This window comes from Vigna unguiculata, chromosome 1, assembly GCF_037176805.1.
Source record: "Vigna unguiculata cultivar grain cowpea cultivar isolate G323 ecotype 2 chromosome 1, ASM3717680v1, whole genome shotgun sequence".
NCBI classification, from domain to species: Eukaryota; Viridiplantae; Streptophyta; class Magnoliopsida; order Fabales; family Fabaceae; genus Vigna; species Vigna unguiculata.
This window is the reverse complement of record NC_140792.1, coordinates 30,763,344-30,834,906: the sequence shown is the minus strand read 5'-3', so window position 1 is coordinate 30,834,906 and position 71,563 is coordinate 30,763,344. Positions and strand designations below refer to the sequence as shown.

Here is a 71,563-nt window from a genome sequence, read left to right as displayed (position 1 = left end):
TAACATTTGATAGTAATACTAACACGTAACAGTACCTTGTCACGTGGCACTAGCAGTGCCACATGGCACACCAAGGACCTAACACATGACAACAAAACAAAAATTCAAAACAAATTAAAAATTTTAAAATAATTTAAAAAGCTAGAGACGGACATGTGACACATAGTTAACTGTGTTAACAATTTTTATGTGAAAAAGACTTAATTGAGACGTTTTTTTCAATAGTTGGGACGCAATTGATACTTTTTTAATAGTGGCTACCAAATTGATACATCTAAACAAAAATAGATATCAATTAACTAATTAAACCTTAAATATACATGGGCAAAATATAAATCATTATTTTTTTTTATGAAGCAATTCTCATTACTAATTTCAATTTTCTAATTATCACTTAAAATGAAGTTCTATTACAAAATAAACTAAAAACAAAAATTAGATAAAAAAAACATAGTTATACTTTTATTCATTCAAATTACATATACATTAGTTCAGATTTATTTTTCCAACTAAGCTTATACAAATTAATAAATTAGTTTAAATATTCATCCAATATAGCAAAGAAAATTATTTACTCTTAATTTTATTTATTTATATTATTCTATATTATATAAAGGAAATTATTCTTATTCTTATATATATATATATATATATATATATATATATATATATATATATATGAACGAAGAAAGAAAAATTATAGTATCTCAGCATATTGATGTTAAAGTTTTCTTGAGAAAGAATTAAAATACGTTATCACTTATTCAATATGAGCTATTAATTGATATGAACTATTAATGTAAAATGAAATAGAAAGTTAAAATGAAGTGTAAATGAATTAAATTGTTCTTGGAATAACTAATTTATAGGTTGTATTTTATAATACCAATGTTTCAAATTTTCTTTACCATCTATTTTCAATTTTAAACCTCTTTTACGAAATACTATAAATAAACCTCTTTTAATTCTACACTAATGTTTCTTATTTAAAAAAACGTATAAGTTTCTTAATTAAAAAAACTTATAAGTTTCTTAATTATGAAAATAAAATAAAATTTATATAGAATATGTGTGATTATTTTAGAACACCAACTAACGATTTGATTTTTTGGTATGAAAAATGTATTTAGGAAAAGGAAAGGAAAAATATAGTTACCTATCTTAAAAGTTAATATCGTAATTCATATTCCATTTTAGTTACAATAAAATATTATTTGAATTTATTAAAGAAAAAATATTTATTGAAAAAATGAATGTTTTTCAAAGAACTTTTAAACTTCATACCTAACACACAAAAACACACAAAAGTATATAAATAATTTTATACAAGAAGTAATTTTTTACAATCAACTTGACAAAAACATATAAATATTTATTTTAGGTTTATTTTTAAATCATAGATTTGAGATTTTTTTAAATATACTTTTTTATTCAAAAAAATAATAACTAAATATTATTTATTTCATATCCAAATTAGTATTAACTTGTAAAATAAATTATCTTACGATAAAATATTCATTTTATGTATATTTTATAAAATAAAATTAGTAAATTAAATATAAAAGTATTAATTAAAGTTACCAACACTTAATTGAAATATATATATATATATATATATATATATATATATATATATATATATATATATATATGTATGCTTGTTATGAAGTGAACCTTTAAATCTAACTTAACTTCATAAAACTAGCTTGTAAGGTGATGCTCGCACCCACCTATGTACTGTAAATTGGTTTTATCCCTAGTCGATATAAGACTTCCAACATATCTTCTCACGTCGATGCATATAGGTTCCGATAGCAGATAAAACAATAAACCCAAAAAATAACAAATTTTGTTAGGATAGACTCTATGATAGAGTGTTAAGAAGTAAACTTTAAGCCTAACTCGATCTCATAAAATTGACTTGTAAGGTAAGGTTTGCACTCACTGATATACTGGAAATCAACATTTTCTCTAGTCGATTTGGGACTTCCAACTGTTATATAATTCAAATGGTATTTTTCAACATTATAAGTTAATGGAGAATTCTATTTTAAATTTTTAAAATGTAAAGAAGGAGGTTTATAGACATCAACAAATGTAACACCCAGGATTAATAGAAATTCTAAACTAATTTAAAGCATCCATTAATTTGGTATTAAGCATAATATCACATCATAAGTAATGCTCCATGTATTATAACATTCCTTAAAATATACCTAACATAGTTCTTCAAAATATAAAAATTATCAAAAGAAAGATGAATGTTATACAACATGAAATAAGTTATACATAAGTAGTTGTCCATATATACACTACTCTAGGGCTAGATCACTACTAGGTTCCTCACTTGTATTATTATATACTCTTGTGTAACACATAATCATACTAGAAAGAAATATAATCATATACCAGGGTAAGGTAGTATATTTAAAAAGGAAAGACTTATAATTTAATCAAATGATTAAAAACAAACAGTCACATACAACAACTTCATTCAATCATATACCATTATCTAGACAAACTATAACAACTACTTTCGGAAGATTTCATGTATTGAATTAGACATTAGATATTTTGCACCTATCATAAGGATCCTAATAGATTTTGGTTTATAATACCATGATAATAAAATATGAATTGATATAGACAAGTTTATTCTACTATTATTAGTATAATTTTAAGATAATTATTATAATAATTGATCATGCATAATAACTTGCAATTAAAGGAAAAATAATTTTTGTATGCATAGTTTACTACTTGTAGTAAAAAATAAATTGTATATTTAATTTATAAAAATCAAATTTGATACTTTATTTAATAAATTTAGGTATAGTTTTATTTAAATTAATTTATATGTTATGCTTTCTCATTAATATTTTTCAAGATTAAATTGTTAATTTTGGATATGAGTAGCAAACCATCTCAATTTGGTTTGATCTCTTATCATAAATAAAGAATGATGCGCTGGGTTACTATGACAAAGTGGGTTGAAAATCTTAGTCTAACCTATTAAAAAGGATGGATTAATGGGTTAGTAGATTGACAGATTGGTGGATTTGTCCACTAGTATTTTGTATTTGTTTTTAAATTTTGTTATAATATATATATATATATATATATATATATATATATATATATCACATTTAATCAAATAAATATTTTTTAAGTGTTTAATTGATTAATGAATATCTCTATTATGATAAGTTAAAATAATTATTACCTTTAATGTTATATTACTTTGTTATGATTAATAATTTGAACTTAATTTGTAAGTATTAATGAGTTGTAGTTCTATTGATATTTGCATCTTTTCAATAATATAATATAAATAAGTTAATTACTTAAATTATTTGTTATTTTAATTTTTAATTGTAAAAGAAGGGTAGGTGGATCTGCCCATCCTATACTACCTTTGGCCCATCATTATGGTGAGCTAGACCGAAAAACATACTGTCAAATTGAAAATTATATATCCATACAACGAACATTGTGTTCCTCAAAACATTATAATATTTCATACATTCCATAACTAAAGGAAACAAAAATTACTCTAACTCTATCACATGCCACTTGCAATATCGTATGCTCTCATATCAAGTATGATCGTAAAGTTTATATCACACATAAAAGGGTGAGTTAATTATGTAAACAAATGTGTAACATGCTATATCATATGATATAAAATATACATTTATTAGTCACCCATCACATTCTCACTCTATACCCCAAAAAATTACACATAAATCATTTATATCCAAGAATACAGGAATATTGAATTGTTTCTTAATGATTCATAGTAATTTGTCACACTTAACACTTTCTAGAGCACTTGTATTAAGAATGTCTTTCTAAAAAAATAACATTACTTAAAAACATATTGGAAATCTCAAAAAAGAACATCTACTTTAAAAAGAAAGGGTTTAAATAGAACTTTAAAATTGCCTTGAAATTTGTTTCCAATATGACCTATTAGATGCTTATAAGGATTCCTCTAATTGTTTTATAAATGAGTGTAAAAACTTTCTAAAATGTTTAAAGACAACCAAGAGAATATAAGTATGTGTAACAGAAACCAATAATGAACAATTTGTTTTTATACTATTTGACCCCAACCTAGGCTATATGTAGTTCTCCGATACCAAATGCAAAGTTGATTTGTTCACCAAGTATAATTTTCTTCACATTGAGAAGCATTTGAAGTGCAAAAGATTGGTGTGAAGGAGAATCCAATTTATGTCACCAAGCCTATTATTATGAGAAAGTTCATGTAGTGTTTGGAGTTGTTCAATGTTGATATTGCTTATAGCAATTGTCTCATAATATTAATCTAGAAGAAGACTCAAAGTCAAGGAAGAGAATAGGTGACTTTTCCTTATCTTTCTTCATCTAGTTGGTTGTCTAATGAAGGTGTCTAGTTGATGGTCATACTATTTTATTTTATTAACATAATAGTTTAATCAATTAAAAGAATTTCACATTGTAGTGACTTTAATATAATAAAATAAATTTTACTAAACTAAAGTTGTTTTACAAGGTATCATATAAGAGTTATCTTAATATATCTTTGTATAATGAATTTTGAAGAAGACATTATCAACCATTTCAAAACTAAACATTTAGCATACACATCATATATAACAAAACAAACATAAACTACCTCTGAAGGATTTTTATGTATTAAGCGAAACGTTAGAATTGTTCCTTACCATAAGGATCCCAATAGATTTTGGCTCATCAAACCATGGATCTACCTAGCCTTCCTCTATGCAAGGTTAGTTAACCTATGAAAGCCAGAAAAGGTCCCTTCATAACCAATTCTTGTCGTAGGAATCTCCATCGACTTTCACTATAACTAGATATCTTACTTTATGTGAGTTGGGATACCTAACAGAGTTTGGATAATCTCCTTCCAAGCCCTTACTCAATACACCTAACACAAGAGTGGAATGTTTTCTCCCTTGAAATCCATTACACATTCATCACATTCCAATTTCATATCATCATCTCATTCAACATTTAAACATCACTAACATTCGCATATAATCTTAAATAATCACATCATGTCATACATAGGTATTTCACCTAAATCCAAACTCATCTTATAACATAATTCACCTATTCTTTATTTCAAATTACATGTTAATAATTCATCATTCATTTTCTATTACATTGGCATAACATTCAATTACAATATTTTTATCAAGTACAATATTTTTATCAAGTACATCAAAATGTGAAAATCATTTCTCTATCTATATACCTCTTATTGACAATCCCAACTGTAAAAATGAATAATCATAAGTCAAGAACCATCTATCAAAATTTCAATCTGATCGAGTGGTTAACAAAGCAGGAATCAAAATTTTACCGAGACATTCCAAGACCCAAAACAGGATGGCACCCAACGTCCTTAACCTAGTGCCCAACGCCATATCTCCTGGTGCTCCTGGATTTTAAAACGCGAGTTGCGCCTGGCGGTCCCTTGGTAGCGCCTAGCACCAACAAGTCAGTGAACTCACTAGTTTTGTTGCACCCAATGATATTAATTTTTTGCTCAATGCCAACAAAGTCAATGGCCACTGTCTGAGTGGCGCCCAGTGGGACTGCATGGACGTCGACGCTGCACCAGAAAGTTGTGATTTTCCTATGAGTTTTAATTGATAAATTTGACTCTTCTTGAGCTATTCTCCACTAAATACAACTTATAAGATTATAGTTTAAACTTTCTTTAGCTTAAGAAGCCCCAATTCCATATTCAATTTCACCAATTCACATAACAACAATTTCATTAATTCCCCAATTAAATTCACAATCTAAATTAAACAGTGCATACCACACATCAAAATTCCAATTCATAAGTAGCCAAAATTCCACATCAAATACAATCACTTTTAAATAGTTAACTTTTCTTACTTAGTTAAAGGCACAAAACAGTTCATCTGGCTCTAAGCATCCCTAACCACAAAGATAGACAATATCTACACAAAGAAGATCTAGATCAAAGGTCTGATCATACTCTTAGGATCCTACTTGAACAAAGATTAGTCAAGAGCTCCTAAACCATACATGCAACCCAAAACCAAACTACTCTAAAATGAGTAAAAGAAGAACTTAATTTGTTCAACAAAGCAATTGGATAGAAGTGTAGGTCTCTTTGCCAAGAGACTTAATACACTTCATTCTTCAAAAGGGCGAGTACAAAGTTAAAAATTGTATAGAAAAGAAAAGACAAAGAAAAGAATGTATTCTTCTTTTAAAGAGATGGTAACTCTTATAAAATGAACTCTATTTTTATTTATTTCTTTATATATATATTAAAACTTTTTAATAATAAAATAATCAAATATATTTTAATCTCAGTTAAAGAATTTCTAAAATTTTATATGTATTTTCACTCATTTTAAAAAGAAATCAAAACTGATTTCTTATTTTTAGAATTGTTAAAATAAGCTATGAAGAAAAAATATTTGACACCCAAATACTCAAAATCATTTTGAAAAGAAAAATCAATCTTCAATTCAATTCAATGCGTAATCTCGTCACTATTATATTTTTTTTTTGTCAAAATAATTTTTATGGACAATACTACTTTTATGAAATGTAATATCTATATTATCTTCGATTCATTTTTTTTATTCGAGTTCAATGTGAACAAACATGTAATAATTCTCTATCCTTTTTAATAGTAATAAATAAATAACTTAATTGAATACCTATGTGTATAACATATATTGAAATTAATAATCGATTAACAGAAAAAAAAAATATCATTAAAAGATTAAAACTAAAACTTTTTTTTGAAAAACTAAGAACTTAAGTGGGGGCCAAGAAGAGGCCATACACTTCCATGATCAAGAAGGTGAATAAAAACTTGATCTCTCTTAAAAATGATGGGAAGAAAAGAGCCATAGAATGGGTAGAGGTCCCCAAGAAGCCACGGTCTATGCAGCATCCCCAGCTACTACGCAGTAGTGTAAGGCTTGCATGTCCAATTACCTACTTCCAAGTCAAATAAGATGGTTGTTGGAATACATTAAAAAATATGGTGGGTGGGTAGGTAGCTACAATCTTTAGTCTTCATAAATTCCAGTTCCTACAAATAAGTCACTTTCTGTGAGGCACTGGGAAAACAAAGATGGAAAGAGAAAATGGAAACAAGCTCAAAATACTTTGTCTCCATGGATTCAGAACCAGTGGCAGTTTTCTTAAAAAGCAGATCAGCAAATGGGATCCTTCTCTATTCACTCAATTTCACATGGTAATGAATAGGTTTTACTTTTACTTTGCTAATGTTCAAGTGTATTCATCAAACACTTTTAACATTAAGCCCTTGTTGGATATTTCAAACTCTTCCTTTGTTGATGATGGTGGTGATCAGCTCTTATACCCAATAATTGCTAACTATAATGTGAATGCCACAGGAATTCCCAGATGGTAAATTCCCTGCTGGAGGGAAGTCTGACATAGAAGGAATATTTCCTCCACCTTACTATGAGTGGTTTCAATTTGAAAAGGTAGAAATACTTGATCTTTAAGATTTGGTGGATCATGTGGTGATGAATTTGTCAAACTTCACTTGCCTTGGTTTTACTGGAAATTACTGAACATATACATACACAAATCTTGCCCAGGACTTCACGGTGTACTTTAACTTGGACGAATGTATCTCCTACTTATGCGAATACATTACAGCCAATGGTCCCTTCCATGGCTTCCTTGGCTTCTCACAGGTAAACGTTCATGATTGCTCCAAGATTCAATCCCTTCTGGATTTTGCAGATGTATATTACTGTCAGAAAAATTCCTGATTTATGATACACACAATCTATCTCTATAATTCAGCATCAGCGATCCTATGCAAGAAATACAAAATGTTCAGCTAGCCTATTATCCTAATTATGGAATAAAATATGTACGAGAAATTATCACATCCCTGATAATTATGGAATGTTATGAATTCTCTGCTGGAGAATATTATCCTGAGCAAATTCATTCTTATATATTGACTCTGGCATTACTTGAGCATACTTTAGGAGATTCTGAGTTACTATCATGTATAAACTACTACTAAACTCAGCTTTCTCCCTTCTTTATGTAAATCAGGGCGCAACCCTTTGTGCACTTTTGCTTGGTTACCAGGCACAGGCAAGTAAAACACTACTACAATTTGATCTGTGATTTAATTTGAACCACAAAAATCTGACCAGTGAGCACGAAATTAACAGGGAAAAGTGTTAAAAGAGCATCCACCCATAAATTTTTTTATATCAATATCAGGAAGCAAATTCAGAGATCCCAGCATATGTGATGTTGCCTATAAAGATCCCATCAAAGCTAAATCTGTTCATTTCATTGGGGACAAAGATTGGCTAAAAGTGCCTGGTGAGGATCTCGCATCTGCATTTGACAAACCCCTAATACTGAGGCACCCCCAGGGTCACACTGTCCCACGATTGGGTAGGTCATCGATCTTCTCTCCGCGTTTATTGGTTATGCTTTTTACTCTAGAAACTGAACTTTCCATGTCTTATCGCAAACAGATGAAGTGACTACCAATCAATTAAGAAACTGGATTAACGAAGAAGTCCTATGCCAGCAAAAAGTTGGTGTCTCAGTTATTGATAATGGAAAAGATCATGAAAAAGAAGTCAGTAGTACCAATCCAAACAAAGGTGAAAATGGTGTATGAATAAACAAGGGTTCTGGAGATCAGGATTTCCAAGGGAAAGCACATGAATTTGTTATAAATAATGTATTATTAGGTGATTCATATGGACCTGTTTGCTGTTGTCTTGCATTTAATAATGTTATTATGTATGATTGGTGATTCGTATGTACCTGTTTTGTGTTCTTGATAATTAATATTGTACTATGTATGACAATTGATTCAGGTTGTCTTAATATTTAACATTTTACTACGTACGACTGGTTGATCTTTAATGACTAAAAAGAGGGGGAGACCTTAATGTACTGCTCAGATATATTCAGCAAAAAAATAAAATTAGACTAATTCCCCTTGAATCAATCATGAATGTTTCAAACAATTATATTTTATAAAATAGAACATGAATCACAAGTTGGGTCTCGATTTGATTCCACTATTGGTGCAATACATCCCTAACTCTCCACAATAGCTACATAAATTCACATGACAAAACTGCAAGCTGGGACAACAAAACAGAACTCTCCCGACATACACCACCGTTTAACCAACTCTGTTGCTGATAGTTTGATAAAGAGATTTAAGTTGTGTGTTCCATTTGTCTACGGCGGTATACTTCTTCATTCCTTTCGACCTGAACATTCATTTTTAATGTTAATAAAAATGTTTTATACTGACAAAATTAAGAATAAACTAAATACATTATTAGAAAGAAATCAAACATAAAAACTAACCTATCAGAGCGTTCTAAGAGCCGGTTGACTTGATCAATGTGTCCTTGAATTCTGTTATCCAAGATAAGCGATACCAGTAGCTGCTCGACATCATTCTCAGGCACATTAAGTTCCTGCAAATTAACAGGTTTTGTTGCATAAAATCTATTAGACTAACGGTAACTTAAGTCCCTCGTAAATCAACTCGACAAATAAGTGGAGAGAGATAGTAGAGGAAGAATCCACAGAATAATCAGAGACTGGATGGAATAGTTTGTCAGCATTTACTGACTACTTTTTATAGAAAAAGTGTATCTGACTCTTCAGTTTCCTGTGTAGTGTGAGTACATACCTTAGATATAAACGGGATCCTGATCCTCGTATATGGTTTGATGAGCTTCAGCAAGACTTGAGTTCTGATATTCTTTAGCAGATCCTCAATGTAATTTCTGATAAATGGGTCATCCATGATGGTTCGTCTGTTACTCTGGAAAGAAAATTAACCAATATCAAATTCCAACAAATTTTTCATAAATACTAAGTAACATTGAAGATCAAATTAGTGTAGCCAATTCTCATGCAAGACTCAATAAAAATACCTTTAAGATTTTCTCAAATTCCAATATTTCATTCCGCTGATAAGCTGCTATCAAATTTGTCATTGCCAAAATTTCAGGGTCATTCTTGTATCTGCAATATGAGAGTGAAAACAGAAAGAAAGCCGGGAATTGGATCAGAGAATGGGAAAAATGAGCAAGTACAGGGATAAAAAAAGAGAGTAAATTATACTCTTTTCCCAAGAGAGTTGCTTAAATTACACCCCTCCCCCCTCTTATTTTAAATTAGGCATACATACAGTCCCATCCCCTAGGAGAGGAATATAAGTTACACTTCAATTCTTTTCCATACAGACAAATCACTAACAGAGGTGAATAGTGATGAAAGTGTCGCCCAATGATATCATAGCTTTCTCTTCAACTTTCAGTGTCACAAAAACGAATTTTAAATACCTTTATGTGATCAGCTTCAAAATTTCATCCAAAAATATTTATATCATCTTCGAAGGTCACATAATTGAGAAAAGTTATTCAAAATCAGCTACTAATCAATGTTGAGTATCACCAGATAAGAAACAGAAATCGCGAAAATACTCATTTACACTAAAATGATTTAAATGTAACACATAGATAGACCTTTAATAGGAGGGATGTGTATGTTCTAAATATGAGAGAAGGAAATGTAATTTAAGCACCTCTCATGGAAAGACATAGCTACTCATATAAATAAACTGATTAATTAAAAACAAAGGACTTACGGTTTAGCCTCCTGCCCATCAAAAGGGTTTACTTCAGACTCCATCAACATGTTGGCAAGAACAAGGTATCTGCCATGTAATAGCAATTAGGACCAAGTTAAATACAAAAAGAAATGTTGTTTGAATGGCTTATTTTGAAGTAGTCAGCCATAAATGCTTCGGACAATGTCAGAAAAATTACTGCCAAAAGTGATGGTTCAGAGTTAAATGGATTTTTTTTTCTAATTGACATTTATACAGAAACATCTTTTTCAATTTGTTTAAAACTTAACTAAATTAAAAATTTAAATATGCTTACTTCAAGCATTGGATACGCCTCTGATTCCCAGCTTCATCATAATTCTTAAAAGCTTCAAAAAAATCCGTAGCTGCTTCAGCCCACTGTCGCTCTGCCATATGCATTTTCCCCCCACATTCATGGATTATTCCCATTATCCGCGGATGGGGAATTGCTGACTTAATAGTGAGTGCTTTCTGGTACAGTTGCTGCATTTAATACAAAGGAGAGTGGTAAATAGTGGTAAAGAACTTCCTTTAGCATAAGAATTGTTTAGAAGGATGCTCCAAATCACACCAACTAGTTTTAGAGTGCATGATTTTCTGGGTCTTTGAAAAAAAAAAAGAAAAGATAACTACTTTCTTATAATTTATTTTGCTTGATGAACTTCTATAATAGAAAGCTGATTCACTAAATGTTCCTCCATCAACCTTTGGTTCAACTATTTCTCCATAAAGACCACTTTCACTAACATAACATCAACTCCCAATAACAAATGTCTCGGTACAGCATAGCTTGTGCATGCTTGGTTTCAGTTGGAAAATCTCCCAACTATGCTTGGCCAAAAACTCCATCTCTTGTAACTATTTCCCCAAACCGAGATTAAATTGGAAAAAAAATTGATTCTTACAGAATAACAGAAACAAAAAGATGCTATTTGAGAAATTGAGCTCACCCCATAAGAAGCAAGAAAGGTCTTGTAATAATTAAATGTTAAATTGCAGGAAAGAGTGATAATAGATTGAAAAGGCACATTATTACTATTATGCATGTAACAGAATAATAACTTATTATCTACAACAAATGCTGACCTTGAGCTTTTTGTTGTTCTTGGTCTCTGTGTACATTTGAATTTCTATTGCATAAACCTCCAAAAGTTGGGTTCCTTTCTTATGGTCATCCGAGCCATCTTCCCTTTGACAAGATTTGTGAAGTTCTTTCAAGATCTGACAGTTTCAACAAAATCAATAAATTACTCAACTACTGGACACCAATACGTAAACAAACATTAGAATTGAGTTGGACAAAGGCTACATCATTGTACAAAATAATAATACATTACCTTACTCATCCGTCCATATTCCCCAATATCAAAGAAGATCTTACAAAGCTTAAGATTTGTTTTAAACCATAATCTCTGCGAATAACATAAAAATAAAATAAAATAAAAAAACATAAGGCTGCATTAATGAAAAATACCACTGGCCAAAGATAAAGTCTAAATGTATTGACCTCATTCTTTGCTTCTTCAAGGGCTTTCAAAGTTGTCTGGTAGAACTCCTGCAGAAGGCCAAAGTTCTGGCTAGCTGAACCTGAGACATAGTCCATAATGCTGTTTATGCATTTTTCACTGTAGTTACGAGTCACTGCTGACTTAATGTAAGTCAACATCTCCCTGTAGGCTTCCATCATCTCTTTATACCTTCCAAGTCTATAATAGAGCTTCACAGTTTGCTTTAGAGCTTTAAATCCCCTGGTAAAGTGTAAGATAAAATATGAAACGTGATACATGATGGTTTATTATCATTGTGGAATAATTGTAATACATGATGTTAAAGAGCACTACATAAATGAGAACAGGAATCAAGAGAAGGAATTCGTGAAACAAACACAATACTTGTATTTATTAAAGATAATCTAGCTTGACCGAATGAAAAGGAAAGAGAATCGTTACTTATTCAAATAAAAAGAACAGTCACAGATCGTGGAATTAATAATGATACAAGAAAGGATGCAGCACACACAATCGTATGACCATTTAAGCTCTTCAACTCCAAAACATATATCGTTTTTATTATATACCTTCTTTTATTATACAGCACAGGGAATAAAATTCTTACCATTCTGCCTTTTCTTGTTCCATGCGCACAACCTCTGCAAAACCAGCAAGTGCACCTTCTGGATCAGTTTCAACCAAACCTGCATACAAACCAAATAGCATCCTCAGAAGTCAGTACAAAAATTGGATCAACCACCCCTGGGCCACAAATTATGAAAAAAAAAATTCTTTACAAATATAGGAGAGACATTTAAACAATAGAAAGTATTTGAATGACTCCTTTTGTTAATAATTTCAACAAGGAAGAATCGCAGCATGGTTAAATCAATACCAAAAACAAAAATGAACTAACTTTGACTTTTGGAAGAAATACCAAGCAACAGAACACTGATTTGAAGTGAACAAAGTAGTTTAAAAGTTACAGCACGATCTAATTTCTAGAAATTTATCTAGAATCCCAAAAAGAAACCAATATTCCCAAACCATAAATGCTAGGAATTATTTTTTGTTTCTTATAAACAAAGAGAAGCAAATATAGAAATAGTTGTTAGAAATACCTTTTGAATTGTAATACTGATTCTCAATATCTACATCTTGCTCCTCTTGCTCCTCATCTGAGTACTCAAAACCATAGTCCTCCATATCAGCATCTACAGAATATCAGAAGCAAAAATGAAACCAACAATCAGGATACGTCAAAGAAGCACGACTACAAAACCTTCTCCAGTAAATAACACCCATCTAGCAGGCCTCAGGGATTATCCTTCCTTTTATAATCGGCGAGTTTCAAATAATGAAATTTGCCGTATAAATGCTTACACATATCACTTCACAAAAGTTAGGGACGGAGGGGAGTGGGACTAAAGGCATGCATGGAGATTGAATCCAAATCATAAAGATTCCACGAGTTAAATCAGTTGGCAACTTTCCAACACCAGCCACTCTTCTATCCGAGCTTGGAAGAATCCGCACAGAGTTTAGCAACAGAGAGAAACATATGGGAAAAGTCAAACCAAGTTTGATAAGGCTTTTTAGTTGTTTCTTCGAGGAAGCATGTTGAGGAATTAACCAAAAGCCAATAGTCAATTGCATTATCTCCTAATAAAACCCTCAAGAACATTAAAACAATAAAATCATCAGAAAACCCTGTTTAACACAAATCTTCAGAGTCGTTCAGGGATTCTCATAGATTGCCCTCGACATTGATTCGTGTTGCCAGCCACGCCGAAATGGATGACACCAACAAAACGTTATCGATTGCGGGCTTCTCAAACTCAACCTAGGGTTACAGACTTTGTGCTCAATTGCACTACAACGAAGTAAAATCCTACGAAACCCCCGAAGTTGCGATCTAGATCTTTCCGTAGCATAAATGACGAATACAAACGAATCGCGATTCAAATTTCAAGGCTCTTCAAGTCAAAAATAAAAGCAACAAATAAACGAACCGATTTACCAAACGAAAAATAAACTATAAGAGAAAGATTAATGCGAGGGCGCGAAACGTTAAGTGTTGGGGAGAATGGATTAAAAGAAAACGCACCCGAAGCCATGGTGTATGAAATCGACTGAATTTGAGGATCCGAGTTAGGTTTTAAGGTCGGAAGCGGTGAGTCAGAGACTCCGAGTTGCAATATGAGCTGAGAGTGAGAATCCGGTGAGTGAAGCGAAGGAGAGTAACGGGTTTGAGTAGCGTTTCAGCCTCTTGCGCTATAAAAGGCTTAGTTACCATTCCTTTCAAAACCCACCATTTTACAATTTTAATAAATTCCTATATTCAGTAGTTTAAGATGGCAACGGGGCGGGTACGGGTATCATGATCTCATCCTCATCCCCATAATAAAAATTCATCTCCATCCCCAAACCCAACGGGTATACAACTTTTGACCCATCCCCATCCCCACCTGGTAACGGGTATTTTCTTATACTCATACCCATTTTTTTATTGTTTCATATATCAATTAAATATTTTTTATAAAAAAAATTTAAAAATCACACCAACGGAATCATGATACTATCAAAATATTCAATATTAAAATAACATACTCTTTTTGATTTTCATGATGTCAAATATTAAGAAAAATATTATAATAGTATAAATCTCAAATTAAAGTATCAAATAACAACTAAATGAAATTCAAATAATTATATAAAAGCTAAAAAATTACACATTACTAAAATTTTATAATAACCAAAATATTTATTAATTTTACAAATGATCAGTGGTTTCATTTGCATTCGATCCACCTACACATAGAAAAAAAATGAAAAATTAGATATGATATAATAATTGAAATTGAAAATTTTAATTACTAGAATATAATGTACCTTCTTCATCAGATTCATTTTCACTCATGAGAACATCTTTTCCTTTTAATTTTTTAACACCTACAAACACCAAATGTAGAATATTAGATGAGAATTCACAAAAAATACTAACAAAAAATATTAATAAATTTGAGTAACTTACCTAGATGGTTTGAGTTCCATATCCAACTTCTTGTACACATCAAAGCCTCTATAGTAATATGATGAAGTCGACTACGGTGAGAAGTTAATATCTGACCACCAGTACTAAAAGCAGATTCAGAAGCTACAGTTGTTATTGGAATAGCTAAAACATCTCTTGCAATTGCTTGAAGGGTTGAAAACTTTAACCCATTTGTTTTCCACCATGATAGGATATCAAATTCTTGTGTAACCGGCAAATTATCTTCTTCCAAGTAATAATCCAACTCTGTTTTCATAACTGTAGTTCTAGATTTTTTCTTTTTTGCCATAAACTCTAAAAATTCATTCGCATCATTATCAACATCCTTTCCCAACTCCAATGATGTAGCTCTATAAGAAGAAGTTTCATTCTTTTTTGATTGATATTCCAAAACCAAATCATAGCACATTTGACGAATCCTACTAAGTTTCAGATCAAAATCATTACCATACAATTTATAAAAATAATATTCTAACATATCCATCTTGTACCTTGGATCTAAAACTGAAGCAATTGCCAATATGTTATATAACAAAAAACAAAGAGAATGAGAAATATGTTATATATATATATATATATATATATATATATATTATATTATATTATATATTATATTACTATGTATATATATATTATATGTGTGGATATCTTATGTTTATATATATATATATAATTATTTATATATATTATATTATATTATATATTATATTATTATTACTATGTATATATATTATATGTGTGGATATCTTATGTTTATATATATATATATATATTTTTTATAGATATATATTTATTTTAAGTATATATTATATTATATTATATAATAATATAAATATAATAATATATATTATATTATTATGTATATATATTATATGTATATGCGTAGATATTTTATGCTTTTATATATATATATATATATATATATATATATATATATATATATATATTTCTTTTAAATTTTTATAAATTTGTAATGTTATAAATTTGTTTATAAAAGATCTCACTAGTTAAATGATTAATTTGTTTTATACGTATATATTATATATATTATATTATATTATTATGTATATATATTATATGTATATTATATTATATTATATTATATTATATTACATGTATATGTGTAAATATATATATATATATATATATATATATATATAAAAGTATATTTTATTTATATGTATATATACTATATTATATTATATTATATTATATTATATTATATTTTATGTGTAAATATATTATTTATTTATATATATTTTTTAGATTATTTAATAAATTATAAATAGTTTAGTAATTTAAGCGGGGACGGGTATTTGGGCGGGTATATATATATCCCCATCCCCATCCCCATCCCCATCCCCAGTTGAAAATTTCGGGTATTACCCATACCCATACCCATACCCAGTCAAAGCGGGGATTCCCCGTCAAAACGGGGACGGGTTCGGGTGATACCCACGGGCACGGGTTTATTTGCCATCTCTAAGTTTAACCCATTATATCAATTTATTAATTATTAACAAATGTAAATTGTATAATATTAATTCCTAGATCCCATAACACACTCTTCTCATCAATTACTAAGATCACCCACACAAGTATCATTTAGGATGACGCTTAGGAGAAATTTAGGAGAGTAATTTAATTATTTAGAAAATTTAAATCTGTTTTAAGTAAAAAGATAAATTTATTATAAAAAAATTGAAACAGAAAATTTTAAAAAGGTATTTTAAATAATTAAAATAATAGAATTTGAAATTAATTAAAAAAGAAAATTAAAATTCCACGAAGTTATGAAACTTTTTATTTATTGGAATAAAAAAAGTTCATAATCAAAAAGTCCACTCATATGGATTTTCAGTCCGATCCAAATTATTTTGACCTCTAATCCGAGCAAACATGGCTCGATTATGAGTTCAGGTTGATTTAACTTGACTTCGATCAAAGACTAAGATCGAGTCAACTAAGTTTAAGCTAATAGTCGAACTAAATGAGCTCGAGCCAAAATTTGACCCGAGTCACCCAGGTTGAAGGTTGAGTCATATCGATCTGTGTCAATTTAGCTTAAACTAAAGGTCAAATCAATTCGACATAAATCGAAGGTCAAGTCGATTTAGCATAAACTAAAGTTCGAGTCGAGTTAGTCTTAATCAAAGGTCGAGTCAAATAAGTCAGGATTCAAGGTCGAACCTAGTCAGACTAGGTCGAAGGTTGGGTCAAGACGACCCGGCTGAAGGTTGAGCCTACTTAGTCCTGATCGAATATCAAGTCAAGTCAGCCCGGACAGAAATCAAGATGAGTCGTCACAGATTGAAGGTCGAGTTAACTCAACTCGGAAAATGAAGTTGAATTTGACTTAAAATAGAAATTAAATTGCTTTATTCGAAAAATAAATTTGAAATCTAAAATAGTTTAATTATTTGTCTATTTAAGGAACGAAGATAATTTAATTATAAATAATTTAAATATCGTGTATTCAAATTTATTTGAATTGTTGCCATCCAATCCGTTTATTATGTTATTAAACTGTATTATTTGTTTATTTTATTGTATTTGACTTTAAGATTAATTAAATACATATTAAGTCTCCTAATTTTTAAGAGACGAAATAATGTAATATTTTTTTACTCAACTAGGAGTGAAAACATTAATAAACAAAAATATTAATAATTTTAATTTACAATTGATGCATAATAACAAAATTTAAAATAAAAAAATGTTAAATCCAGCGGAATATTTATACTTATATATAGAGGGGAATATGTCATTTGGTATCCACATTTTTATTTTCAAGTTTATCCTTTAATGAAACTTTTTTTTAATTAAAACAATAATTTTACTATTTTTATTTTTTAAATATAATAAATATTTGTTTAAGTCTATATTTTGATATTGAAAGTTTGATACAGACTTATAAAATTTTAATATTCATATTACAATATAAAATACTAGTGGTTATATAATTATAGAATATAATATTATGGGTGTTAAGAAATTATAAGGATCTTCAAAAAATATGAGAAATATGATAGATATAATAAATATATTTCAGGAAAAACTTGTTATTCTATTTTTACTCATATACTTTATTTATATATATATATATATATATATATATATATATATATATATATATATATATATAACAATATTTATATATATATATATATAAACAAGATGTAATAAAATATAAAATATAAATTATTTACAATATTTTAGTTTTGATTTTCTAATTTAAAATAATAACTAATTTTTAAAACTAAAAGATGTTTTTTAAAAACTGAAATATTTCTAAAAAACTAATTTAGATAAAAAAAATATAAAATCACAAAATTATTAATTCAAAATTTTTCCTTTTCCAAATGCGAATTTAGACCAGTTACACTCTTAAATAAGTGCGAACTTAGGCGAATGTTTACTGTAACTCTTTTGTTATATTTAAAAGTTTCATTCATTTAATTTTTATTTTAAATTAATCATTTTTAAACTGAAATAAATATCTTTAATGAAAAAATTTATCTACAAAATAAATAAATAAATATCTATAACAAAATTAAAAAATTATTTAATTTATTTTAAAAATTACAAAAAGTGAACACATATCCGCGTAGAATATGTATTTTCACTATAATAAACAAGAAACCTGAACTTTAGAAGAAGATAATAATTAAAGAATTTAATTGAAACTTTTATTAAAAATAACCAAATTGTTAATAAATAATAGACAACAAAATACTTAAACTCATTGTGAACCATTGTTATTTAAGAAATATAATTTAGAATGTACTTCATTAACTTTTAAAAGTTACAAATAACAGAGAAATAAATCTAAAATACTTTATGAGATGGGTTATTATAACTCAATTAGTAAAAGATAAAGAGATTTGAATTTAAGCTTTTTTTTTTAGTTTTAAGATCCATTAAATAATATTGTTGGAGTTATTTGATAGATTGTCTATTTTGGAATTCAATGATTTTATTATACTTTTTGTCTTAAACATGTGTTTATTATTCTATTAGAGATATTGTTTATTTTGAAGTGTGACTTTTTCATCATAATTTTTATATCTTAAAAGGTGTCTTTAGAAGGTTAAAGAAAGATGGTGTATATAAATTACCATTAATCTTGATTTTTAAGTAATGTGAAACTTTTACCACACCAAACAAGTGTGCAACATAAGTATTAAATGTTAAAGTAGACAAAACTTTAAATTCAGATATTGATTTTAAGATGTCATCTTAATACACTTAATGAAAAGGAGGGTTTAAGATCACTTCAACATTTTACACCTTAACTTGGAAGTTTGTTTTAGTATATCTCAAAATCTCACATCTATTAGAAGTTTAGACCAAGAATAATTTATTTACACACTCTTATATTTATCTAGCAAGACATCATTTAGGAACAAACTTATGAATGAATAATCTAATTTCAAAATAGACAAAGTTTTAGATGTGGTGATTAACCACAATGATATTATTGTAGGAGACTTAAGATCACAACATTGATGTCATATACAAAAAGGAGGGTTTCAACTAACTTTTACTCCTTAGTCCTCAACTAAGAAATGTGTCCCATATGTCCAAAAGTCTCATACAAATAAGAAATTGAGATCAATAATAGCTTATATTCACTCTTATCCCCTTCATCATGGATGTGCCTTTTAAGAAAAAAAAATGATGGAGTCACTACACTTTGAAATGAATAATATCTCAAATGTGATGATGACCCTAACGATATTCTCTTAACTAGGAATGACAATGTGGGCTTGAGCCAACAGGCCTGCAGGCATGTAAGTAAAACAAAGCAGGACGAGCCAAGGTATTGAGCCCGTTGGCTACAAAAGTCTAGCCTGCATAGTCCGTAGCTTGTGCGGGCCAAAGTCGGCGTGGGGCGAGCTGGCCTGCAAGCCCGCATAACCTAAGACTCTTAAACTTCAACTTGTGAATTCATGTGTGAACAAGATTTTGAACTCTTTTTGACCGTTTGTACTATTTTTTTATTGGATTGTTTTTATAGTGCTTTTTATTGGACTATTATATTGTTTTTTATCATTGAGACATGGTTGCTTTGTATCCTTAATGTTCATGTCCAGGACTTGTTTTGTTCTAGCATGTAACTTTCTTGAGTTTGTAGAGTATTACTTTCTTTGGATGGTCTTTATGAAATATTTTATCTTCAAATTAATTTGATCAATGCATGTGCAACTTTGCACCCTTAAAATTATTTAAATGCAACAAACTAATTTTTAAAATTATGATGCTTCAAAAATGCAGGCCACGTATTTCAACCCATGTTTTTTCTACAGGGCAGGCTAGCCCAGCCCGTAATGTGCAGAATCGGTCTAAACGGGTCGGGCAAGCCCGCATTGTCATCCATAATCTTAACAAACTTGAGATTTTTATTTTTTTAACAACAAATAGTAATAAACCAACAGTCTATGGTCGATGGATCAATAATTGAAAATGATTTTCACAATCAATTTGAAAATGATTTTCAAAGTTAGCACAAATGTAATAGATGAAGTAAAACAACATTTAATATTTATACTAATTCTACCTTTCATTGGACAACATTCAACTCTCCTTTACAAATTGTGAGGGGTTCCACTAATCAATTAACAATTACAATTATTTAGTTTAGGACAAGTACATAAAGTCAATTTTAATTACCCTTTTATCTCTTTTTAAGATAAAAAATATAAGTATTTTTTTCATTAAGTCACTTCCCAATATTCTTTAACTATTATGTTTTGCTACACCAAAATAGTTATTTTAAGACATAAGGATAACTCTTAAAAGAGGGTATACACGTGAAATTTATACTAAGAAAAAGCTTTGAAAAGTGAAGGTTTTCAAACAAAGAACATTCTTTTATATCATGTGTAAGACAATCTATGATTAGGCTGTTCGAACTTAAGACAAAAGTGCATGTAAAACATGTTGACATTTCATGTAAAATTGCTAATTGATTTTGCATGAGAAATTTTCTATTTATAGTTCCTTGAATAAGATCAATGTGACTAGTGTGTTGGTCTTTTATTTGTGTCAAAGTTGTAAAAAAAATTGATAGCCTTTTAGTTGACATGATATTTGTTTAGACTTAATGTTTATATTTCAAAGTAACACCAGTGCAACAAAGGCTATATACTACAATTATTTTAGAGCTTACTAATCAACGTGACTAGTGTGTTGATCTTTTATTTGTGTGTCAGAGTTGTAATAAAAGTTAATAGCCTTTTAGTTGACATGATATTTGTTAGACGTAGTGTTTATATTTCAAGGTAACACTAGTGCAATAGAGGCTATACTACGATTATTTCAGAGCTCACTAATCATTTATAAAATCGTAGTATGTCAGACCATAGTATAAAATAAGTCTTTTAAATTGTGGGTTGGAACTGTAGTCTATTATCACTTATAGACTTTGATTATCCCAATAGTCAATTATTACTTATAAACTATGATTCTCCCAATAATTGTGGTCTATTATCACTTGTAGACAACAATTCTTCCAATATCATATTCTATTATCACTTATAGACTATGGTTCTCCCAATAACTATATTCTATCATCACTTATAGACTATGGTTCTATTAATAAGAATAATCCTTTTGGTAGTTTTTTTAATATTGGCTTCATTTTAGTTTTTCTAGTCCTAATTAAGCAGCCTGAACAAAAACACAACTAGAATTAGAACCAAAATTAGTAGATCTTAGAATGAGTAGATCTTAGAACCAGTAGATCACAAAACTAGAAACAATTACATTAATCATTGACTATGTAGAAGGGTAATTAAATTTGTTAAGATTGTGTATATAAATAACAAAAATAAATTTACAAATTCATCTATCCTAATATGTTGTACAATCCTACAAAATAAGTTGCCCAGTATTCTTAATGTAGTTCATTGATTCAAAATCTAATGGTTTAGCATTTTAAGTGTTTTCAAACTTTCATAATTATAATTGGTTAGAATGTTTTATAATCAATTAATATTGTTTTACTACAATTAGTGAGGAGTGCATTCAATTGATTAACACCTACCATAATAGATTATAAAAGAGAGAAATTGCAAGCATTTTTTAAAATTTTGTTAGGGTAATCGATTACCAGTTTGATTTAATCAATTAAATGCGTTGTTTTAAATCAGTATTTTCAAAGCTCTATAAATATATACTCATTGTAAATGTTTGAGATAACTTTGACAATCAAAGAGAGCAAATTACACTGAGTTTTTCTGAGATATTAATGCAATCTTTTGAAGTGCTTTCACAACTTGGAAAATAAAAGACTTTGACTAATTTCTAAGTCCCTATGTGATTATGGTGTGATTAGCAAACCCTTTTACACTTTGTTATTGGTGATTTTTATTAGTATTGTTTTATTGTGTGTTTGCAATAAGAGTGATAAAACACATAGCCTCTTGGGTGTTCAAGAGTGGACAAAGGTTTGAGATCCTCTAGTGATCCTCTTGAGTGGATCAAAAGTTTATTTGTGTGTGGTGTTTGTAATTGTTGTCTTGTTTTGTGCAAACATTTTTTATTGATAGCGTGAAACCAGATTTTCTAGGAAGAAAAACTGAGAACTAGATATTCAATTGACTGAATTTGAATTAGTATAAACTCCTATGTATTCTTTATCTTTCCTTTTACATTACTTTTCAATTATTGTATATAAATCCTAAACTTGAAATTCTAAATCATAAGGTTCTCAAGTAAATTGCATTCTAGTTTATAAAGTGAAGTAGTTCTAAAAGGATTTTTAAAGAAAGAAATTCTTTATATAATTTTTCTTAAACCAATTCAACCTCACTTCCTTTTTTTGGTTTAACAAAGTTATTCCATTATTTTCTAACACATACTAGAGTACTTGAAAACTAAAAGAGAACTTTTGAACAAAATTTACAAAGTGTATATAATGCTTTCCTCATTTTGATATAAGTTTACAAACTCAAAGCATAAATAACTTATGTTATAACTTGTATATATGTTTGTGAAATGAAGTAGTTAATGACTATTACTTTACTTTATTATTTGTGAAAATGTTTAGCATGAGAAAGTTGTGTTTGTATAGACTACTTAGTATAGTTACTTGAAGTAGTAAGTAAAAGAATCTTCAATAATTTTGCTTTTAGAGTACGACGAAAAGTAATACTAATAATAAATTGTCATTTTTATTAGACACACTAAAATTTTGGGTTGGAAAGGAGTTAAAATAAATTATCGTGCTTTGATTTTTCTTTCCTTTGTCATGTAATATATATATATATATATATATATATATATATATATATATATATATATATATATTATGTTTTAATACAATCTCTATTTTCTATCTACAGTCTTTTGAACACCCTTTAAAGGAGATAAGATATTTTTTTATAAAACCTTAATCCTATTGTATATTTGATAATATAAAGTGCAATTGATGATACAACTTTTTTAAAAAAATTTGACAAAAATCTCTTACAACATGACTTACCTCCTTCGTGCGTGTTTCCTATGTTATGCATAATAAGTTTCTATGTAAATTAACCAAGGTTAATGAAACTCAAAAAGGGTCAATGCTTAGAATTTCAACTTGTGGTCAAGAATTAAAATCAAATAAGTAATATAAAATTTCTCTTGCACATTTTTATATTCATCTATTAAATGTATTCAACCTAGTTGTGATTATTGGACTCATTTTAGAGATGTTTAGAGGACAATGCCGAGAGAAGATAAATCACATTATTTATTTATAACAATATATATAAAGAAGATTATATGTTTTGTATCCACATTTCATAATATCAGTTTTATCCTTAATTATTTTAAAAATTAATTATTTTATAAATAATTTACTTTTAACAGTTATTCTAAAAATATCTTTTGTCTTATATCACTATTTTAAAATCTTTTTTATACATATATTATTTTTTTAATTTTACATTTAATAACTATTTAAAAAAATAATTATATATTTATTATTAATCTTAACTTAAATTTTTTGAAAATTAAAAAATGTAAACACAGACACTGTTCGCTAGTTTCCATATAAAGAAAGATAAGAACTCAATTGAAACAAAACAAAAATATAAAAATCAAATTACTAATTAAGCAAGTAAGACATTGTAAGACCCAATATTTTTTTCTGCCCTAAATTAAAAGGGCTGCCCCATGTGAGTTGGGCCTAAGGGTTGGCCCAAAGGGAAACAAACCCTAAGTCTGCCCTAAACCTCATTCCTCTCACTTTGTTGAAACATATTTTCTAACCCCCTTGAGTAGTTGTCACCCTCTCTGATAGGGTTCAGCCTTGGAGCTCCGTCGCACTTGTTCGAGCCAGTTTTGTTCCACGTAAGTTGCATCCCATCCCATACATCTCTTGTTTAGCACAGTTGCTTCGAGTTCCAACTAAGGTCGTACTAAGTGGCTTCATGTCCTTCTGTTCTTTTGTTTCCAACTCGCTAAACCGCTCTAGGAGCTGCTGCCTTTCCCTGTTTACACCCAAGAACCCAGCTGTTGGCCCTTTTCCAGGTAAGGGAAGCTAGAACCCTCTGGTTGTGTGATGCGTTTTCTGTGGTTGTGTGTTTGTATCGTGATTGGTTGATATTGCATGTTATTGTGAACGTATAAGATGGCTGGAAATATTATTGGATGCGAATGTATAACTGATGCGGGTTGAACATTGGCATAGTCTGTTGATCTCGCCTAAGCGACTTGGTCTCGCCTAGGCGAGACTTGTAGAGAATCAACCTCAGCTCGCACTCGAGCTCTCGCTCAGGCGAGAGACGCTCGCCTAAGCGAGCTTGCGTGGGAGTTCGAGGATGGGTTGTTGCAGTTGCAACCCAGGCGAGGGGCCTCACTTTTGGGCGAGGAGCGGGCTCGCTCAGGCGAGGGAGGACTCGCCTAAGCGAGTACGCGAGAAACACCCGTTCGCCTCTGTCGCGATCTCACCTAAGCGAGGGCCTGTCGCTTAAGCGAGAGGACCCCTCTCACCTGAGCGAGGGCCTTTGGCCTAAGCGAGGGTTGGGCGAGAGAATGTGTGGGTACTGTTTGGAATCCTTATTTAAGGTATTAAATACATGCTTGGTTGTATTGCTATGTTAAAATATGAAATGAATGAGTATACATGAAATGGGAGGGCGTATGAGTTGTGATTTATGAGCTCTAACTTGATGTGAGTATGATATATGTATGAGATGATTCATGGAATTGAAATGATGAGTTTGGTATGAGTTCGACATGAGACATGAAAGGGTTGGTATCAATGTGGCATGATAATGATATGAGACGGAGTTCTATATTCATGGTTCGAGAATAATGAGTTGGTATGGTTTGGCTGGGAATACGAAAGAGGTGAATTATGAGAAACTATATGTGATGTATATGTATATATGTGTGTATGTATGCTGAATCCGTTTGATTGATTAAGAATGTTGGTCTGTGTCAGTGCGTAATTCTTTGGGATCTCTAGGTGAGATTTTTAGGGTCGCGCTTCAATGATCGGGACGTAATCCCATGGCCCCTGTTAGTGGGTGCCCATGGTGGTGCCCCATCTGTATAACTAGGTAAGGATTCAAGGTAAGGTTGCATCCTGACACTTTAAGGAGTCAATTAGTCTTACCTAGAGCGGACTGACTCCTATAGTGAGAGTAGCAGGAGGCCTGAAATTCATTAAGGACTAACCTTGTGGTGAGGGAAAATTGATTCATTGTAACACTTGTAACACATAGCTCGGGGGTGAGCAGAGGTATCCACCACAAGTGCAAGCATCCGCTGAATCCGACCATGTTATATGTATTCGGATGAGTCGAGTCTTAATGTATTGTTTTGGAAGGTCGTAACATGCTTGAGTGATGTATGTATAATTGACTGTGAAAGCATATCTGATTGCATGATAAAACCACTTTTGGCTCTAGCTTACCCTTCTGTTTTTGTTGTGTGTCCTGCTGTGTGGTACTCTCTTTTGCGATGATCATCAACTTGTTGATTTGAGCAGCTGCGAGGAACAATCGTGATCAACATGGAGGTGATGGTTCCACTGCTTAGTCTTTGGGTCGACTTTTGCCTTTGGGCTCTTCATTTAGGGCTAAGGCCCATGTATTATTTTCTCCGGAAATTTGTTTAAGTCATTTTCATTCTCTTACTTTACTTTGTACCCGACATCGTGGTGTATCTCTTTTATTCGTCCTCTAAGTAATTGAGATATCTGTAGGAGTGACATTATACTCTTTTACCCTCGCTTCTTGTATTATATTGTGTGACATATCCTTTATTTAGCTTTATTAAATAAATGAGGTGTTACATACATGATCACCTCCCAAACAACATTTTCGCTATCTTAACAAAAATAACTACATTAACTTTATTTAATAAATAATGAAACTCTAAATAAACAATAAATACAAAAACTAAAACAAATAAAATGTTTAAATATAAAATCTAAATTACTAAGTAAAAAACTACCGTCACCAAGTAATTAAGAATCAACCAATATAAAATTATTTTATTATTCTCAATTCCTAATGATTTCTATATTAAAGCATATTTGTATCAACTTATTGGTTCAATTTATATCAAACTTATATACAAAGCTTATACAAGATAAAATGTTACCAAATCAGTGATATGAATCTTTACTGACACATCATACCAAAATTAAATTATAAAAATACAACTATACAAAAAAAAAAATCATATATACCAAACCAAATAAAGCCATGCACATATTTATATCAAATATAGAATAAATAAATAAATAAATAAAAGAAAAGAAGAAAAAGAATGATAAATATGAAATTTTTATGTAAACAAAAGTGACCTACATAGTATATACCAAAACAAATCAGAATTGAGAGCTATCTCTTTTCTTCCCAATGGCCGGCCACTCCTTTTTTTTAACTTAGGGGTCCAATTCTTTCACCAGAAAGCAACCCTTCTCATTCACCCTTTCCAACCCTAAACATAAAATTAACTCCCAAAAAATTCACAACAAAGAACAAAACGTCTCTTTCATCATTCCCTTCACCAAACAAACTAATTCCCATTTTATTAAACGTAACGTCCCAGAAAAAGAAAAGAAAAACACGAGTCATTCAGCGACCCTAACACCTACGTCCTCAATTCAAAAAGAGAGAGAGAAGGGAATAGTTTATCAACAAAGGGAATGATAATTAATAATCATGATTTATCAATTACACGCATTTATTTGTACTTTAATAAATTACTATTGTTATTATTATTATTTTTATTATGGTGATGATGATGAAATGAGAAGCACCCACCAATGGGTGATGCCCGTGTTGTGTGTATATTGTACAGTTCACACAGCACAAAAGTAACACACGCATGAACGAACTGAAAAAGTGAAAAGCTCAAATAATAAAATGACAAAAACAAAAGCAAAGCATTAACATAGTTTGTGTTTTGGCCATGGTTCCCCAAATTGAAGTGAAAAGCAGAAGGATCAGCAATTCAACGACCTGGTGGATCAGCCACCAACACGGTTCGATCTGCATCTTCCTCTGCTAAGCCACGCACCTCATCGTAACCCAAAGAGAAAATTAAAAAAAGTTATATTTATAGTTAGAGAAAAAAAAAAGGAGAGAGAGGGGAAGATCTGAAAGCTTTGTTCTACACACTTATAACACTGAAAAATGCAAGGTATCGTTCAACACCGTTCCTTCTTCTTCTTCTTCTTTACTTCCTTTTTGGTTTTCTGAACCCTAATTTCTCTCTCATCTGACTCTACTTTGACTCCAATTCCTTTGTTCTTTGCTGAGACTGACTCTGCTCACCCCACATTATTTTCTGTTCGTTTTTGTTTTATTATGGTTTTTTGGGGTTTGTGTGGGTGTGGGTGGGTGGGGGGTGTTTGAATTGTGTCTGTGGTTGCATTGTATGAGTGAATTATTCGAATAGAAACTTCTGTGGGCGTGTGGAGGTTCTCAAATTTGAGAAAGTGATGATGCAATTCAACTCAGCGAAGGGGAAGTTTAGGAATTTGGGGTTGGGGGTTTGCGATTGTGCTTCTATCTATATGAATTTTGGATAACCTTTGTGAATTTATACCTATTTAAGCTTTTTATTTCTTCTTAACTTCAAATTGTGGTTCTGTGGTCTTTTTGATGTAGCTCCGTGCAGTTTTTTAGTTTCAATGAACTTTTGCTTTCGGTGATTCTGTTTGTTTGCTGCAGTTGTAGCAATGGTGACGTTGGGTTGGTCTTCTCAAAGGCTTAAACTTTGTGAATATGGCCCATTTCTTCTTCAGTAACTCGATATGAATGGTCGCATCTAAAAAGGCCTTGTAGACTTTGAGCTTATGTTGATGCATTAGGCTTTTGGGGAAGTCCAAGTTGTGGTCATTGATGGTCTAACTTAAAACAACAATTTTACTTCTTATATGTATAGTAGGGTTTTAGTTGTCCAATGATTTAATAGAGCAAGACATTTGTTTTTTTTTTTTCCTTTTTTGCTTCTAAGACATTTGGGTGATATATGGCTTGAATTTGCTAATGAATGGCTTTTTATCCTTGACAAGGGTGTAATAGTTACAGATTGTGAGATGTGTGCAAGCATGTTCCTGCCTTGATCTGCTTGTTTGAGATAGAAGCGGCAGTGAAATGGATAAATGGAGTACTTTGTTTTTCTTGACACTGAAGAATTAGGTAAACAGGGTGCAAAACTGGTTAATGCAGTGAATTTTGCTGTATTAAGCATGTGAATCAATTTTGTGTCCCAGTTGAGCTAGATAGAGCGATGTGAAAACTTTTTAATGGTGAGGAGGACCATGTATGTAGTGAGGATTTCTGTTTATTGTGGGAAATGAGGGCTATAAATTTAGACCAAACACTGCTGATGGTCTTGATTAAAAGATAGTTTCCGGTCACATGATCACTTAAAAAAGTCAATGTACATTTTTTTAATCTTGACCATTTATGTGTGGTTGTATCGTATAGATTTACAGGCAACAACTTCATTCATGCTTATCCTTTATTATAAGCGGTAGTTGGGATGGTCATTTTTTATTCTTAATTAATAATGGGGTGATAGAATGAAATTTTTACTTTTTGAAAGAATTTTTCTAGAAAAGGAGATCTTCAACAATTACCCCATTTCTCCTTATCTTTATCTTTACGGAAATGGCTTAAGCATTAGCAAAGATCTGCCTACACCAAATGTCAGAACACCATCTGTACCTATGATTTCTAACTTTTGAACTGTAAGCAAGGTTGAAGGAGAATTTTTAAGATCACCCTTTTGACATTAATGTGAAAGAAGGCATCTACTTTGGGACTAACAAATTGCAGCCTTGTATCTTGGATCCACTAGTTAACAGGACAACTTAAAATATGTTTATACTGCTGATAGGTGCTTGAGTGTCTATCTGTAATGAAATGTGATTTTCTTAAGCTAGAAAAAAAAAATGATTGTTTCTGCAACTGATTTTATTATGTTCTTTTACTTGTGCTTGTAGATCATTTGAAGCAGTGAGACTCTTGAAAATATAGAAAGCAAAAATATGGTCCTCTAATGTGTACCCTATGCAACATATGATGGATCAACTTTAGGTGGGGTAGAAACTGGGATAACTGCTAGTAAAGCTAGGACCATGATTTTGGATGCATTAATTCGACTGAAAATAAAGGCTATAAAACTTCCTTATTATGTTGGGGTTTAGGTAATTGTATTTCGGCTGGAGTGGAACAAAATCATGGTTTAACCTCTTAGAGGAAATTCACATTAGATAAACTGATATGTTAAAACTAGTAAAAGGGGTATTATTTGTCAACTGACCTGTCAAAAAGTAAGTAGTATTGTTTTAAACTACACCCCTACCGGAGAAAAAACTCTCAAACTTTTTTCTTCGAGAGTAATTCTGAGCTATTAAAATGAAATCCTCCTGAAGGAATCTCTCGAGGAAGGATGGGTCATGCTTGATCACTTAGATCTCACCTCAGTAAATGATACGGTGGTTGTGGGCTTCCACGTCTAGTCATAAGTGAATATGCCATATTTTTCATTTTTATATGTTGAATTTCTACTGTCAATCTGTCAGTTTGTGCATTACCTTTTAGCTCTGAATTTTTAAATCATGTGAGAATTATTTCCGACTTTTGAACTTAAACTAATGAATGCATATTTTTCCATCCTTATATAGAAGATAACAATAGTTATTGTAATATTAATGAACTTGGATATTTGTTACAGGTAGATCCCCAGACCAGGAATCAGTAGGGTCTGGGACAAAGAGGTCCAGTGTATCATCTGGGGGTAGGCCTCGGAATCAGCAGTTCTTCTATAAGTTTGTTGACAGTGGCAGCTTGACTGCAAAACTTGTAGATTGGTTTGGATCTGTAACAGAAGACTCTGCATTGAAACAGCAGGCATTTGATGTTCCATTTGAGTTGATTGAACTTCAAAAATTTGATTATGCATTGGAAGGGATTTCATTTCAGCAGCTGACACGCATGCCCAATGCTGTTCATGCTTCTACATCTGATGCTTTAGAAGCAACCGCTTATCTCGCGATTGAAGATTTTTTACATGCAAGTATAAAAGGCTTGTGGGAGGCATTTTGGAGTCAAGATGAGCCCATGCCTTTTTCTGTGGCTTGTCTGTATAATTCCAACATGAAGTTTTATCAGGCTGAACAGGCTATTGCAAATGGAAGGCTTGGAGGTCTTTGTGGTACTGGTATATTGCTTAATAATTCTCGACATCCTCACGGAAAATGGGATCATGTCCTTGAATTGGCACTTCTAAGGCCTGATATTGGAGGCCATGCTGTTGGCAGTGATCGTCAGCCTTCTCCATCAGTTCTTGGAGAAGCTCTATTTTATGCTCTTCGAATGCTGTTGGCAAGAAGTTTAAGTAGACTGAGCTTCTTTCCAGATCCATGCACAGTGTTTGTTCTTCTAGTTGATTCTCAATATGGGGGAGTTGTAAAGGTTGAAGGAGATGTAAATAAGCTCAATTTTGACCTGAATAATGTTTATGAATGTGCTGCTGAATGGGTAAAAAATCATTCTAGAATTTCTGTTTCCCCAATTGATAGGATCTGGAACAAACTTGGAAATGCAAATTGGGGAGATATTGGCGCTCTACAGGTACTATTTGCAACCTTCCACTGTATAATGCAATTTGCCGGAATGCCCAAGCACTCTGTTGAGGATTTAGCTGCTGATCATAGTTCACGTCTCCAAACAAGAAGAGTTGAGAGGCAGTTCGGAGATACCAGCGTAAATGGAAATGGTGTATTTCGATACCAACAACGTAGTGTTTCCCCTGAAATTGTTGAAGTTGAGGATGATTCAGTTAAAGTTGATTCCAAGGAGTCTATGATATCAGAAGGAACCATATTATGGGTGGAGGATTCAGATTGGCAAAAGGGTTTTCAGATAAAAGAGGTAATCAACACTGGTGAATTGACATACTTCATTGCATCCCATGTTGAAGAATCAGGAAAAAATCTGTTCCTATATGTGGGCTCTCATCCGTCCCAGCTGGAACCAGCATGGGAAGATATGAATCTATGGTATCAAGTTCAGAGGCAGACCAAAGTATTGACAATAATGAAGCAGAAAGGTCTTTCAAGCAAATATCTGCCTCAATTGAGTGCCTCTGGTAGGATCATACACCCAGGTCATTGTCGCCGACCCAGTTCTGGTGGAAATTGTGACCACCCGTGGTGTGGGACCCCTATTCTCGTAACCAGTCCAGTTGGTGAAACAGTAGCTGAAATGGTACGCAGTGGCCAATTTGGTTCAGAGGAAGCTATCAGATGTTGCCACGATTGCTTATCAGCGCTTTCAGCTGTTGCTTCTGCTGGAATTCGGCATGGAGATATCAGGCCGGAGAATGTGATATGTGTAAAGTCTGGCGTGAGGCACCCTTATTTTGTTCTGATTGGATGGGGTCATGCCATTCTTGAAGATAGAGATCGTCCTGCTATGAATCTTCATTTCTCATCTACTTATGCACTTCAAGAAGGAAAGCTATGCTCTGCTTCAGATGCTGAAAGCCTAGTTTATATGCTTTATTATTCATGTGGTGGAGTTTTCCCAGATCTAGATTCCGTAGAGGGAGCTCTACTGTGGAGAGAGACATCTTGGTCAAGGAGATTAATTCAACAGAAGCTAGGTGATATTTCCACAGTGCTGAAAGCTTTTGCTGATTATGTTGATAGTCTATGTGGGACACCTTATCCCATCGATTATGAAATATGGCTGAGAAGGTTGAGGCGAAATATTCATGAAGATGATCATGGAAAGGAAATTGATGCTACAGGCTAGGCTTTCAAACTGGGTCCAATGTCCGAAATGGAAAGTCTTCGTCTTAACGTGTTTCTCATTGCAATGCTTGGACTTTTGGGTGGTAAATAAAACATGGAAGTCATTGGTTTGATCTCTGGTGCTCATGCATTTATATACCAAGAACGATTGATTTGGAGAATGGTTAGTGCATTCCATGAAATGAGCATGTCATGATTGCTCATGTTGGTCTGCTGTATCTTCTATAAATATTGAGACTTGATTGGTGGCATCTTTGGGTATATGAAGAATAATCATTCCTTCATTTTGAGGTGCCAAAACATGACTTTAACTGCTTTCTTTCCATTTCATTTTTCTGGTAATGAGTTTCTAATCGAAGTAATCAATCTGTATTGATAATATCATTCGTTTGTAAAGATAAAAAGGTCTTTTTAGAATGCTTGATGTTTGTGCTGTTACTCGGCTCCTCTGGCCATTCTGAACGGTACAAACTGCACATGACATGTAAACCTATTCTGTAAATGTGTTGTTTTTCTTGTGTTCATTGGTTTTCTTTTTCACTTTTGAATTTCTGTCTCTAATTTGTTTCCATTTCCATATATGTGCTTTAAGCCTTCAACTTGATGAGGAAAAAGGATATTGTAGTTGTTTTTATCACCATCTAAATTGTCCATTTATTGTGGGATAGGCTGAGAACATCATTGTAGAACCTTGTTGAAAGAAACAACTATTTATATATCAGATGCGCTACCTTACTTACATCCATACCTTACTTACATCCATCTTCATTCAGTATTCGTATGAAATTCCTTTATGGCTGCTGAAGTTTCATGCCTCAGGTCTGGTAGGTGAAATTCAGTGTTGTTTACATTATGAGAAGTTAACTTACGAAATTTAAAAGGGAATCACTTATTAATAACATACAAACTAACACCTTTGTTTCTATTTTTCTTCGTGCATGTAAATGCATAGGAATTTGACTTTGAGTAAAAATCACTAGCGTTGTTTGTTGAAAATTCTACGTTGACTAGAGATAAAACAATTTTATAATATATAAATGATGGTTTTACCTTACAAGTTGAATTTATAGAATTAAGTTAAGTCTGGAATTCATTTCTTAACCTTATTTAAAATCACAACAACTTTTTAACTTTTTGTGTGGTGATCGTGTGTTCCATAATTTCCATTAGTTGCTTGAGCCTCCGCCATCGCCATCGGTATTTAACTTGGTGGTTATATATTTTAGAAACTAAATGAAAAGGGATACTTCATTAAGGAGCAGAGTGAAGAGTGAGTTACAATTAGACTTGGAAATCTGTTAGTGAGATATTTACATTCTAAGATGAGGAGTCATCTACGTACATTTCGCTCTACCTACTGTTTTAATGCTTTTGAAGAATGAACACTAAGTTTATTTGGGGAGAAGACTGCTTTCGAAGAGTGAAATAAGAGAAAATTATAATACCACGAAGTTTGAAAACAAGACTTCGTTTCAAATGGCTTGCTTTCTCAGTACTCCACTGTTCCCTTCTAATTGATAATTTCTTTTGACTGAGCATAAAAAAAAAAAAAAGAAAAAGACCGAGACAATGTCATAATCTCTTAATTACCCTTTGAGAAATTGTTTTTCATGGCTTAAATAGACAAATACAAGATATAAGTGCGACACATTTGACGGATGAGTTTTACATTAATAATGTACCTCAGATGCTTTTAAGTCTTTTTCAAAGTTACTATTGAGTTAAAAACAGGAAAGAAAATAAAATGTGTAAGGTTTGACAAAGGTGGAGTGTATTATGGCAGATATGATGAGACTCAAAGAAATCCTGGACCTTTCGCTAGATATCTTGATGAATGTGGTATTGAAGCTTAATATACTATGTCTGGTACTCCTAAGCAAAATGGAGTTGCAGAAAGGAGGAATCACACTCTTTTAGAGATGGTGAGATGTATGTTGAGTCATTCCTCTTTACCAGATTTCCTTTGGGGAGATGCTTTAAGGAATGTTGTGTATATTCTTAATTAAGTACCTAGCAAGTTTGTTTCAAAGACTCCTTATGAATTCATGTATGGGAAGAAGCCAAGTTTGAGACATTTCCATGTATGGGGCTGTAAGGCGGAGGTGAAGCCTTATAATCCTCAGTTAAAAAAGCTTGATTTCAAGACTATCATTGGGTTCTTCATTGGTTATTGTGTGGGTTCTCGTGGTAGTAGGTTTTATTGTCCTTCTCACTCTATGTGGGTTATTGAGTCTGACCGTGTGGTATTCTTTGAGGATGATTTGGATAGTGGGAGCAATGCACCACGACCAGTCACTCTTAGAGAAGACCGTGTTGTTATTCCCGTGCCATCCATTTATCTTCCTGCAGATAATGTGATTCCAGTTGTCCGTGATCAAAATGAATTTGTTCCAGATCTTGTGGATGCCACATCACCTGTAGTAGATGAACAAGTTCATGATGATGTTGTTGAAGAAATTTCTTTGAGAAGATCTCAAAAAGTATGCAGGTCTTCTATACTTGATGATTATCTTGTGTATTTTCAAGTGCATGAATATGATCTAAATAATGTTGATGATCCTACTACTTTTGAAGAGGCTATCTCTAGTTCTCATGGTGATGATTGGTTAAATGTTATGCATGATGGGTTAGCTTCTATGGCCCATAATGATGTTTGGGATCTTGTGGATTTGCCACTAGGTTGTAAACCAGTTGGGTGTAAATGGGTCTTCAAGACTAAGTGTAGTCCAAATGGAAAAGTTGAGAGATATAAAGTCAGACTTGTAGCAAAAGGCTATAGTCAGAGGGATGACATTGATTATAAGGAGACTTTCTCACCAATCTCTACTAAGGATGCTTTTCGTGTTGTTATGGGTTTAGTAGCTCATTTTGATTTGGAGCTTCATCAAATGGATGTCAAAACAACTTTTCTAAATGGAGATTTATTTGAAGAAGTGTATATGGTTCAACATGATGGCTTTGCTAAAAAAGTTAAGGAGCATTTGGTTTGCAAGTTAAAGAAGTCTATTTATGGACTAAGACAAGCTTCTAGGCAATGGTATTTGAAATTTGATCAGGTGGTCACTTCTTTTGGCTTTAAGGAAAATGCCTCATATCAATGCATTTACTTGAAGAAAAATGGGAACAATTTCATCATTCTTGTCTTATATGTTGATGATATTCTTCTTGCTAGTAGTAGTGTTGAACTTTTGACCGAGACAAAATTTATGTTAAATAGCCACTTTGATATGAAGGACCTTGGTGATGCTTTTGTTGTTCTGGGCATTCAGATCTCCTGTGACAGGTCACGTAGCATTCTTGGATTGTCTCAAAGAGGATACATTGATAAAGTCCTCAAGCGGTTTAACATGCATTCTTGCTCCTCATGTGCAGCACCTGTTCAAAAAGGTGACAAACTCTCCAAATCTCAGTGTTCTCAAAATGATAATGACAAAGTTGAAATGAAAAAAGTCCATATGCTTCTGCTGTTGGTAGTTTAATGTATGCTCAAGTTTGTAATCATCCCGATATTGCTTTTGCTGTTAATGCTTTAGGAAGATACTTGAGTGATCCAGGTTTAGATCATTGGAAAGTTGTTAAAAAGGTCTCTAGATATTTGCAGGGAACTAAGAATCATATGTTGACCTTTAAGAAGTCTGATCAACTTCAGGTCATTGGGTATTCTGATTTTGATTTTGCCGGTTGCCTTGACGACCGAAAGTCTACTTCTGGCTCTATTTTTATGATGGCAGGAGGAGCCATTTCTTGGAAGAGTATTAAACAAACTCTTACAGCTACTTCCACTATGGAGGCATAGTATGTTGCTTGTTATGAAGCTACTTGTCAAGCTGTGTGGCTTAAAAATTTGATTTCTGGCTTTCAAATTGTTGAAAGTATTTCTAAGCCACTTGTGATATATTGTGACAACACTGCTGCCGTCCATTTATCTTAAAACAACAGAAGTTTTACTCGCTCAAAGTATTTTGATATAAAATTTCTGTTTGTTAGAGAGAAAGTTTTGGATTATCAAACTCGGATTGAGCATACTGTTACAGAAAATATGTTAGCAAACCCATTAACTAAAGGCTTGTTTGTTAGAGTTTTTCAAAATCATGTAACTCATATGGGTGTTGTTAAGTCTTTTGATGTATTGGGTTAGTGGGAGTCTGAGATTTACACTTTATATTATTACGGTTTTCATGAGATGTAAATTTGTCAATGACATCAGTTTCATTACATCTTTTTCTCTTTCTACATATAGAATTTATGAACCATTTTGGGATCACATATTTATTATGTTTGTTTTATTTTATATATTATCCATTATTTAAGAAATCTAAGCATATGGTAAGTATCCTTATCGGATATTATCTTTGTGATTCATGTTTATATTTCTTAATTGATATTTTGTACTTATGTTGCAATTGATATAATTAATTAATTTATTAGTGTTATCCAAGTGGGAGAATGTTATATTTTATATAATTTTATTATATAAAATTATTATTCTCTATGTTGTTATTATTATGGATTAGCATTAATCAATAAGTTAAGTTATTTGTTAATGTTAATTATATTGCATATAATTTATTATTGTATGGGTAATATATATAATTTTGGGTTTCTGATAAACGATACGTAATGGGTTTGATTGTTTAGTAAACATATGTGATGGGCTTGAATAATTAGATACTTATTTGAGAGGTCCCTGATCTCTGCTGAGAGGTTATAAAGCTGATACCCATTAGTCAATTTTCGGGTAACAACATAAAACACTCTTACATTAATACATATCAGAAAGAAAACAGGAGCATCTCATACTACGTGCTTCCATGGATCCTTCATAACACAATTTTTAACTCATACTTGAATATTTTGAAGCAGAAGAAAAATTTGTTATCAAAATTTGATACTAGTATTATGTCAATTACACCAACAAATCAAACAATCATCCTTATTCATAATTTCAATTTTGATGAAAAATCTAATTCAAGAAATTTAACGAAAATGACAAAATTGCATTATTTTTTCAAAAATCAAAACCATAAAAAAAACTAAAGAACCAATTTGATATTTTTGAATGAAAATAAGAATCAAAAAAGTAATTTCAAAATTTTTATATAAACTAGTAAAAACATTGTATTTACTTTTTTCATGATAATAAAATATAATAAAATTATAATGATTGTTATTATTATAATTATAAAATTAAATATAAATAATTTTTATAATTTTACTATAATTAATTTTTATTTATCATAATTAAGTTTAAAAAAAATAATCAAATAAAAAAGTTAAATTATACAAATAATTATTTAAAAGATAATAGGTTAAAATACCCTTTTGGTCCCTCTATTTGTCATGAAATTTCATTTTGGTCCTCACGTTTTTCGTTGTCTCAATTTGGTCCTCATTTTCTTAAAAATGACTCAATTTGGTCCTCACCATTAACTTTGACCAGACGGTGTTAAAGTCAATGCCACGTGTCAATTTATGGTTTTTTTGAATTTTTTTAATATTTTTTTATTTTTTTTTATTTTTGACACGTGTCATTTCACCGTTATGCTACATGTCAAAGTGACTCAATTTTGTCCCTATATTTGTTTTTAGTTTCAATTTAGCACACATAAATTTAGGAACTAAATTTCAAGTTCAAAACAAAATCAAAGTCTAATGTTTTGTGTAGAATTTAAAGCTAATTTAAAATATTTATAGAAATATTTAATAAAAACGTTAATTTTAGTAAGAATATCACTATAAAATTTATAAAAAAGTAAATTTAGTGTCAATTTGAGGAAGGACAATATTGCTTCATTTTTACAAAAAATGGGACTAAATTGAAACTAAAAACAAATATAGGAACCAAATTGAGTCACTTTGACACGTGGCACAACTGTGAAGTGACACGTGTCGAAAAGAAAAAAAAAATTAAAAAAAATTAAAAAAATTAAAAAAATTTAAAAAAACCAGAAATTGACACGGGGTGTTGACTTTAACACCGTTTGGTCAAAGTTAACGGTGAGGACCAAATTAAGTCATTTTTAAGAAAATGATGACCAAATTGAGACAACAAAAAACGTGAGGACCAAAATGAAATTTTTCATGACAAATAAATGGACCAAAAGGGTAATTTAACCAAGATAATATTAATAAAATAATTATTTTTATTTCAAAAATATTTAAAATATAAAATTAAAAAATAAATATAAACAACTTAAAGGAAACAAATTTACTAAAATATTATATTATATATATATATATATATATATATAATATTATAAATATTATTTTTTTGAAAATAAATATTTAAAATTATATATTAAAATATATAAATATAAAAAAATTGGGGGCCTTAGCTCTCTTAGTCCCAACGAAAGTTAGCTAGTGTATGCATATAATAAAATATGTATAATAAATATATATTAATTATATGGATATTGATAATTATATTTTATTTTATAAATATATATATATATATATATATATATATATATATATAATTTTAATTATTATAATAATTAGTATTATATAATAATAATTAATATTATTGTTGAAATAAATATCTTTTATAAATGAATTAATTATATAAAATAAAATAAAATTAAATAAATGTGGAGATATAAATTAAATAGTGTATATTATAAATTATTTTAAGTTATCATTGAGAATAATAATAATTTATTTTAAGTTATTAATGTTAATATCAATAATTTATATCTTTTTAATTTTAAATAACATTTTTAATTTTATTTTAATATCATTTTTTTATTTACATTGAAGGGTAAAAATAGTAATCATACAATTTATTTTATTAAAAATTATAATTTATTAAATTTTATCAATCACATCATACACAAATTTTCATAAACTTTTCATTCATATCTACTCAAATTATATCATCTTTCTCTTAATTCAAACAACTTCATCTTTAACTACAAATCAACTCAAATTATCAACACAAATTCATTCTCTCAAATCCACGTCCTAATCCAAACACAACATTAACATATGATCTTAACAACACTTTGACTAAGACTTGAAGACGACAATTATTTTTTATTTAGACATTTTACTAAACATGTTACCTATACAAAGTACCATCACCACAACCATACACCCCTAATTAGAAAAATGAAGGAAAGTGAAAATAAATTAAATTAAAAATTTAGTTAATTAATTAAGTTTAAGTCTCTCATATTGATATATTCTCAATTTTTTTGGTGTACTAAAACAATATTATATTTTTTCACTTTAATATCTACAGTTCGCTTTTTCTGTTAAATAGATTACATGATTATTATTATCTTATCTTATCGTCTTGCTTAGTTATTTTCACATGTTATTTGTGTTAATATAAAATGACTTAGTTTTGTGGTTAACATAACATATGACTTATATGATTGGAATATGGTAAACTGAAACAACGAGACAAAGATCAAGTTTATCCGAAAATAAAAATGGTCTTTTGCATGACCTGATACGTGGCCATGGATAGAGATGCATAACTCTTCTTCATGATTATTACGTTTCGTTTTGGTCGGTTCCTTTTCATAATTTGTACCCTTAACAATAAAAATAATCTATTATGTTAACTACAAAAAAACTACCTATATAATATTTATTGAAAATAATATGTAGAGACAATTAAACAAAATAAAATGGCTATCAGTTCCAATTTTAAAAAATAAAATTCAATTAAAAAAAACCTCAAACAAACAAAAAAATGTATATAATAAAAACTCAATTACAAACACTCGAATCTTAATTAAACATATATTAAAAATAAATAAAACCAAATAAACACTTACCCCAGGATTAGAATAGAAATCATTGTTAATCACTGTTGCTCAATGATTTTTTGCCTTAAAATTGGTGAACCAACACACCACCACCATTCAAAAAGCCATGAAAGGAAATCTCAATCCTAAATCGTGAATGAAAAATGTTACTTTCGAGAAACCCATTAGCAAGAAGAAATACATCACATACCCAATCCCCCAAATGAACCCACAAAAACTTTACTATTTTTCTCTTCGAATTGGTGCAACAAATCTCCACTACCAATCTAAAATACCTATGCATTTGTTGAGGCAAAAACTATATTACCAGAAGCTCCTCCTATTTTTAGTACAATATAGATTAAAAGGTTATTTAAAAGTCACGTGCCATGCTTCAAAATTATTAGAGGAATACACTTTGTTAATTGGGTGTGGAGGATAGTGTAACTAAAGCAGAATTTCTAGGTAGTGTAATTTCTTTAAAGGGTTAAAATTTGGAATTAGTTACTTTTCAAAAATTTTGATCAATTTAGTTTTTTATATTTAAAAATATGTGAATTTAGTCTTTTTAACCAAATTTTGTTAAGTTTAATTTATATTTCAAATATATTTATTTCATGATAGTATTTGAATTGTTTACACAGTTTGACACATTTTAGTTTCAATGTTAACTCAAATATTATCATAAGATGTGTTTAAAATATCAAATAAACTTAACAAAATTTGGTAAGAAGGACTAAATTGGTATAAAATTTTGAAAAGCGACTAATTCCAAAATTCACTCAAACGGATCAAAAATACATTTAACCCTTTTTAAACTTCATAGGAGATTTGTATAAGCTATTTAATTTAAATAAACTTGACAATAATACCATATTTGAATAAATCCAATACCATTGCTTGGATTGAATTCGTTGTTTTAGTTTTTTTTTTTATTATTTTTTTCTAAATGACGCAACTCGATTTTTTTTATTAATAAAGCCTAATGAAATTTTATGTCAGATATCATCTGCACAAAATTTTATTTTAAAAAAAGTATCCTGGTGGATACCAATATCGTAAAAGGCTATTTTGATTTATTATTGGTTGAGATAATTAATTAATGCAACACATATATTTAAGTTAATTATTATAAAAGTCAACAAATTTATTATACTTAGTTTATTAAAGTCAATATCACCGGAAACAATTCTCTATACTAAATTCTTGATTTTTAGGATGATAACCTCAACAGTCATGAATGATATTACATGAAATGTATGTTGTGGTAAATTCAGTTTTAAACATAAAAAACTGAAGACAGAAAAAAGAAATGTTATTTTGAGCGATTCTGATAATATTTTGAGTTATTATATGTTATGTACATATGTAATATTTATCAATTTTATATACGACTAATTTATGAGAACCTAAGACTATCTATAATGAAAATTATTTTTTCAATCACCTTTTATCGACAAAAATTAAAAAGAAAATTTATGTAAAAGATATTTGTAAGATTTCTACTCGAATGTCGTAGATATAAATTATAATTATTTTAATTAAATAAAAAATTACTTTTTTTTCTAATTTTGATATTTTATTACAATTTATTGGAATTATATTTAATTTAGTTTGACGAGTTGAATGTTGGTTAGAATGTTCTATAAGATGGAGAGAAATTTAGTTATTTCTTGTCTTTTCCGCGTCTCAAGCGACTATTTTCCACTGTTTACGTTCTTACACTTCTCTGTGCTTGTCACGTGTCCTACCTCACCTCCTCTTCTTCTTAGTGATCCTCATTCTTCTCTTATATTCTCAAAACTTATTTTGTCTCTTCAAGTTTGTTCTCATTGCACACACTGTTCATTTCATGCAGCTTGTGAAGAGTGCATCATGATGCCATTGGTTTGATTTTTCTGTGTTGCTGTAGCATTTGTGTTTGATTTTGTGTTACGACAATTGGTTACATCCTTGTTTATTTAATGATCTTTGTGGATGCATGTGCAACTAGTTCAACTGAATCAATCTGTGTAACAATATCCAGCAACAAGAGTGCTGCTGAGGAATATTGCAGTGAAACTGAGAAGCAAGGTTTATTACGAAATGAGTTGAAGTGTTTTTATTTGATCCCTCTGTTGATTGTATTAGTTGGAGGAATTTATTGTGATGATGTTCACTCCTTTGTTTGTGTTTATTTGCTTGAATTTTTTAAGTAGTTTGCTTTATAGTGTTGCTTTGAGAAGGTTCTTCCGTGTGGTGCAACTTTTGGATAAGAAAAGGACTAATGGGTTGGCTGCATTCTGCAGACTGTGATGTTTTTTGTCTGTTTGATGAAAGTTCAGTACTTCTAGTTAGAAGGAGATTAAAAGTATGCTTTTATTCCTTAAAATTATTTTCAAATTTGAGTTTAGTTTCTATAAAATTTTAATACATTCGTATCAGAAGTGATGTAATTTTAGGTTTCTGTCTACTAAAAGAACACATTTTTGCAGTTAAAATGTAGAAACTAAATAAAGATGTGACAGATTAAAAATGTATTTTATCCTTAAATAAACTTGTTGGCTTTGGCTTGTGGGTAGATTAGCTTTGTTCTTTTGGCCAATGGTAGAACTCTCCAAGTTCATTGAGTATGAGATGGTTGTGAAAGGGAACTTGGTTGTAGTTTGGGGTTGGCAGGCTCTTGAGTTCATGTTTTCTGGATAGGGTGTGTGGTCATGCTAGTTATGTTCTTCATAGTGAATATGATTCAATGGAGTGTGCCGTGGCCTCCAAGTACTCCATCAGTTTGATGATGTATAGATATGGTGATATTTTGGGAAGTTTTAATGCAAAATTTAGCACCAATGGGCTTTTTAAGTTGAGGCAGTGCATTTAACAGCAATTTTTGTTGCAGAGCTTCAATTATGTACTCATGCCAATTATCTGGAAGTGATTTTTTTTTTCTGTTCTTGTATTATTATACTTTCAGGTTGTTTTAGCTTCATTGGGATTTGAAGGAAAAATGTCGTTTAAGAGATCAAAATCAGGAACTGAAAAAACTCTATCTACTGAAGAGGAGCAGATAAAGGTACTTGACATTCATCTGGCCTTATTTTATGAATGTGAAATGATAAATCTGATGCATTGTTATTGTACATTAGTGCAGACTCTGATATTTTATCTTCCATCCCAATGTTTGCATTAATTCTTCATTTTTTAGGCAATCAGTTAATTTATCTTAGACGAGAGTAAATTTTCGGAGGAATTCTGAAGTGAAAAATTATTTGATTTCCCTTTTTGTCTTAGGTTCTAGAAGTCAAAAAGCTGATTGGTCCAATTGCTGAGAAGTGCCCAGTTCTGTGTTCGGATGCATCAATTCTAAGATACCTTAGAGCGCGCAGTTATAATACTAAGAAGACTGCAAAGATGTTGAAAGGCACCATAAAATGGAGGCTGGAGTTCAAGCCTGAGAAGATTCAATGGGTGTGCAACAAATGTTATTTTTTTCTTATCTATCTTTTCCCATAGAATAAAATAGAATATATTAGAGTTCAAAGCACGAAAGTTGGTCAAATATGCTAGTTTTCTAAATGCTTACTAGTTCAGTTACTCTGTAAAAACATGTGAACATAGATAAATATATCTCAAACCCAACTAAAATTCACTGTCTAGTTTTATAGGTGGAATTACTGTAACTAGGATAGGTCTATCATTTTGTAATACTAATTGTCCATGTAATTGCAAACAAGTAATTTATATGGCTTCATCAGTATAATTCTCTCTATCTCAGATTCTATTTTGTTCAGTCAATTACATAGATGAGTTGCATGCTGTTAACTAGATAACTGCTATATATCTTGTTTTTTTTCTACTTTTTATGAAATTAGAGTGATGTTGCTCAAGAAGCTGAGAGAGGAAGGCTGTATAAAGCTGATTACTTGGACAAGCAAGGAAGGAATGTTTTTGTTATTAGACCTGGTGTTCAGGTAGTCTAAATTAATTGAAGAGATCAACATTCATTTTTATTTTGTGGTTGGATATCATTGTCAATATAATTTAAACTTGAATATATGGTTAATTTAATCTCTAAAGTTGTGCTTTATTATCACTTCAATCCCTATAGAATTAACAAAATTCAAGAAAATATATCTGTGATTCTAGTCCAAAGACTTATGTAAACCAAAATTACAGTTCGGGTTTTATTCTAAGTTTTGTCAATAATGGGAACCAGGGTAGTTTACAATTTCAAGGACTAATTGATGCTTTAGTCTTGAAGTTTGAGTGTTTTTGACTAAGACTTCTTCATCTATCCAATTTAGAGTACAAACACTCCAATGGCGCAAATCAAGTACCTGATTTACTGTTTGGAGAATGCCATATGGAATTCAGATTCCAATCAAGGACAGATGGTTTGGCTCATTGATTTTCAAGGGTGGAACACATCATGCTTGTCTATGAAGGTTGCACGAGACACTGCTCAAATCCTGCAGGCTCATTACCCTGAGAGGTTGGGCATTGCAATCTTTTACAATCCACCAAAGATGTTTGAGTCATTTTGGATGGTATGACACCATAACATCTCATGTCTTCATCACTGTCTACTTTTCATTGGGAAGGGAGGGGTGAGGATTTTGTGAGATGAGACTTGAATATGTAATGATATTCTCCTACTGGTGTTGTTTGTCATTAGGAGAGAAAATATTTTTCTCATTTGCTTGACTTTTTTATGATGTTTTCGTTATTTATGTTGTAAAAACTTAAAGATTCTACATGAAACTCGTTTCTTGAAAGAGAAGATAAACTTGTAAACAGTCCGTCTTTAGTCATATTATGCATTCTCAGTTGGAGTTACTTTTGTTGATTTCTGTTCCAACCAGAATAGATAAGATAAAGTGACTCCTTTGATTTATAAGTAGAAAGACAAACTGTAATTTTGTTTGTTGCTTTCCTTCTCTGTTAAAATTTGCTCAATAACATCTCTTACGTTCAATGTTGTTGTATTTGTTTAGTGTTTTTTTATGTTTTTTCATTGTGGCAGATGGTGAAACCATTTCTAGAAACCAAGACTCACAAAAAGGTGATATTTGTTTACCCTGCAAACGCAAGAAGCTGCGCGGTGATGGAAGAACACCTTGACATGGAGAAGGTGGAATCCTATTTTGGTGGGAAAAATACAGTTGGATTCAACTATGAAGCTTATGCTCGGAAAATGAAAGCAGATGAGAGTAACATATCTCGTATATTTGATTTATGTTATTCATCATCGCCTGGACTTTCAGTAACCAGTGCTTCTGTGAGTGAAGAAGCATCTAGTGAGATAGCAATTTGTTCAAACTTGGAAGATGCTGATGGCAGTAGTGCAAATGGAAAGCAAGATTGCTCCCGGTATGAATCCAATAAGGTTAATGAACCAAAAAAGACATAAAGGGCTGAATCAGAAGAAAACTAGGCATAGGCAAGGTGCAAGGTGGATTATATTACTCATTCAAACTACACTAGCACTACACTTCAATCAGTATGCATTATAGGTTTGAAAGTGTCATCTGAACCATTACTTGTGGTCCATGGTCCATAGCAGCATGGATCCATATCTCACTGAAAAAGATAGAAGTTTGAGTTGGCTCATATGGCATTAGAATGTCAGCAAAATCCAAAAAATAGAAATTTCAGATTTCTTTCATGTTACTTTTTCCCTCTCTCCCTCAGTTTTTCTATCTTTCTTTGTGTTGTGGTGGGGTTCTGATAGGGTGTGTTTCAGTGATTGTGATTGCTTTTTGTTCAATGTGAAGCTATGATGAGAAACACCTACCACCCTTTCATGTACTGAGGTCCAATCCAAGACCTAACATGAAAATTTTGTAGAGATGAGGCATTTTCCATATTAATATATTTGTTAGTTCATGATGAGGTGTGAAGGTGCTGGAGTTCCATCATCAAATCAGCATTTTAAACCAGGCTAGTGGTGGTTGTGACTTTACAGAAAGGAAAGCACATGACTCATTCAGGGGAAACATCTAACTTGAGAATTAATCATACTAATTAATTAGTACTATGAGATTCTATATTAATACAAATTACCATAAAGTTTTTTCTTAAGCAAAAATTAAAGATAGAGAAAAAAAAGGGAAAAAGGTTGCTTATCTTTTGATCCTTTCTCTAACTGGCTAAGCATAATTTACAGACAAAAAGTGAGTTATTTAGTTCTGTAAGGCCCTGTGTCATCAGAGCTTTTATAACATCTTGGTCTTATATTCTTTAGGGATAACAAAGGACATTCATGAGAAGTGAATAAATTGTAAATAAATAAATTCTAAAAATGAATTTTAATTTTATATTTGACTTGCAGTTTACTCTTAACACGTTTTATAAGGTAAACTTCAAAAGACATGCTCTGTCAAAAATTTAAAAAAAAAAAAAAAACATTAGAAAATCGAACAAACCCATTGGCTGAAAATTTTAAAAAGCACTAAAAATGTATGAAGACTATTTTTTTTTTTAAATTTTCTGGACAGATGAATGCCATTTTTTTTAAAAATTTCTCTATTAATTCAAACCGAAGAGGCATAATAAAAAGAGAAATATAAAATATATTAATTAGTAAATAGTATTTATTTATTTATTTATTTGTAATTTTTAATCAAGCATTTCTCAACTTCTTACAAAGAAACAGTAATTATTTTAATACAATATTGTTGTCATAATGGCCTGTCAATTCCTACTTATCTTTAATGTGAATTTAAAAATGAAGATTAAGAAGTGTACAACTTATTTTTGACAGAGAAGAAGGACATAACGTTAATGCTTAGTACATATACATCAAGACGTTTATCAAGAAATGAATGAAATTCCTAAGAAAATACTAAAATATAATAAGAATAGAAGAAAGGAGCTCCAAATACATTTTTCATGAAAAATAATATGTTTATGAAATAAAATGGATGTTTGGTACTTCAATTGAAATTTAGTCAATTTATTTTTAAAATAAACTGTTTTTATAAATATGAAAATTTATATCTCAGGCATGATTATTCTTTAACATTATTCTCCTTTCAATTTTTTGTCATGCAAATATTGATTTTTGTGTTATATAAAAAAACTTAATTGTTTAAAAACTAGCCTGGTTGTAATTATTTGAAGAAACAAGAATTATGATTATAATTAGTTGTTATAGTAATAATCAATTTTACATATAACTCTTTATTAATATAAATTAATTTTGTCCCAAACAGACCTGAATATCAATAATTTCATCAATATTTTCACTGTATATTAAAATAATTACTCTTAAATACTACTTAATTACTCCGTCATTCAATTATTTAATATATCCTAATATAGCATTACAACTTTAATATTTTCTCTGTTAAATATCACTCTCATTTTCCTTAATCATTTGTAAATATTAATTACTTTTTCTGCGAGTCTATGACTTCAATAAATTATCATAAAGACTTCACTTGCCGGCGAAAATCAGGAATCAAATTTTCCAAGATTTATTAAAAAAGTGCGTTTGGTGATCACCACTAATCTGGAAAAGCACGCAGACAAAAAAGCACGTTTTGTGGAATAAATATAATAATAAACTTATGTCATCGAGGATGCAATTATCATGACCAACATTCATTTTTGATTCTCTACATTTTTTAATTCGGTTTATAAATTATGTTATATCAAGAGACGTGATTATAGAATTTAAGCGCGTCAGTGAAAAATACTAGTACAACACGTTACTAGCATGAAATATTGGAATTTGAATTTTTGCTGGTTTCTTTCCGGTCTTATTTCTTTCTTTTACTTTTAAAATACATTTATGTATTCTGATTTTTAATATTTTAAAATTTAATGAAATAAAATTTTATATTTTAAAAATATGAGAGATAATAAAAAGTATAGTTTTAAACGTGATAGAAAAAACAACAAAAGTTATTTGAACATGAACAAAAACCTTCAACTTAAAAATATTGATAAAGAAAAACAAATAGTTTATTGAACTAAACCAATTATTCGAATAGAAGAAATTAACATGAGTTGTATTAAGCTTAACGAAAATAATTAATACCTTTTAATGTGATTAATTAAAATTAGAATTTGTATTAAAAGTATTCACATTTAATGTTGATAGTGTCTTGAGTAGAGTTATTTTAATAAATAAATACTTTCAGAAGAAAGAAATGAATGAAAGATTGAATCTTGCATGAATCCAAAGTCCTAGAATTTACTCTTTTTTTTTATACATTTCACAATAACAAGAAAGCATGACAGTGAAAAAGGTTCTTTGGAGAAAGCAACATAGGAAAAAAAAAATAAAAAAAAAAATTAGTTGTAATAATGTAATCATAGCTTTCTTTGTCCTTTTCTTTCTTCTTCTTCTTCTTCACCTTCAATCTTCCCCTTTCTCTTCTTTTGGTGCCGCTCCACACTCTCTTTGTCAAACCATCAAATACACGTAGCCAATACATAACACACACGTTCAGCTCCTCATAGTTCCTGTTGCCAATGGCTTGCCACATAGAGTAAACAAAAGAAAGGACATTGAAAAGCTCAGGATTCTCAATTACCCTCTGTTTTCTTTTGTTTCCACAATCATCTCAGGTGAGTCATTTATCTACAACATTAGGTTTTTTTCATACCCTTTTTCCCCTTTATTTGGTTAGGTTATAGTGTGATCACCCCATAATTTTTCCTGGATTTCTGGGGTTTTCAGGCTTGGATTGATCTGAGAGATTGTTTTGATTCATGCTGAGGTACGTTTAAGTTTGAGTGATGATAAATTTCTGTTTTTTGTTTCCTTTTTTTGAGGGAACTGGTGTTGGTGGGTCAATGGATCTTATTTGGGTACCTTTTTTGTTTGTTCATGTTTGATCAATCAAAACAGGTTTTAATTAGGGGAGTTGTCAAAGGAGAGAGACAGAGAGGGGAAGATGGGATCAGAAATTGGAATCAAAATAAGGAAAGTTGTTGTAACTTCCATCAGAGGTGGTTTCAGATCAGCTTGCAATCATCCATTCCTTTTGGGGTTTTTGTGTTTCTTGCTTTTGTTGTACAGATCTTTTCCTTTTCTGTTTTCTATTTTGGTCTCTGCATCTCCTGTTTTGGTCTGCACTGCTATTCTGCTTGGGACCCTTCTCAGTTTTGGGCAGCCAAATGTGCCTGAAGTTGAAAAGGAAGACAAAGTTACTCATAGCTTATCATCCTTTCAAGCTGGGTTTTCAGAGGGGGAGACTGTTTTCTCTGACAGAGATGAGAGCTACTTTGTGAAGGGGTATTCACAGAATATGAGTGATGTGGAAGAGAGGGGCATTGAGGAAGCAAGTTTGGTTGCTGAGAGGGATAATAGGACAGAAGAAGATCAAGACTTGCGTTCTGAATTACCCCCAGATGATGCAAACTTGCTGGATATTCAGCCTGAGAAGCAAAAAACAGGGGAAGTGGTAGGCGAAAGGGAACTCCACAGTTTTGAGTTGGGAAAGAATAAGGAAATTCATGAAGAGAACCTGACTTCTGCAGCTGTTTCAAGTGATGATGAAGCTATTGAGAAGCAATATGTCTTGGTTCAGAAAATGGATGATGATACTTTTGAATTTGAAAATGAGAAATCTCCAAGAGATCATGTGGACTTTTCTGCTAGCTCATCGTGGAAACAGGTGGAAAATGATGACGATGGTGATGATAATGTCTCGGTGGAGTCAGGTTCTGATGGGGCTGAGAGCTCTTCACCAGATGCTTCCATGGCTGACATAATTCCAATACTTGATGAACTCCACCCACTACTAGACCTAGATGCTCCACAACCAGCTCTTGTGTCCCGTGATGGTTCTGATGCTGCATCTGAGAAGTCTCAGAATAGTGACGATGACAGTGTCGAATCAGATGATGATACTGAAAACCCTGGTGATGTGGAAGATGATGGTATTGATGAACCCGATGATGAAGAGGAAGAGGAAGCTACAGGTGGCAAAGAAGATGAAAGTAAATCTGCCATTAAATGGACAGAGGATGACCAAAAGAACCTCATGGATCTGGGAAATTTAGAGCTGGAAAGGAATACGCGGTTGGAGAATCTTATTGCCAGGAGAAGACAAAGGAGATTGATGTCTGAGAAGAATCTAATAGACTTAGACTTTGCTGATATTCCCAGTAATGTTGGACCTATTGCTACAACCAGGCATAATCCATTTGATTTCCCTGATGACTCCTTTGCTGCCATGGGATTACCACCCATTCCTGGATCTGCTCCTTCTATTCTACAGCCTAGACGAAACCCTTTTGATATTCCTTACGACTCCAGTGAAGAAAAACCTGATCTTAAGGGGGACAGTTTTCAACAAGAGTTTACAGTGTTTCATCAAAAAGATGCCCTTTTTCGGCGGCATGAAAGTTTCAGCATGGGACCTTCAGTACTGGGGTTATCCAGGCAAGAGAGGTATGATTGGAAACCTGTCTTTGTATCTGAAAGGATGACTTCAGAGGGAACAAGTTATTCTTCATTTCACAGGCAATCAAGTGAAGTAAGTGATTCAAAGTTGAGCTCTGTTCCAGATACTGAATCTTTGAGTTCAATTGATCAAGATGACAGGAAATTCAGTGAGCAGGACTTGTCTCAAGAAAATGAATTGGTATCTAACATGGATAATGCTTCTGATGTTGTTGAACATGGAAGCCACACCTCTGAAGAAAATGATTCTGTGGAGATGATACAAGTTGAGGAGAGCAATGTTCTCCATGATGAAGTTGAGATAGTGCTGGGTGGGGTGGAAAATCCTTCTGTGGCATTTTATCCTGAAGCAGGAGAGGTTGAAATTCATGAACAATTTAATGCAGGGGAAACACATTTGAGAAGAGAACCAAGTGACGAGGAGAGCGACAGCCACAACAGCAGATCAAGCCATTCTTCACTATCAGAAGTAATTGACAGCACGCCAGATCACAAAATAGAGAGTTTGCAAGAAGGAGATGATCATGTCTCTAAATCTGGAATTTCAACACAAGTTTCAGTACAGGAATCTAACTTGCAGCATGTTAGTAGTAGTGAGGTGGAAGATAATCACCATGTAGAACCTGTTTATGATTCTAGTCCCCAGGCTTCTCATGATTCTGCTCTGGAGTTTTCCGAGAGGGCAATGCCTCCTGCTTCAGTAGAAACTGCTAATGTGGCAGATAAGGAGTTGGATGTGCATGATCACAGACAGGAAAGTAATACTTCTGATCATGATAAAACTCAAGCAGCCTCTTCCGAACATCACGTGGAAGCCCAAAATGAGTTGAGGTCTGAGAAATCTGAAGATGTGTATGTTGCAGTGAATGAGTTATCTTCAGCTAATACATCTACCGTGGCTGAGCCTCAGGTTATCCCTGTTTCTGTGGATTCAAATTTGTCTTCAGATTTGGGATCAATAACCAGTGTGATTAATTCAGACTTAGTATTAGCTGACCACATACGTGCTGATTCTGAAATTCTTCACCAAGACAATATAAATTCTGTAGATTCAGATTCTGAAAGGTCACATCTATCAGATAATGAATCTCTGGAGGAAAGTGCACTGCCCAACGAAATATCGAGATCTTTTAGTGCAAATGTGTCTGTGTTAGTCCAAGATGCAGATGAAATGTTGGATTCTGGGGCTTCTGATACCCACCATATATCTTCTGATGGTTCCTTTATGCCTGCCCAACAGGATTTGCATCTTGCACCAGCAGCAGGGCCAGCACCAGTGGATCATCCTAGTCCACCTGAAGAAAGCGGACATACAGAAAAAAATTCATCAAATAATGATGGCATATGTCAGATTCAGCAGGGTAATGCCTTGACAAGTTCTGTGGAGCAAGGTGATTTGGATAAGAATGTGGTTGTTTTCACTTCTGACAGTCAACATGAAAGTGATGAGAAGCCTTCTTCTAACATGGAGAATCGTAAATCAATCTCCGATAAATCAGTTGTTGCACAATCTTTTAGTGATCATGATGAAAGTCAGGTAAGTCACATGACAATGTATGCTTCCATAATCTAAGTAATTTATCTGCCAAACTTTTTTTTCTTTGAGGGTCCATTTAGTTATCAAGGATAATTACTTGATGATGTCATAAAAGGAAATAGTAGTGGTTTTTATTTTAATTTTGAGGACATGCTGTTGATAATATTCTCAATGCTTACGAAATCTGTATGGGATTTGGAATTCTACTTATCTGTACTAGCCATTAAATCATAGAATTGTTTCTGGGGCAATAACTGCTTACTCCCGATAACATCTGCATCCCAAAGAAATTTCTATACTACAAACTTTCCACTTTGGGGGAAGAAAAAGATCTTATCTTCTTTAACATATATTCAGAATCTACACATAGCATTGATGCCCTGTCACAACTTTTGTAGGATATAAACAAACTGTAATTTTGAACCCAAATGGTTAATATGTATAAAAAAGACTTGTTATATTTTTTACATTTCAATTAATTTGATGTCCATGTCCTCTGCAAAAAAAAAAAAAAGTTATAAAATATTGTTCATTCTAAAAAGTGCTAAGGAAAAAAAAATTTGTATTAATAGATGTTTTTACCCTTTTTTTACCACATTGAGATATTGAATATGGTAGAGTTAGCTCTATTTTTTCCATTCAAATTTAAAGAATGGACAATTGAATACCCTTCAATAAGTAAATAGATCCCAAACATATGCTGTTCTTTTTTTTTTCTGTGATTCCCAGAAGTCAGAATGAGAATGAGATGTCAAACACATAACGATGTTTAGTAAGAATATATATGTGAAGTTCAGTTTCATTGTACAAGTGATAGAATATTTTCTTTCCAAGTTGTAATTGTTTGAATTATGTATTCTATGACTATTTCTGCAAACATGATTGATGTACGTGAATAACTTGTTCCGTCCTTTTGACCTGTTTTTATCTGAAGCTCATACCAGCTCTGCTGGCATTGGGTTTGTTCCACAAAAAGTGTGATTATGGATTTAAGACTCTAAATTAGCTGAGTAAACTGATCATAATTTCCTTAACATTCTGCAGAGCTCTTATGCTATCCACGTTGAATCAGAGCAGAGTTTTGACAAATCCAATGATGAAACTGGAGAGTTGCATGATGCGACTGAAAAAGTTCAACCAAGCATTTCTTCGGTGACCTCAGAAAAATCTCAGAACCCTGAATTCGGGTCACCCTCTGGTGAAGTGGATTTGGAAGTTGATAGGCATGGGGCAGTTGAAAAGGAAGCCGAAGTGCTAGAAACTGCAGTTGCTTCAGAAGAGAGCATGTCTCAGGTTACGGAAGAAAATATCAATGAATTTGATGACATGAAGGAAATTGACGAAGGATTCTTGTCAGAATTGGACACTGTTGGAGACTTTCGTGTCAATGATGCTGGTGTATCACTTCATACTGACACTGAACATGAGAAAACTGGAGATTCTCAAGTTTTTTCACTCCCTAAGGATGTAAAGATAGAAGAGATTGAACAGGGCATCCCAGTTCTTGAAGCCAGATCACTTGAAGATGTTAACCTGGCTTTTAAGCAACTTCAAGAAGGAGTGGATGTTAAAGAAGTTATGCTTCCAAGTACTATTAAGGATCAGCATGCTAGCGAAGAATCTAAAGATCATCTGGAAGCTAATTCAGACCTTCAGGTTGTTGAAGCCAGATCTCTGGAAGATATTAACATTGCTTTAAAGCAAGCATCTGAAGGAAATAAAGGGGAGCTTCCAAATTCCTTGGATTTGAAAGCCACTTCAGTCAAAGTTGAAGAAACTGGAGTTGGCTCATCAAAGGTGAATGAATCCAGTTCTGAAGAAACTAGCAGAACTATGGCAGATAAATCAGAAAATGTACCCAACAGTGGCTCCAGTGACAAGGCAAAATCTCACAGTAAGAAATCTAGTTCCAGTTCCAGCTCAAGCTCAAGCTCAAGCTCGAGCGATTCTGATTGATATTGTGAGAGGCCACTTTGAGCACTGAAGAAAGAATCGTAAGTTTCTCATTTGTGTTGTTTTATTTATTTGTCCTTCAGTGATGGGAATTTAGCCAACCAAGTCTTGGCTAATGGTAGTGAGGTCAGGTTTCGTAAATTTTGTTGGATTGGTTTCTTCAAGAATGAGTTTTTGGTTTTATTTCTTGAAGCGTGCAGTTTTTTGTTCAATTTTATCCCGAGTGTGAGCAATTTGGCATATACAGGGTGAGTGTTTATTTCCCACAGGTGCACATTGTGTAGTCCAAAAAAGAAAAAAAGAGAGAAATTGGAGTATTGTACATTATACTTTGATTGTAGAAATGGTGACTGGACTTTGTTTATTGTATACATCCATCAGTGGTTCTGTTTTTCTTTTCCTTTTCTTATTTGCTACTTTTTTCGTCACCAATACATCAACAATACAATCTTTAGTTTTTGGTTCTAAGGAAAATATCGTTACATCTTAACATTTTACATAAATAATAACTTTAATCTGGTTTTGCCTCTACTGACCAATTCAAGAAACCAGCCTTGTTAATTTTTGGATACTCTTCAGAAAATGATGAGATTCTGCCTAATATTAACTGCATTTGTTCTATTAAGTCCCAAATTTTCTTACTCCTCATTGAATTAGTCTGCATCACGTTTGATTGATGCCTCTTTAAAGTGTACTTTTACTGGTTTTGGTTGTAATAATTTTTGGACCCCAATTATTATAACCTGTAAAAGGTACAGTTTTAAAATGTTTAGGTATTTATGGTTGTTTTCATTTGTCAGCTTCAGTTACCTCGTTCTTTTTGTGAAATTATAATAATTTTATGTACTTGAAAACACTATATCGTTTGTCCACATTTTTTATGATTATAAACAGTTAATACGGTTAGAAATAATTATCCTGACAGTTATTATAATTAAAAACAGTAATCGAAATATGAAAGGTAAAATAATAAGAACATATGTAAAAAAGGTGACAAACAAAATCCCCAGTATGAATCTTGTCTAGTCTCTGACATTTAGTAACAAACCAAAATTTATAAACAGAATATCCGAAAAAAAATTATTTAAAATTTTAATAATATTTGACACTCCGAAAGTTATAATTTACCCTTTCTCTTAAAATTCAATGTCAAAAAAGAAGAGGGATAATACTTGAAAAGATATTTTTATATTCATTGCGTTGCCACGATAAATAGAAAAGAGAAGGCGTTACAAGGACACCCTCACATGCAAATTTTTATGAAAGATTATGTTTATAGAATCAGAGTATCAAAAATCAGTTATGGAATCCAATATATTAAGGCAAACGACATTACAACATGTCTTGGTTAACATTTCTTTCACTGGCTCGCTATTTTTACGGTCGATGTTTTAAACAGATGAGATATTTCTCCTAATAATATAACCAAGTATTGTGACTAAGGAACTACGGCATTAATTTCTGGAAAGACCAGCTACAGCTTTTGTTTCTTGTTTGGTGGCCCGGAAGAAGTCTCAGCCTGCAAACACATTTCAAAATTGCACAATTAAATAGAATACCAGGGGCTTTTGCCTGGAAAGCTACTGCTTCATGAAATTTTCATAGGGCTTAATTTTTTTTCTCCACATTCATTCAAATATATAAATTTTATTTTTTATCATATAATATTTTTCTATGATCATCCCTTTAATGTCCAATTCTGTGTTTTTTGTCCACCTATCTTACTGAAATAGAAACACTTGTGTTGTGTGCATGTCAGGCGAAGCTATGTAAGCACTTTTGCGAAGAAAATTAACCAGAAGGATAAAAGAGGATTTAGACAATATAAGGATTGTGAACAAAAAATTAAAATGATACAACCGAAAGCAAAAATCATGGTATTTGTAAGGGTGAAAAAGATATTCCTGTTTCTTTCCTAAACTTCTCTCCAGGAATATAATGTTATAGTATACTGAAAAATAAACCATAAGAGACTATGAAAAGTTCAACGAGGACCTAAATTTCTGCCAACTTCAAAGTATAACATTCATCATAAATATAAGAAAAAATTCTTACAGTATTCAGTTGTTCCCTGATGTATGTCAAGGATCTCAGCATAGCTTCAAGTGTGTCCCTTGTGAGAAAAAACTTCACCTCTTTTTCACCTGATGGAGACTTGCTGTAATCATGCAGCTACAAACGAAAGCAGATATCACAAGGAAATCCTTCGTAGTATAGTATCACAAAGGTACATCACAACAACAGCCAAAAGAAGACATTGCAGATACATCTTAGCACTTCATAATATCTGATCGCGTTAACAAAATTTTAGTGAATCCTTCTAAAAGCAGATTTTGATTCATAATAACTACGCTTAATACATTACTCTCTTAGTTACCTTGAGGCTGATTATAGCCACTCTATCCGCAGGGGATGATGATCCACGGTTCTCCATGGTCCACGTCATCGATTTGAGGCAAGGAAGGCTTTCCTACAATGTTATTTTAAAATTTTTACAATAAAAAACAAAATTAAATTCAGTAAATAGCCAAAAGAAAAGAGGAAGCAAGGGTATTTATATTTTACAGTAAGAGACTCAATTTAGATAATAAAGAAAATGGGTCTAAAGTAAATAATCACTAATAACTAATGAGCACCAAGTACTGATATAGCTCAGTTCACCCTAGGTCATTTGTAACAAAAATCAGAGCACAACTTTTCCTCACATTCACACAGTAAGCGCATTAAGAATATCAAACCATTCATATTTCAAATGTGCAATGCAGTTCTAAGTTATCACGAGTCTAGGCAATCGAGCGTCAAATGCATACATCTATCATCAAAAATCTAAACCATCAAATGAAAATCGAACGTTCCACATTTTATTTCTACACGTCAGACATAAAACAGGCATTCAAATTCTGTATCATCAATTTTACATCAACGCAGTAGCTACATGAATTTCAAGACAACCGGCCGCACTGAGTCCAGTTCCTTACCAGGTCATCACAAGGAGCAACGGCATCACACTGGAAGCAGGACGACGCCGTTTCGGAATCAGCGCGATTGAGCGGGGCAACAGAGGCGGGGTCATGCCGCGGCCAGAGCAGAGAAGGAGCAACATTGGGCGTTCCGTTGAATTGCAGCGACGCGTCCTCCTTCCATCGATCACTGTTTCTCCTCAACGAGGAGAGGAGATTGGTTCGGAGTTGTTGCGGAAGGTCGGGGGGAAAGAGTTTCAAGACGTCGTGGTGGTGGTCGTGGCGAGCGAGGTTGTAGCGCGCGCATTTTCGGAGGAGGGAGCGGAGGCACGCCAAGACCTGCGAGATAAGTGAGGTGATGGTGGAAAAGAGGGAATTGGCGGTGAAAATGGTGAGGTGAGAGGGTTACTTACGGGGTCGAGTTGAGAGAGGGAAGAGAGGCGGAGGAGGGATTGGAAGCGAGTCTTGTCGGAGAGGGGAAGACCGGTGTTGCGCGTGGACCAGAGGGTGCAGAGGATGAGGTTCAGTGATTCTTCTGATTCTATGTGCGATAGGTTGTGAAGTTCCTGCAGCACTTCACTCTCCTCCATCTGCTTCTACCTGCTTCCTGTACACAGATCAACATAGGTTGCTTCCTTCCTCCTCCTTGGTTCGGTTCACTTCTAAACTCTGCCGTATTTTCCACAAATTATTGGGGTTAGTTAAATAAAAGAGAGAAGGGATGAAAAGAAAAAAAAAATAAGGGGAAAAGTACAGTTATTATTTGAGATTGGAATTTGATCATTTTGAAAATTTTATATAAAATTCATTCATAAATGTTTGGAATATATCTTTCTCATAGAAGGACTTTAAGTTTTTTATGAAGTGTTTAATGAAAATATTGAGTTCATTAAAAGATTTGCACAACTAACACATAGACTTACACGTATAATTAAAAAAAAAAAATAGGTTTTCTATTTTTCTTTCATTTTACACTTTTTTTTTTCTCTTTTTTCCTTCCTTCTTTCATCTTCTTTCCAACACTAACTTTGTATTTAAATGAAGAATTTCAATTATCCAAAGAAATTGAAATATATAGTATTTGAATTACTTGCAATTGAATTAGTTTCATTTCTTAAATAGTTTCTTTGGATTAAGTAATTGAAATATTTTGGATTTCAATTTTCTTGTTTAGATAAAGCAAGTTAATATCTATTTTAAGGCAAACTCAAATTTATTCTTAAGTATGAATTGAGTCACCTCAACCTCACTTGACATTCAACTAAGGCTAACTCGACTTGACCTTCAGCCTAAGTTGACTAGGCTCGACCATCAACCCAACCAGACTCTACCTTCGGTCCAAGCGAACCTAACTCAACCTTTGGTTCGGACTGACCTGGCTAAACCTTCGATCCAAACTGACTCAGACTATAAGACCCGAAAAAATTAAATAAATAAATATTTATTTAATATAAATACAATTAAAGGGATCTTTATGATAATTAATGCGGGGAATTATAACAAGGAGTAATAGTAGTTCAATTGGTTGTGCATGTGGAGTAACATTGAGGGAACTTGAATTTGAGTTTTGTATATGTCATTAATGGATTAATTTTATTATTTAATTGTTTTGCATGTGTTGTTGTGGGATACCAAATTATAAAGCATGGTCATGGACTTTTTTTGTTCTAACCAATTAGTAATTCCATAATTGGGGAATTTTAACTTTTTTGTCCTAACCAATTAGTAATTCCATAATTGGGGAATTTTAATTTCTTTTTTTAGTGAATTTCAAATTCTACTACTTTAGTTATTTGAAATAGCTTCTTAAAATTTTTCAATTTCAATCTCCTTTTAATTTCCTCATCCAAACATATCATTTTCTATGAAAGTATTTCAAATTCTCCAAATAAATGAATTTTAATTTCCTTTTCCAATTATGCACAAATGAAAGTAGTCTCAAAGCCTAATACCAATAACTATGACTTACCATGGTTAATAAAAGATAAATGATACCGTGGTTGTCTATAGAAAATGCCATCATCCCCTTTTTTTCCCTCTTAAAAGGAATTCATCAAACCACCTCATTTACTCACCCTTCTACCTTAAGAAAATAAAACAACAAAACTCTAAAATTAGGCAGAGAGCGAACAAAATAATCTTATCGGGAAATAATGTTCAATCCAAAAATATCTTTTGAAGAAAACTTCATCTTTTTCTTCTTCATCTTCACCAACCTTCAACTTCATAATTTTGTAACATCCTAGCCAGAAATTACTTATTTAAAATTTTAAATAGTACAAATAATAATAATCTGCATTTATTATTAAAAATACTTTTCTCCAAAATGCGGGAAAAATTAAAACTTTATTTCAAACGTGCCAAATAAACAAATCCATAAAGGGTTCACCTATTACAATTAGTAAAACTATTAATAGCACTGATTACAAAATAATCCATAAAACATTATAAAAAAAATCTTTATGTTTAACTCCCATGCTGGCCCCACTCCGACTCTAAGCATCCACGTGCTCACCTGAATCAACATCTGCTCCCATGTAATAAGTTACACGATCATCGCCAAACACACAAAGATAGGGTGAGCTCAAATAAAAGGAAATACAATATAAATTAAAAATACAATTTCAAACCCATGACCTTTGTTAGAACCCCAATCCTTAATCCTCGACTTCCAAATCTTATGTTGGACGCCTCTTGATTTTACACCCTTTGATGATTATATTGATCGACCTTTGCTATCAAGAGTGTCTACTCGCCCCTCCGACTATAGGCCACCACCTAATAGTCCACACGTGGGAATAAATTTGTAACAACTACAATTCGCGACACCAAGTGGAGTTCCCTAATACAAACCACAGTCCGTATTTATCTCAAGACTATCAAACTCGTCAGATAACACCGAGGAGGGCAATCTTCCGGAACCCATCCATACGAGCCACGATCTCACACACTCCACTGGACTTCCAAAACCACCAAACTTCTACCTCGAGTGGCCATGTGTTACCCCAATACAATTTCCACTCGTAACTGGGTACCCAACAAAACATCACATCAAGACCTCCATCCAAAACTGTGTAGAACACTCCATGAAGTCCAACTCTATACCTAGAACCGCCTAGCGCCACTCACTTCGTCGCTAGATGAACTTGCGCTCCAGGCCGCCTGGCGAGCACCTCATGCTGCAAGGTGCCACGCACTTCCAGGAACTCTACCATTTTGCTTCCGCCAGGCGCCACACTAATCCAGTGGCCACTGCTACTATTTTGGATCACTACCGCCTGGCGGCTCATCATGCGTCGCCAGGCGCCATACCAGTAATGCAATATTATTGGTTTTTGGCACTTTTGCTCAGGTTCTAATGAACCCCAAACACATAACACATAATCCATAACACACTTACAATTATTCAGTCATGACCCTATGACTGAATTACAATGCAACACATTCATATATTATTTGACCAAGTAAAGCATATCATGTGAGTTCCTACTCCATCACCACTTACGCATACATACATACAATACTCAAACAACCCATTTTACCACACTGATTTTCCATCAATCATCCAAATTTGCAATTCATAACAGTTCTCAAATCATACAGTACACCACCTCACAATCAAAGTAAACTTACCACTTTTACACTCCTGTAATTCCAATTATCACATAATTCTACTTAGTTCAATTTCATAAATGTGTGTCCTTTCAAACACCTTTGCCCAATCACCCAGTAATATACACAAAATTTCCTAAAGAATCCACCCCAACAGCCCAACTCGAAACGAAATCAGAGGGACTCTCAGCCCTGATATGTCGCTTGGCGGCAGTTCATGTGTCGTCAGGCGATGCATAGAAATTCTGGGTTCTGCTAAGATTTTTCCTACACCAGTACGAATTTCACAACTCGCAAATTATCAATTCGGCATACATTTTAACATGTCTTTAACGGTTCATCCAAATTATGATTTCCATGCTAGTTTAATTTAATATCGTTTTCATAAAACACAACAGCAATCAAGGAAAGAAAACATATTCTCTCATCTCCAATCCCGACATGACATTAATCCCCAATCATGACCATATTCATACATTATCATCAAATCATAGAGGCTCATACATGTAACCGCACAATTGATCATTCCATTTTATATGGAAATTCCTTCCAGGCCTCCCAACATCACAAAAACCCACGAAAAATAGAAAACTGGAAACCCAGCTCGCATCGCCTGGCGGGCAACACCTAGCCGCTAGGCAGTTCATAGAAGAAATGGCAGTTCATAAACGCAAAGAAACTTAGGTGAAAATGGCAAGAAAATACACCTCAATCATCAAGCTTAACACGCAATCATATAATTAAGATGTAAAGCACAAAGTGGAACTCCCCTAACTCAATTCTTTAGTGTTCTAAACTCCTTAGATGGTAGACACACGAAATTCTCCTATTCCCCCTCATTTTCCAGCCCACAACCTCCCAGTTACCAAGTACATGCACAACCATTAAGCCAATTCGTGTTACTTGACAATTCCTATACATCTAGGAATTTATAAACACTCATCATGATCAAGCATATCATAAAATTAATGAAATCAAAATAATCACACAATTGGCATATATATGACTCAAACTCAAGTCCTCTTAATAGGAATAAATACTCTCAACTATTTGAGTTAGTACTTTTCCACGTCATGAAAGTTAGTATTAAATGTCATAAAGGCTCTCACTACCCACATTTATTAAATAATTATTTATTTAATTATTTAAATTTCTCGGGTCTCACAATTTTCCCTAAATTGTTCTACCTCTTTCCCCTCATTAAATTTTGCATAAGTCACCGATACGAGAAAATGTATCTCTTGTATCTCCCTTCTTCATTCACATACACCGTCCTGGTAGTCGCAGCAAGGGTGGCTCAAGAATTTTAGAGATTTAAAGAAAAACTAAATTAAAATATGCTTTTTCGAACTCTTTTTTATGCAAAATTATCTATTAAATTTTTGTAATTAATTTCATTTGACTTTCTCACTGTTCTCGAATTACAATTCGTGTTCATCGCTTATTTTATTAGATATTTCATCTCTATTATTCACCAAAAGGCTAAAACCCTAACCTAGTTAATAATTATGCAATTCAATCCAAGCAAACTTTGTAGTTCCTTATCAAAATGTATGCAAAAAAACTCTCAAAACTCATAAGTTGAAAAGCACAAAAAAAAAATCAGGCAAAAAAACACATTTTTAATCCTAATACAAATCCAACAAATAGAATAAAAATAACGACAATAGAAATAGAAGGAAAACCATGCTAACCAAAATGGAATCTATCAAAATCTTTAAAAGAATAACTTTAGAATAGATGTAAACCTTGAAAAAAACTTTACAATAGAAGAAAGCAACGAGAGAAAAGTAGATGAAATAGATGAGGAGTAGAAATCATAATTGATTATAAGAGAATAGAGATAATTAATCATTCTCTTTATCCTAAACAAAATATAATTTATTAAAAAAATATTTTAACTCATTAAATACCATATTTAATATCAATAAAAATTAACAAACACTTATAATAATTTAATTATATTTTATTTTCAAATATAAAGTTGTAATTAATTTAATATAGGTATTTTATTTACTACTAAATATAAGGCTTAGTTGTACATTTGGTCATCTTATTTGGTTGTTGATTCAATTTCGCCCTCTTATCTTTTTTGTTCAACTTAATTCTCTTATTTTTTTAAAATGCTTCAATTTGGTCTTTTTCGTTAAGTTGACGTTAATGCAATATTGGTACATGTTAAGTGTCTATTCATGAAGTTTTCAATTTTTTTTAAACATAAACTGTCACATGTCAGGTCATGATCGTGTCACGTGTCAATGTTATTGCCATGAGCAGTGGTTGTTTTTAATTTAATCCCTATGTTTAAAATTTTAATTCAATTTAGTTTGATTTTTTTAAATAGAGCAATTTGGAGTCTCTCTAATTTGAGATCAAATCAGTAATTAAGCTTAATTACAATTTATATATAAACATGTTAAAATATTTTTTAGAATTTATACATCACTTCACCTAAATATTTAAATTATTTTATTTTTTAAAAGTGTAAAATTTGAGACCAAAGTAGTAATAATGTTAATTATAACTTATATATACATGTTAAAATAATTTTTTTAGAATTTATACATTAAATCACTTTACCTAAATACTCAAATTATTTTATTTTTTATATTTTTACATTTTTACATATGTAAAAAGAATTTTTTAAGGTGTTTTCTTTCTTAAACATAAGTTTATATTAATTTAATAAAAGAATATTAGTGCTAACAAAAATTAGGCCTTTATTCTTTGGAGGCTTAAAGGGAGTGTTTTACTTTATTCATCTTTGAGTCGTCGACAATGTCTCCGATGGTGACCGGTGTCATCGACAATGTCTTTGATGGTGACCGGTGTTGTCGATATGGTCTTTGATGGTGACCAATGTCGTTGACAATGTCTTTGATGATGACCGGTGTCGTTGACAATCTTTGATGGTGACCAATGTCGCCAATAGTGTCTATGGTCGGTCATGAGAGTCACGATAGTTGGAGGCCTTAGTGCAAAGGAGTGACTCTTAGAGATGGAAAGAAGATGAAAGAGAGAAAAAAAATAGAAATATCATAATTGTTTTAAAATTATATATGTCACTCTATGAGTTAGTCACGTGTTCAAATATTTTAACCCACTTAAAAGTCCTTCAATATAAAAATATAACAAAAATATAATAAAACCATTAGATAAAAATATAAAAGTATAACAAAAATATAATTAAACAAAAACCATAAGTTCAAAATATAATTAAACCAAAAATATAATTAAACAAAAATATAAATGACAAAAACATAAAAAAAATATATAAGAAAATTAAAAAAAATAAATATAAACTGGATGAACAAATCTGGAAATAACATAAAACAAATTTCAAAATCCATTGGGTTTCCAAATCGGATTTGAAAATTCAGTAATTTTCTAAATCAGATTTCGAAGTCCTATATGTTTTTTTTTTTTTGAAATAAATTTTGATATCTAATAAGTTTTCTAATTGAATTTCTAATTTCAGTGCATTCCTAATTTAGACGGATTTACAAATTCAAAATTTACTTAAATCGAAATTACAAATCTGGTATTTTTACAAACAAGAATCTGGTATTTTTACAAACTAGAGTTTGAAAGTCGGTGTGTTCATGATTGGTTTATTTACAAATTTAGGGCTTATTTAAGGATGTCAAAGTAGGCCAACAGACTTGTTTTTGCCTGCTCATATTTTGACCCGCAAAGTACAAACAAGACTAGCCTACCCCACATTTCAAAAACGGGTTTATTTTCCTAGTTCACCCTGTCTCGCGGACTGACCCACATTTGTGATGATCAAAATATTCTTTTTTTATTTTTTCATAATATTTTATATTCATTTCCTATCGAAATGATTCTAATTAATCTACTTAATAAAAGACAATAAATAACAACAAAAATTATAGCTAAAGTACAATAACAATATGTCACTTTACAAGACATATGCAAATTTATTAACCTAAATATTTGTTGTTTATTGTTTTTATTATTTATTGTGGAGAACTATGAAGCCCAAATATATATACATATTAGTTTCAAACTTTTAACTAACATTTTGTCACTAGCACAAAAATGAATCTAATTTATCTATATAGTATCCAAAAAAGTGAGAAATAGTGACATATAAGATTTTTTTCCTTATTTTTACAAGGGTTAAGTATGTTTTTAGTCCTGAACTTTGACTCAATTACGTTAAGTTTTCTTGAAGTGTGGAACATATTTCAAGCAAGGATGTATCAAACAATGTAAAAAACTTCAATACTAATATGAAAAGCGTAAAAAAAAGCTAACATAATTGGGTTAAAAGGATTATATTCATTCATTTCTAAAGTTTATGGATCAAAATGTATCGAAGTTTCAAATAAGGACGAATTCCAATTTTGAGTCAAAATTCGGGGACTAAAAACATACTTAACCATTTTTATAATCATAATAAAAACTTATGTGATAAGTTTACAAGTTTATGGGTTATTTAGAAAATTTTTGAATTTGTGATTATTAACATTGTGTTGGAATCATGTCAAAATCATGTCAAAAAAAAAAAACTTTAAAATTGAACATTTTACATGTGTGTCATACGAATATGTACGTGGGTCGATATCCAATCCGTAACAAGCACAATACAGAACAAGTAATTGATATGACGTATCCAGATTTCATAGTTGGAGAAGCTTCGTGCTGCTGTTGAGAAGAAACAATATACATGAAGTGTGGTTGTGAGAGAGGCACAAGATGAGTAAGAGCGGCACAGAAGACAGAAGAGAGATTAGGTTAAATTTGGGGGTGTGGGGGGTAAGGGTAGATACGTGTAAATAAATAAGAAAGAGGAGAAAGGGTGTGGTAATTAATTTTTGGCTAATAAGTAATGTGGGAATTTCAAAGATTTTGGGGTACAGAATAAATGGTTGGAAGTGAAGGAAGAACCCCTTTTGTCACCAAAAAACCAAATTCTCAATATGGCTGGGCATTTCTTGCTGCAACCCCTTTTTCTTCCTGCACTCCGTAAAATTTATATTTCCACTTTACCTTTTATTAAAAATTTATTTAAACCTCTAAAACTATAATTTCACACTCTCTCCTTTATCTTGTTGCGGCTTCCCTTATATCGATATAAACAGACTAAAACTTTTATTTATTATTTCATCATTATTACCAACTGTTATTATTTATTTATTTAATTTGAATATACAGTCACGTGTGAGAGAATTGGATATATGTTTTAATAAAGAATCTTAAGAGAATATTTTCGTTAATATATACAAATTTGGAATTTTGTTTTAATAAAGAATAATTTAGTTTATATACGAGCGATTGGAAATCTTTCTTTTACAAAAAGTTTTAAAAGAATAATTTACTTTCTAATAACTTTAAAATGTTGACTTAGAAATTCTTATAAATTTTAAATTATTTTAAGTTATAGAATTTAAATTAACAGAGCAAAATTTTAGATTTAATTGTACTCAGTTTTTAGATTACATACATATAATTTGAACTAACTTTTTTCAGAAAATAATAATTAAATTATTTTCTAAATAATACTGCAAACAAACTGAAATTTTTACGGAGAAAAACTGAAAGCTTAACTGTTAACTTAATTTTAACTACAATCAACATTCCACATTTTTTTTCCTTTTTTTCATTTTTTACCAATTATCTGATATTTATGTAAATAAAGTTGAATTTTAAAGCTCAATTTTTCATACACATACTTAATCCATAAGGTTGAAAACTAAATTTCATTCCGAACTAAAAAATATATATTACTTTTGTTTATAAAACAATATTTAAAATAGAAAATAATTTTAAATATGTGAATTTTCAGTTAAAATTGTTTTTTTAGATAAAAAGAAAACCAAAATCTCATCAGAAAATAATAATTGTTTTCTAAAATAATAGTAAATTAAAAGAACAATTTTAAACTGAAAATTGGTACTTCAATCACCTAAGGAAATAAGAAAATAAAGTAAAAGAAAGATAGTACTAAACTACATATTTCATATTGTTTAAACTAACACTTTATTATTCTAATTTTAGAATATATATTTATAACAAGATTATACATTAATATAATTGACATGAAGTTAAGAAAAAAAAAATCATGATCACTTTCTAAAAGAACATGTAACCTACCTTATTCGTTTTCTTCTCCAGAAAATTTTAACTACTTTACTTCAATCTCAGAAAATTACAACCGAAGAATTTCAACCGAAGCACTTGGTCTTAGAAAATTTAAACTGAAATACTTAAAGATGAGTTCTGGTATGCTCTATAAATACAGCATGGAAGCAACAACATAAGGCATTGGCAGGAAGAAAGAAAAAGAGAAAAAATGAGTATGAAGATCTTTCTTATTTACTTGACCTTCTTCACACTTTGCTGTTATGCTGAGCAAAGGTCAACTTTGCACATAAATGCCACGGAAGGAGCAGGAAGAAAAATTCCAGACACCTTCTTCGGAGCATTTTTTGAGGTAATTTATAATTTTATTTAGATTTGTGTGAATTTTGATGAAATTTATGGGTAGTGATGATGAATTATGTTTGCATCCTTGGCAGGAAATAAACCATGCAGGAGCTGGAGGACTATGGGCTGAGCTTGTTCGAAACAGAGGCTTCGAAGAAGGAGGCTCAACTGTTCCCTCAAACATATATCCGTGGACAATGGTGGGAGATGAGTCAACCATAGAGATCTCAACCGATCGTAGCTCTTGCTTTGATCGAAACAAAGTTGCATTGCGTATGAATGTTCTCTGTCATTCATCTCATGCTGTTGGCATCTCCAATCCTGGTTTCTGGGGCATGGTCGGTGTCTTCTCATCTCACTACCTTTTTTTCTTTCTCTTTTAATGTTTCTAATGTCTCTCATATATTCATTCAGAATATCGAGAAAGCACACAAGTACAAAGTAGTTTTCTTTGTCAAAGCAAGTGGTTCCATTGATCTTGACGTCTCGTTTGTTGGATCCGATAATACGAAGTTGGCATCAAACAGCATTAGGTATATATATGGAGTTATGATAAACAATTAATTATTAGAATTATTTAACATTGTATTGTATTGGTGCAATGGTGGCAGGTCTTTCGATCGCAATGTTACAGAGTGGACGAGGATGGAGACTGTACTGTTAGCTAAGGCCACTGACCACAATGCAAGTCTCCAAATAACGACAACGAAGAAAGGAGTTTTATGGTTAGACCAAGTATCAGCTATGCCCCTCGACACGTTCAAGGGTCATGGATTCCGAAAGGACCTTGCTCAGAGGGTGGCCGATCTGAAGCCCACATTTTTCAGATTCCCTGGTACGTAAAACGTAGTTTATAGGTTATAATTAATTAAGGTTAGAAATATATAATAATGGCGGTTTGGTTTCCATAATATTATATAGGTGGATGTTACGTTGAAGGAGGTTATATGAGAAACGCATTCAGATGGAAAGACAGCGTTGGAGCATGGCAGGAGAGACCTGGACACTTCGGAGATGTTTGGGGTTATTGGACCGACGATGGTTTTGGCTACTTTGAGGGCCTCCAAGTAAGTACCTTTTTTCTTTTCCTTTTTCATTATATCCTAAAAATCTTATCTTTCTCTCTCCTTTCTCCATCAGTTTTCTGAGGATATCGGTGCATTACCGGTGTGGGTATTCAACGATGGTATGTTTCGTTAAATTACATTCTTTGGAATAAAAAATTTCAATAGAATTAGATTTCTTACTAACCGCATATTTGGTTCATATATAGGTCTCAGTCTCACTGACGAAGTGGATACATCTATGATCGCTCCTTTTATTCAAGTCAGAGTTTCTTCCATTTTCTTTATTATTTAGCATTTCATTATTAGATTTGTAATATATAAAGATTCTGAATTGTGTAACAGGAAGCTCTGGATGGACTTGAGTTTGCAAAGGGTTCAGCAAATTCAAAATGGGGATCTCTGAGGGCTTCCATGGGACATCCCGACCCATTCGATCTCAGGATTGTTGCCATTGGAAATGAAGAGTGCGCCATGTCTAAGTATCGAGGTATTTACATCTCTGCTTTTCTTTTTCTTTCTCTTATATATGAAACAAGAACATGATCAAGTGGTGTTTTTGTTGCACAGAAAACTACCTCAAATTTTATGATGCCATCAAGCAAGCTTATCCAGATATCCAGATCATCTCAAACTGCGATGCTTCTCAAAAACCATTGGATCATCCAGCTGATTTCTACGATTTTCATGTAAAACTTTTCTTCAATTTTTATTTTGTAACAACAATTGTCTACAATTCTTTGATAATGTATACGTATGTACATATTTTAGATTTATACAAATGCGGAGGACATGTTTAGGAAGCATACGAAATTCGATGACGCACCACGATACGGCCCAAAGGTTTGAGCATTAATTAAGTTATGATTATGATATGATTATTGCGACGGAAGATGAAGTTTGATTATGTTTGCAGGCGTTTGTGAGTGAGTATGCTGTTTGGCAATCGGACGCTGGGAATGGAACTCTTCTGGCTGCCGTCGCCGAAGCTGCATTCCTAATTGGATTGGAAAAGAACAGTGACGTGGTCCACATGGTTAGCTATGCACCGCTCTTCGTAAACACCAACGACAGAAAGTAATTTTCTTATCTTTTTTCATTTCATTTTTGTGTATTAATTAATTGATGGTGTTTGATTTGAAATGGTGTGTAGGTGGACACCGGATGCAATTGTATTTGACTCTCACCAGAGCTATGGAACTCCCAGCTATTGGATTCAACAGTTTTTTAGCAGTTCAAGTGGAGCCACTCTGCTTGATTCGACTCTTGAAACCTCTTCCGAGTACATTGTTGCATCGGCAATCCAATACACAAATCCTGCAGAGAAGAAGAAGTACTTGAGAATAAAGGTTGTAAACTTTGACAGTGATCCCCATAAATTTAGGTTTTGTATCAGTGGACTGGATTCCAAGGTGCAAGCATCTGGAGCAACAACAACAGTGATCACAGGACCTAACGTCAAAGAAGAAAATTCGTTTTCAGAGCCAAACGGGATTGTGCCACAACACAGCTCTCTGGAGAATGCCAGTGGAGACATGAATGTCGTACTTGCTCCCTACTCCCTTACTTCATTTGATCTCTTGATATAGAGTGTCAACACCAATGCATATTTTTTTATTTTTTATTTTGTTTTTTGTTTTGTTTTAAATAGGACATATATAAAGTATTTTTTTCATTGAGTAAATATACATTTTTTTCCTCTCATTTCTATTTATTTGTTTCTCTTATAAGTGATCTTTGTAAAATAAGATGTTAAATTGTTATTTATATAGGATACATGAAGGAAATAATATTATTTATCGTGTATACTAACCATATTTAGTTCATAAAATCACATAATGAATTTTACTAAAATAAAAGACGTTTTTTAAGTGTTTCTTTATCCATAATTCATTATGAAACTAAATTGATTATGCTTTTTTCATTTATAATAACAATAATAATAACAAAAATAATAATAATAAATAATAAACAATAATAAAAATAACATACTAAAAATAATAAATAAATAAATAAGTTTTAAAATTTATTTTAACCAAACAATATCTCTTTTTCATTAATTTTTTTTATCTTTTCTTTCTCTCTTCTTTACTTTCATCCTTTTACCAAACAGAACATAAAACTAATATGAAGTTATGATTAATAATTAAATTTTAGTTTGTATTTATTAATGTGTTTGTGTAATAATTGATGGTCTAACTAAAAGCATCAACATAGGAGACATGTTATGGAACCTCCTTTGAAAAGAAAAATTGGAAAACCAAAACTCATGTAAAATTATGAATTTTAGCGTTTTTTATATTACTTCTTGACTTACAAAAGAGTGGAACTCCTCAAAAGAACATAAGTCATTTTAGATGACTTACGAGATACCACACTTCTATCCGGTAATGGATGCATTGTACATTGACATTAAAATTTTATTTTAAGTAAAATTATTAACTTGTTATGCATGAAAAAAAGTTATTGATTGTTATTTTAAAAAAATGACTGTTGCCAATTGCGCTCAAACTTCTACATAATATTATTTAGTATTGTACAAGATATATATAAATAATATTTTTTTAATGTAATAATTTTTTAACATACTGGGAGTAACATATTTAAAAATAATATATTATAATATAAAAATTAATTATTTAATATGTTTCAAATATGATATAACAATTTATTATTTAATATATTTTTAAAATATAGATAATATCACTAAAATAATTATATTTTTATTAATGATTAATTTCTTATAGCCAAAATAACATCGTTAAAATTAATATTATTAATTAGTGCCAGTAAGATAAACCTACCAATTGCTTATATTGTATTGAGATTTTTAAACATATTTTAATAATTTAATCAATCTAATTATCAAAATAATTTACCTTTAATCCTTTTATTACTCACTAAAAGAATATATTATTTATTAGCGATTTTGTTTTTGGCGGTTACAATCAAACGCTAAAAATAAACTCAAAATAATTATGTTTCTGTTAACTTTTGTTAACTGCCACAAATTTTAATATTATTTTAATTTAAAATTACTTATATTTTAAATTAGTTGTTTTCATATTACATTTATCTTTAAACAAAACTGTCTACAGTATCTCGTTTCTATTATTCTTCGGAGTCCGTGGTGTATTTTCAAGTAATATTTTGGAATGTTAAAATTTTGATTGAATTTTTTTTATCCATTTTTTTTCAAAATTATCAAGTTGGTTATCTAGACTTTTTGTTTCAATTTGGTCCGATTTTTAAAATAATGATGCAATTTAATTTTTCTTTGTTAAAATTTTTAAAGCAAAGCAAAAAAAT

At 31.5% G+C, this 71,563-nt stretch overlaps 7 protein-coding genes and 1 pseudogene across 12 annotated transcripts; 6 read left to right on the top strand and 2 right to left on the bottom strand.

The window, feature by feature from the left end:
- The first annotated feature begins 6,941 nt into the window (after positions 1-6,941).
- On the top strand, positions 6,942-8,925 carry LOC114183730 (uncharacterized). Its single transcript, XM_028070849.2, has 6 exons — positions 6,942-7,261; positions 7,425-7,517; positions 7,635-7,733; positions 8,107-8,148; positions 8,229-8,460; positions 8,544-8,925. Exons 1-6 carry the CDS (start codon positions 7,139-7,141, stop codon positions 8,690-8,692), a joined length of 738 nt encoding a protein of 245 aa, XP_027926650.1. The 5' UTR covers positions 6,942-7,138; the 3' UTR covers positions 8,693-8,925.
- A 61-nt stretch (positions 8,926-8,986) lies between these two features.
- On the bottom strand, positions 8,987-14,494 carry FUS12 (proteasome family protein). Its single transcript, XM_028070821.2, has 12 exons — positions 14,294-14,494; positions 13,308-13,400; positions 12,812-12,890; positions 12,204-12,444; positions 12,034-12,108; positions 11,783-11,917; positions 10,992-11,179; positions 10,694-10,762; positions 9,978-10,068; positions 9,731-9,865; positions 9,400-9,512; positions 8,987-9,299 (listed from the first exon to the last, which is right to left on the bottom strand). Exons 1-12 carry the CDS (start codon positions 14,301-14,303, stop codon positions 9,209-9,211), a joined length of 1,320 nt encoding a protein of 439 aa, XP_027926622.1. The 5' UTR covers positions 14,304-14,494; the 3' UTR covers positions 8,987-9,208.
- A 13,067-nt stretch (positions 14,495-27,561) lies between these two features.
- On the top strand, positions 27,562-33,046 carry LOC114181949 (Protein kinase superfamily protein). 4 transcript variants are annotated; one of them, XM_028068639.2, is made up of 3 exons: positions 27,562-27,892; positions 28,770-28,896; positions 30,440-33,046. In XM_028068639.2, the coding sequence occupies exons 2-3, from the start codon at positions 28,860-28,862 to the stop codon at positions 32,521-32,523; spliced, it is 2,121 nt and encodes a 706-aa protein (XP_027924440.2). In that variant the 5' UTR covers positions 27,562-27,892; positions 28,770-28,859; the 3' UTR covers positions 32,524-33,046. The 4 variants fall into 4 exon arrangements, with proteins under 4 accessions (XP_027924440.2, XP_027924457.2, XP_027924448.2 ...); XM_028068656.2 differs by lacking the exon at positions 28,770-28,896 and adding an exon at positions 28,426-28,515; XM_028068665.2 differs by lacking the exon at positions 28,770-28,896 and adding an exon at positions 28,426-28,599 and having other exon boundaries at positions 27,564-27,892.
- A 2,954-nt stretch (positions 33,047-36,000) lies between these two features.
- On the top strand, positions 36,001-36,318 carry LOC146888861 (secreted RxLR effector protein 161 pseudogene; annotated as a pseudogene).
- Positions 36,319-41,977: 5,659 nt separating this feature from the next.
- On the top strand, positions 41,978-46,127 carry LOC114164359 (uncharacterized). Of its 2 annotated transcripts, XM_085665366.1 has the most exons (7): positions 41,978-42,166; positions 42,273-42,352; positions 43,230-43,328; positions 43,547-43,723; positions 44,128-44,226; positions 44,560-44,802; positions 45,279-46,127. In XM_085665366.1, exons 3-7 carry the CDS (start codon positions 43,263-43,265, stop codon positions 45,663-45,665), a joined length of 972 nt encoding a protein of 323 aa, XP_085521492.1. In that variant the 5' UTR covers positions 41,978-42,166; positions 42,273-42,352; positions 43,230-43,262; the 3' UTR covers positions 45,666-46,127. The 2 variants fall into 2 exon arrangements, with proteins under 2 accessions (XP_085521492.1, XP_027904802.2); XM_028049001.2 differs by having other exon boundaries at positions 41,978-42,352.
- Positions 46,128-48,583: 2,456 nt separating this feature from the next.
- On the top strand, positions 48,584-54,560 carry LOC114194920 (uncharacterized). The gene is made up of 4 exons (XM_028085325.2): positions 48,584-48,832; positions 48,945-48,984; positions 49,116-52,212; positions 53,257-54,560. The coding sequence occupies exons 3-4, from the start codon at positions 49,162-49,164 to the stop codon at positions 54,166-54,168; spliced, it is 3,963 nt and encodes a 1,320-aa protein (XP_027941126.2). The 5' UTR covers positions 48,584-48,832; positions 48,945-48,984; positions 49,116-49,161; the 3' UTR covers positions 54,169-54,560.
- An 892-nt stretch (positions 54,561-55,452) lies between these two features.
- LOC114176543 (uncharacterized) lies at positions 55,453-57,814 on the bottom strand. Its single transcript, XM_028061625.2, has 5 exons — positions 57,539-57,814; positions 57,144-57,464; positions 56,543-56,635; positions 56,221-56,337; positions 55,453-55,684 (listed from the first exon to the last, which is right to left on the bottom strand). The coding sequence occupies exons 1-5, from the start codon at positions 57,713-57,715 to the stop codon at positions 55,640-55,642; spliced, it is 753 nt and encodes a 250-aa protein (XP_027917426.1). The 5' UTR covers positions 57,716-57,814; the 3' UTR covers positions 55,453-55,639.
- Positions 57,815-67,056: 9,242 nt separating this feature from the next.
- LOC114190379 (alpha-L-arabinofuranosidase 1-like) lies at positions 67,057-69,902 on the top strand. Of its 2 annotated transcripts, XM_085667054.1 has the most exons (12): positions 67,057-67,197; positions 67,283-67,528; positions 67,605-67,723; positions 67,802-68,025; positions 68,112-68,257; positions 68,331-68,376; positions 68,464-68,516; positions 68,600-68,744; positions 68,825-68,943; positions 69,026-69,097; positions 69,171-69,331; positions 69,408-69,902. In XM_085667054.1, exons 1-12 carry the CDS (start codon positions 67,057-67,059, stop codon positions 69,841-69,843), a joined length of 1,908 nt encoding a protein of 635 aa, XP_085523180.1. In that variant the 3' UTR covers positions 69,844-69,902. The 2 variants fall into 2 exon arrangements, with proteins under 2 accessions (XP_085523180.1, XP_085523182.1); XM_085667056.1 differs by lacking the exon at positions 67,057-67,197 and having other exon boundaries at positions 67,284-67,528; positions 67,605-67,736; positions 67,827-68,025.
- Positions 69,903-71,563: the final 1,661 nt, after the last annotated feature.

Bases quoted from the DNA above. Each gene is read 5' to 3' on its own strand.
- LOC114183730 (XM_028070849.2), top strand. From the start codon at position 7,139: ATGGAAAGAGAAAATGGAAACAAGCTCAAAATACTTTGTCTCCATGGA. The intron at 8,149-8,228 runs GCAAGTAAAACA...CGAAATTAACAG, and splicing joins TGCTTGGTTACCAGGCACAG to GGAAAAGTGTTAAAAGAGCA. The intron at 8,461-8,543 runs GTAGGTCATCGA...TATCGCAAACAG, and splicing joins TCACACTGTCCCACGATTGG to ATGAAGTGACTACCAATCAA.
- FUS12 (XM_028070821.2), bottom strand. The intron at 11,918-12,033 runs GTAATGTATTAT...TGAAACTGTCAG, and splicing joins AATATGGACGGATGAGTAAG to ATCTTGAAAGAACTTCACAA. The intron at 11,180-11,782 runs GTCAGCATTTGT...TATTAAATGCAG, and splicing joins AGAACAACAAAAAGCTCAAG to CAACTGTACCAGAAAGCACT.
- LOC114181949 (XM_028068639.2), top strand. From the start codon at position 28,860: ATGGAGTACTTTGTTTTTCTTGACACTGAAGAATTAG. The intron at 28,897-30,439 runs GTAAACAGGGTG...TATTTGTTACAG, and splicing joins TCTTGACACTGAAGAATTAG to GTAGATCCCCAGACCAGGAA.
- LOC114164359 (XM_085665366.1), top strand. From the start codon at position 43,263: ATGTCGTTTAAGAGATCAAAATCAGGAACTGAAAAAACTCTATCTACT. The intron at 44,227-44,559 runs GTAGTCTAAATT...TATCCAATTTAG, and splicing joins TTATTAGACCTGGTGTTCAG to AGTACAAACACTCCAATGGC. The intron at 44,803-45,278 runs GTATGACACCAT...TCATTGTGGCAG, and splicing joins TGTTTGAGTCATTTTGGATG to ATGGTGAAACCATTTCTAGA.
- LOC114194920 (XM_028085325.2), top strand. From the start codon at position 49,162: ATGGGATCAGAAATTGGAATCAAAATAAGGAAAGTTGTTGTAACTTCC. The intron at 52,213-53,256 runs GTAAGTCACATG...AACATTCTGCAG, and splicing joins GTGATCATGATGAAAGTCAG to AGCTCTTATGCTATCCACGT.
- LOC114176543 (XM_028061625.2), bottom strand. From the start codon at position 57,715: ATGGAGGAGAGTGAAGTGCTGCAGGAACTTCACAACCTATCGCACATA. The intron at 57,465-57,538 runs GTAAGTAACCCT...CTTATCTCGCAG, and splicing joins CCCTCTCTCAACTCGACCCC to GTCTTGGCGTGCCTCCGCTC. The intron at 56,338-56,542 runs GTAACTAAGAGA...TTTCGTTTGTAG, and splicing joins TGGCTATAATCAGCCTCAAG to CTGCATGATTACAGCAAGTC.
- LOC114190379 (XM_085667054.1), top strand. From the start codon at position 67,057: ATGAGTATGAAGATCTTTCTTATTTACTTGACCTTCTTCACACTTTGC. The intron at 68,517-68,599 runs GTCAGAGTTTCT...ATTGTGTAACAG, and splicing joins TGATCGCTCCTTTTATTCAA to GAAGCTCTGGATGGACTTGA. The intron at 68,745-68,824 runs GTATTTACATCT...TTTGTTGCACAG, and splicing joins CGCCATGTCTAAGTATCGAG to AAAACTACCTCAAATTTTAT.